The following is a 72,089-nucleotide window of genomic DNA, read 5'->3' as shown; positions in this document are numbered from 1 at the left end:
AAGAACGACTTCGCACGGCGCAGTCTAGACAGAAGAGTTATGCCGGCCAGAAGGTTCGTGATGTTGCTTACATGGTAGGAGAGAAGGTACTACTCCAAGTTTCGCCTGTGAAGGGTGTTATGAGATTTGGGAAGAAGGGCAAGTTGAGTCCTAGGTATATTGGGCATTTTTGAAATACTTAAGAATATTGGAGATGTGGCTTATGAACTTGCATTGCTGCCTAATCTATCGGGTGTTCATCCAGTGTTTCATGTATATATGCTCCGAAAGTATGTCGGAGATCTATCTCATGTTTTGGATTTCAGTACAATGCAGTTAGATGGTAATTTGACTTATGATGTGGAGCCGGTGGCCATTTTGGACAGCCAGGTTCGAAAGTTGAGATCAAAGAACATAGCTTCAGTGAAAGTGCAGTGGAGAGGCCAGCCAGACGGAGAAGCTACCTGGGAGATTGAGCGGGAAATACAGAGCAAATATCCATACCTATTTGAGGCTCCAAGTATGATTCTAAACCAGTTCGAGGACGAACGTTTGTTTAAGAGGGAAAGAATGTAACAACCCAGCCAGTCGTTTTGAGTATTACAACCACGTTCCCCAATTTTTTGCTCAATTTGTGATTTACAGTTGTTATATGACTTGCCGGGGTAATTGGTTCGGGTCTGGTGAGGTCTTGGAATGAATGGGAACACTTAGTTTCAAAGTTTAAAACTTAAGTTGAAAAGGTTGGCTGGATGTCGACCTATGTGTAAAAGACCTCGAAATAAAGTTTTTATGATTCTAATAGCTCCGAATGGTGATTTTGGACTTAGGAGTGTATCCGAAAAATTATTTGGAAGCCCGTAACTAAATTAGGCTTGAAATGGCTAAAATAGAAATTTAAGTTTGGAGGTTTGATCGAGGAGTTGACTTTTTGATATCGGGGTCAAAATCCAATTCTGAAAATTGGAATAGGTCCGTTATTTCATTTATGACTTGTGTGCAAAATTTGAGGTCAATCGGACTTGATTTGGTAGGTTTCGGCATCGAATGTAGAAGTTGGAATTTCTTAGTTTCATTAAGCTTGAATTTGGGTATGATTCGAGGTTTTAGTATTGTTTGATATGATTTGAGGATTTGAGTAAGTTCGTATGATGTTTTAGGACTTGCTGGTGTATTTGGTTGAGGTCCCGGGGGCCTCGGGTGAGTTTTGGATGGTTAACAGACTAAATTTTGGACTTGGAAGAAATCTGGAAATTTCTGCCTTCTGATGCAATCGCACCTGCGGAATTTGGCTTGCAGGTGCGAGCTCGCAGAAGCGGGAAGTCCGCAGAATCAAGTCTGCAGAAGAAACACCAAGGTCGCAGATGCGGACAGAATCTCGCAGAAGCGAGTCCGCAGAAGCGACACCAAGGTCGCAGATGCGGAGGCAAGGGAGGCTAGGCAAAACCGCAGAAGTGGTCGCTTCTTCGTAGAAGCGAGTCCATAGAAGCGGGGGCAGTCGCAGAAGTGGTTGGTATCTCTCACCTGTGAGACCGCAAAAGCAGCTAAGTGTGTCTCAGGTGCGGAACCCCTGGACAATATATATTTCGAAGGGGTTTCGAGTTTTGCCATTTTTGGACCTTCAAGCAGGGTGTTTGGGGCGATATTCAGAGAGAATTCACGGGAAACTTGAGGTAAGTTACTTGTGATTATTTCTACTCCATAATATTGAATTATCATCGAATAATCCGACTAGATTACGTATTTTAGAGGTGTAAATCGAGAATTTGGACCTAGGAATTTGGTAATAAGATTTGATGATTTGGAGGTCGAGTTGATGTCGAAATTTGGTAAAATTTGTAGGGTTAGTCTCGTGGTTGAACGAACGTTCATATTTTGTAACTTTTGTCGGGTTCCGAGACGTGGGCGCCACATGCAATTTTTGAGTTAAATTTCAGATTTTGTTGGAAAATTAGTATTTTCATATGGAAATAATTTCAATGATTTGTATTGACTGAAATGAATTAATTGTGACTAGATTGGAGGCGTTCAGAGGTCAATTCGCGAGACAAAGGCATAGCAGAATAAATAATTACACGGTTTGAGGTAAGTAATACTTCTAAACTTGGTTCTGAGGGTATAAATCCCTGGATTATATGTTATGTGAATTGTATGAAGGTGACGCACATGCTAGCTGACGGGCGTGTGGGCATGCACCATAGAAATTGTGACTTAAATAAATTCTGTGGAGTTGTAAAATTAAAGAATCATGTTATCATCCGAATATTCTCCATGGGTTAGGAGATTGAGCTGAGACTCGTATTAAAGATCATGATTTGGCTACGTGCCGATTGTTTGAGACCCACAGGGGTGTTGAATTGAATTGCTTTAAAAGTGTATATTTCATACTCAGTCATGTTCATAAATGTGAGGATATTTATGGGATCGGGGCTGAACGCTTGCACCTGTAGAGCTCGTCACTACTTTCAGCCCATAGGTTAGTTTTGTTACTTATTGAGTTGGTTGTACTCATACTACACTCTGCACCTCGTGTGCAGATCCAGGTGCTTACGGACATGACGACTGTCAGACCTCAGTGTGTTACCAGTTGGAGACTATCAAGGTAGCTGCTTGGCATGCGCTGGCCTTGTCTCTCTTCCTTTCAGTTATTGTATTGTTCTATATTTTCAGACAGTGTTTTTATCAGTCAGACTTTGTATTCATTTAGATGCTTGTGTACATCAGTGACACCGGGTTTAGGGAGTGTTTTGTATCTGTAATTGTGAAGTTTTTTATTGAATTTAAATATTATGTTTTCAAACTTGAAAGAAATTGTGGTTTATTGAGGTTGTCGTCTTGCCTAGTAATGAGATAGGCGTCATTACGACAGGTTAGGATTTTGGGTCGTGACAAGAACAATTTGCTCTAGCAAGTTTCTCCGGAACTTGAATGTTATTACTTTGAACCTGTATATACGTTTATTTCAATTTAAACATTTTGTTGTACTTTCGATGGCAATTAATAAATATTTCGAACCTTGATAACTGTTTTATAAAAATCGTAAGGTGCAATGCAAGTTCATGTGTTGTGCACTCTGAGTGGGAGTAAAAAAACTTTTGTTTGTGTTGAATGGCGTGAAAGATGGCGATCTATGTAGCAGATTATTCAATAGAAGTATAGAACGTATAATAAAGCACGTACAGAGGGCACTTGAAACTTACAAAACTTGGGTCATATCAGATTTTTGGTTATATGTCTCGTAATTTGCCAGTGAACTTGTAAAATACATTTTTCCAAATAAAAGGAGCATTTAGGCTACGCATATATTTACCAATATTCCCTAAAAGTTTACTTTGCCTTTATTAAATTATTTAAGTTTTTCATTTCCTTTAGTTTAGTTAAAAAAAAATTTGATAACTATGGTGTGTAGTCCAACTTGCGCGTATCTCGACTAATTTCACGGAGTATATGCTATCTCTCAACATTATATATTTTTATCACGCCCAACTCTATCCCTTAAAAGGATAAGCGATCATTGCAAATATAATTCGGTCTAAAAGTCCAGAGTCGAATCCTATAGAGAACTAAGCTTTTACTATAACTGTTCAATATCACTAATAGCCTGTTTGGCCAATCGGAAAAAATTAGTTTATTTTGAGAAATACTTTTTTCAAATGTGCTTTTCAAAAAATTACTATTGGTGAGAAGTAGTTTGAGTTTGGCTAAATAATTTGAAAAGCACTTTTGAGCAACAATTAATATTTGGTCAAGCTTTTAAAAAGTGTTTCTAAGTGTATTTTTTTCAAAATTGCTTTGCAAAAAAGTACTTTTGGGGAAAAGCTACTGTCACGACCCAAAACCCACTATAGGTCGCGATGGCGCCCAACACCGCAGTTAGGCAAGCCAACAGTGAACTAACAATTTAATTATTTATTTTATTATTTTTAAAATCATAATTGTAATTAAGTAAGGAGGTTTACACCTCTAAATTCACGGGTACGTACATAACTAGTAGTCTGAAAAAGGAAATGAAAGGTAATAATAATATACAAATCCGTAGTCATCAACTATAATATCCCAAATCCGGTATCACAAGTGCATGAGTATTTACTAAGGAGTACAATAATAATACAATATCTATTTAGAGTGTAAATAAGACAAGATAAAGTAAGTAATACGATAGAGACGTTGTGGGCTGCGATACGTAGCCTGAAATTTGTAGCTCACCATAAAATCCCCTCAGCAGCTGTGCCTATGCGCCAAGGTGACCTCCAAATAAACCTGTCAGATCCTGCACATTTAGTGCAGAAGTGTAGCATGGGTACGTAAATCAACGCGTTCCCAGTAAGTATCTAGCCTAACCATGGAGAAGTAGTGACGAGGGGTCGACATCGACATTTACTAGAGGTCCACTAAAGAAATATAATAAATCATAGGCAGATATGAAGCACACATCAATAATGGGATAAATCTGTAAGTTACATAATCTTCCAAAAGTTTGTTTTAAAGGTATGAATTTCTCAGTCTTGTATTCTACCTCAACGGCTCAGATTTTTCAAGTACCAGTATCAAACGGATAAGAAATACCATATAAAATGCTAGGCATCAGTGGAAGGATAATCTCGTGAATATTCGGACTGAAAATAACACACGATTATGCCAAGGTCGTTCGGCCCGATTCAAAATAATATGTACACTGCAGAGGGTCGAGCGGCACGAACCGTAGATGTATCTAATACACTGCCGAGGCATTCGGCCTGCTCCACAAGAAAGGAAGGATATTACCGAATTATGAGACACATGCTTACAATACAGTATATGAGCACAAGCGAATATAACCTTTACCGTTTCACAAATAACTTGCCAACAACTCAAGGTGATAAGTCTCGACCTAATATATACGTATATGTCTAAATCAATTTCAATTATAAATTCAATCAATTAAGCCAGAAGAATGAGCTCAAATAATTCAAATATTACATGATAAAGTCCTATGTCTACCCGGACATAAACATATTTTAGCTACGTACGGATTCTCGTCACCTCGTGCGTACGTAGTACCCACAACTAGTAGCACATAACAATTACATCACCTAGGGATAGTTTTTCCTTCACAAGGTTAGACAGGAGACTTACCTCGCTCCAAAGCTCCATAAGTGACTCCAACGTGTAACGAACCGACCGGTCATTTCGAGCATTTGCACCATGATCGGTAGTTTGAGGGCATGAGTAGCTCCGTATGATGTATTATGACTTATGTGAATCGTCGGTTTTGGTTTTCAGGTTAGTCGGTATCGATTTAGAAGAATGCATTTCATCGTTGAAGCTTTAAGTTGGAAGAGTTGACCAAGTTTGACTTTTGTGAATTTGACCCCAGAACAGAGTTTTGATGGTTCTGTTAGGTCCGTATGGTGATTTTGGACTCGAGCGTATGTCCGGATATGCATTTGGATGTTCCTAGAAAGATTCGACACTAATTGGTGAAATTTGAAAATTTAAAGGTTTGGAAGTTTCATAAGTTTGATCGAGAGTTGAATTTGTGGATATCGAATTCGTATTATGGTTTCGGAAATTGAAATAGCTTCGTTATGTTATTTTGGACTTATATGCAAAATTTGAGTTCATTCCAAGTTGATTTGTTATGTTTCGGCGCGCGTTTCGGAAGTTGAAAGTTCAAAGTTCATTTAAGTTTGATTTGAGGTAAGATTCATCATTTTGATGTTGTTATGCGTGATTTGAGACCTTGAGTAGGTTCGTGTTATGTTTTGGAACTTGTTGGTATGTTTCGACGGGATCCCGAGTGGCTCGAATGAGTTTCGGACGAGGTTCGGATCGTTTCGGACGAGGTTAGGATCGTTTCAGATTATTTTTGTTAAGGCTCGATAGAAGATAAAATCGTGGGTGTTGAGGTTATTCTCATTTTCGGATTTTGGAGCTCAGATTGTGCGATTTTGGAGAGAAATTTTCCACAGAGTTGGGGTAAATATTCTTGACTCACTTGTGATTATATTTCATGAATTAATCTTCGTTTTCGGTATTGAATTATTGATTTTTAAAGAGAAATCGAAGGAATTGTCTATAGTTTCATAAAATGACTTTTTGAGCCGATTTGGAGTCGGATTTGAGTGAAACTAGTATGGTTGGACTCGTAACTAAATGGGTTGTCGGATTTTGTGAGTTTCGTCGGGTTAAGAGTTCCATGCCCTGGTTTGGCTTTTTGGCTTATTTTGGGCTTTTGATTAAAGATTCGACCTTTATTTATCTGGTTATTTCGTTTTGCATTATTTGATGTATTTGAGTTGGTTTTGGCTAGTTTCGGGCCGTTCGGAGGTCGGTACGCGCGAGATGGCAATTCTAGAGCATCGTTTGGCTTGATCAGTTTTGGATTTCGCTTGTTCGAGGTAAGTAACATTTGTAAACTTGGTGCTGAGGGTATGAATCTCCGAATTTCGTATTATGTGTTTGCGGTTGAGATGACACACATGCTAGGTGACGGGCGTGTGGGTGTGCACCGTGTGAATTGTGACTTTGTTATTTCTGTGGTATTGTGTAGTTACCTGATCTTATCTGTAACAATGAAATCTCTACGCACTAGAGCTATTGAGTTGTGATCCATGTTAGAAACCATGTCTAGGCTACATGCTTATTCTGTTGGGACCCACAGAGGTCATATTCCTTTAGAATTATTTGTTTAAAATAAAATTTTATACTCAGTCATGTTAATTCATTGCATATTATCTCTCAGTCTCTGTTGCTAGTTATTGATTCATCATATCATCATTTTGGGCTAGTTTCATGACAATGTGAGCCCGAGAGACTGGAGGGATTGATGACTGACTGAGGCCGAGGGCATGATTTTGAGATATTGATACTATAGCACGTGAGTTGTCCATGCATCACGTGAGTTATCCGTGCGTATTCAGATATTGATACTATAGCACGTGAGCTGTTCGTGCGCCTGCAACATACTTTATTATTATCGCACGTGAGTTGTCCGTGCAGATTATAGCGCTTAGGCTGAAGGAGCCCCTTCGGAGTCTGTACACACCCCCAGTGAGTGAAGGTACCTACTGAGTTCGAGTGCCGAGTGATTGGGAGGACTGCGTGAATTGATACTCTGAGATTATGCATGTGGTTTTATCACTGAGTTGCATCGCATTGACATACACACTTGACATACATGCATAGAGATGCATTGTTTCCTCATGTTGTACGGTACCACGCCATTCATGACTTCTCATACACATTGATATGTAGGCATAGAGATGTACTTTTCCTCATGCCATTTGATAATGAAACATTTATTGGAAGGAAAATCACAATTTTGCAAACTTACTCATACTTTGGTGCTTTCGGTAAAAGATTTGGGTTTTCACTGTTATACTTGAAAAGTATGTCTATTTTTTGGAGATGTGAACGAGCTGAACATTATATTTCTGAGTTATTTCCTGTACCATTTTTTATTATATTATTATGAGCTGTTGTTTTCTATTGGTGTTGGACTTTGACTTGTGTTCCAGCTCGTCACAACTTTCAACCTAGGGTTAGGTTTGTTACTTATTGAGTACATGGGGTCGGTTGTGCTCATACTATACTTTTGCATCTTGGGTGTAGATATTAGATGCTGATGTTGCTGTGATCGACGGGAGAGGGATTTGAAGACGTACATGCGTTTCGGTTGTAGCTGCCTCTTGTTCATGGTAGCCTTAGATTTATAAAAATCTATTTAGGTACATTTCAGACAAATGATGTATTTATTTCATATGAGCTTTGTAAAGTATAATCTTAGAAGCTCTTGATTTGTACTACCAATCCCTGGAAAATGTATAAGATGCAAATATTTTCTTTTATTTGTTTGTCTCATTAAATCTCATTTAAATTGGATAGTTATTAATTGGCTTACCTGATAGGTTGGTTTAAGTGCCATCACGACTAGGGGGATTTTGGGTCGTGACAAGGTGGTATCAGAGCCCTAGGTTTATAGGTTCTACAAGTCATGATCAAGTGTTTAGTAGAGTCTTACGGATTGGTATGATGGCGTCCATACCTATCTTCGAGAGGCTACACGACATTTTGGATAAACTTCCCATATTTGTTTCCTTATCGTGCGACATTGATTAAGCTTTAAACATAATTCTTTGAATTCCCTCCACGCATTCGTGTGCGCATGTGAGCGCTCGGTATCGGCTGGTGATTCCATGGATGGGGTGCGAGATGTGATTTCTGGGTGCTGATGATGGGCAAGTCTGGAGGACTTGAGGCCAGGTTTTGACTGTAGCTTGAGTACGTGGATTTCGTTTATGTGAGCACGTGACTTTGGGAACTTATGTGATTGGTAGCGTCCCTATAAGTGGAATTTGTGATTCAACGAGTGGCCGGATGGCTATATAATGAGCATAATATGACTACAGAATGTGTTCAAATGGTTTGATTATGACGAGAATAGTTTGCTTGGGATGTAACAAGGACCATGGGGTGCTAGATTATTGTCTTGATGTGATGCATAGCCTCAAGTTATGAGTGTGTTGAATGGTTTTTCATGTTAATTAATTATGGAGCGAAGTAGATTTTTATGTCTTGCTGCGAGTTCAAACTCAGGAAGATTCACTGATGGCGTAGTAATTGTGGCTGCGAAAGGGTATAGCAAAATGTCAGTTTGAGGCTAAGTAGGTGGGTTATCTCCTGCGGGGTGGTCTACGGAGGTGTGATCCTTATGATGTTGTGTTGAGGCTTTCTTTTCCACCATTAAGTATAGGCATTGTGATTTAAGTTTGGATTGGTTGCAAAAGTTGACCTGACTGTCACAAAGATGTATGCGAGCTTAGTAGATGATGTGAGGTACTATATGGTTTTTGTTATGTTAAATTTTGAAGGATTTAGTTGAATCTCTCCGTGGTATTATGGTAGTAATAGAGTATGAGTGTTGCGAGTTATCAGATGTTTTATTCTATGGCATCGAGCTAAGTGGGAGAGTTTGCTATCAATGATTTGATTGCATGGTTACGTGTTGTATTGGATTTGGTCTGAAGCATACTTGTGGATCGGTTATGAATTGTAGAGGTTGAGATCGAGGATGACTAGTAAAGGAATTTTCGAATACGGATTATATTATACTTTATGGGAATATGGAAATCATGGAAATGATTGAGTTGTTATGTGTGAAGGATGTAGTGTCATGGAGTATAAATTTGATTCGTTCAACCCGTTGATCGGTGAAATTGAGATTTGAGCGGAGTGGATAACTCTAAAAAATGGTCGAAGGGATTCAAGATTTATATGTAGCAATTGAGGATTTTGTGGGTTGGTATATGGCTAGAAGCTGAGATTTAAGTTGGATGGTGACGAGGCTTGTGGTATTTCTATATCGTTAGGGATTCTACATTTCAGCGTCAGGAAGGTGAAGTAAACGGTTTTGGATTCACAGAAGGTCTCTTCAGAGTGGGTGTCTCGGTTGTGGTACTTTTGGGGTGATTAAGAGGGAAAACATCGGCTTATGGGCCTTAGGGTAGTGTGGTTTTATTTTAGGATCTCGCGGGGTGAGTTTTTGTTAAGGATCGTAGTGTTTTGGCAAGGAGAAGTGTCATCTTGAGGGTAATTCGGAAGGAACTCGAAGAAATAGAACAGTTTGATAGTAGGTTAAATAAACACGGTAATGGGTATGATTGGTTCTTTGGGAACTTATGATGTGATGAGTCTCTACAAGTGTTTTATGGCAATGCTCTTGGGTTTTGGCGAGCTGCGTGGCTTGGTTGAGTTAGAGGGATTTAGTTCTGATATCTTGGTTATGTGTAAATGGATTTCCAAAGAGTTCTCGATGATTTCTATCATGGTTTGGGGTGGATATTTCCTACTGGCGTGAGGAACATGTGGCGTATTGGGATTTTCTCCTTTCTGACTGATCGGGTATGTATTATGCTTGTGACTCAGAGTTGATTATGAGGTTCTCGTACGTTTCATATGATGGCATGATAATGATGGTGTGTTGTGTGGGATTGAGGTTTGCATGTGCAAGGTCGCGGTCAGTTTTGAAGGGAAGATCATAAATTCTTAGACGGCATGGATGGTTTCCGATGTTTAGATGGATGTTATAACTGCATGGTAATTCCTGAGAAGGGTGCGCATTTCAGAAGGCGCACTGTGTGTTAACTTACAAATGCTTCATTGGTATTGCGTTACTCGCCTGGTTGATCGACTGCTGATATTCAGATTTTGCTATGTGGCATGGAAGAATTATAAAAATAATTCTCGTGGGATGATCGTGTATGAGAGAGGTGTTAGATATTCGGGCGATGGAATTGGGATCAGATATGGTGATTCATACGTTCTATGGACTTGGAGACTAGGAATTCTTAGAAACAGATTGTTTTGTGGTTGTGGAATGTAAAGATGTGGCCGAAGCTAGCCAGATGATAGTATGTGTTATGGTTTAGTCATTATGGACTTTCGGAGGGTTAAGTATCTACTTGTAGGTGACCAGAGTTGATTGGGGGCCCATTGGTAGGCCCAACGAGGAGGTTTATTCTATATCGGGTCAGATTGGTCGACTCCGTAATGCTATTGTTGGGGGATGTGCCATTCGGATAGGGTTGAGCTAATTCATGTTCTGATATGATCTATGTATTACTCCTCTATGCTACGAGTAGTTGTGATTCGTTGGTTATAAGCATACATGGTGCAACTCTGTTTGGGTCTTGAGCGAGATGGTTATTAGGGTGTCAAATGGTTGATTGCGCCTTGGTTATGTTCTCTCCGGACTGTGGTATATTGTGCTATTTGCTTCTCCATGGTTATGGTCATGCACCTTGGGTATTTGATGTCGAATTGTGTGTAGTTGTTGATTTTGAGCATGGTGTCTTAAGGTATTCCATATGGACTCGTGTCTGGATAGGGTCACACATTACAACTGGGTTATATCATGATATAATCATTTGCGTTCGATTCATGTGTCTTGGTTTTACTATGTAAGATGGGTTTGTAACATTGCAGTTGTGGTGGTACTTGTTGAACTTGCAGGATGGTTCTCTCGTTTGAGTTATTTTCCATGATTGAGTACATTTGGGTTATTTCTTATTGGTGCACAGATTGCGTGGGTTATGGTTTTAGGTTGTATTGATGTGGCATGTCACTAGAGTGGTTGTGTGGTGAGATGAGCTCATCGGACCTAGGATGGGTGCTATCAAATTTTTTGTGGTATATTTGGAAGGATAATGTCGTTGATCGACTTAGAATTTGCTATAGTTCATGTCGAAGGAGAGGGAGCTCTATGACTTGTTGGTGTAAAGAGTAGTTATTAGTTTCTGCGTGTTTCTTTCATCATTGACAGTGTACGAAGGTTTTAGAACGAGGTTTTGTTTGATATGAGGTTTATTACTAGTACCGGGTTTGTTTTGATCAGTTATTGTGGTCAAAAGTTATTGCTACAAGTACGCGAGTTATGCGGTATATCGTGAGATTACATCTTGGATTATGGTTATGGCTTGATACAACTTGTTCAGATTTATGCAGTGTGTAGATGCGAGATTCAGATCTTATAGAAAATTCTGGATGTTGGGAATTAGGTTCTGTGGTTTACGGTCTAAGGTTGAAGTAATGATCTTTAATTATGTTGCATTGTCAGGCCTATATGGAATAGGGTGACATGGGATCACCCCCGGGTATGTGCAGGGTAAGGTTACACGACGGTTTGATGGCCTTGGAACAATTCTTATCACGTTCAAGGACGAACGTATGTTTAAGTGGGGGAGGATGTAACGACTCGACCGGTCGTTACGAGCATTTTCACTTCTCTCGGTAGTTTGAGGGCATGAGTAGCTCTGTATGATGTATTATGACTTATGTGAATCGTCGGTTTTGGTTTTCAGTTTATTCGGAATCGATTTGAAGAATGAATTTCATCGTTAAAGCTTTAAGTTGGAATAATTAACCAAGTTTGACTTTTGTGAATTTGACCCCGGAATAGAGTTTTGATGGTTCCTTAGGTCCGGATGGTGATTTTGGATTTGGGCGTCTGCCCGGATTTGCATTTGGATGTTACTAGAAGGATTCGACACTAATTGGCAAAATTTGGAAATTTGAAGGTTTGGAAAGTTTATAAGTTTGACCGAGAGTTGAATTTGTGGATATGAGGTTCGGATTGTAGTTCCGGAAATTAGAATAGCTTCGTTATGTTATTTGGGACTTGTGTGCAAAATTTGAGTTCATTCTGAGTTGATTTGTTATGTTTCGGCGCGAGTTTTGGAAGTTGAAAGTTCAAAGTTCATTTAAGTTTGATTTGAGGTGCGATTCATCGTTTTGATGTTGTTATGCGTGATTTGACCACATAGAGTAGGTTCGTGTTATGTTTTAGAACTTGTTGGTATGTTTCGATGGGATCTCGAGTGGCTCGTATGAGTTTCAGACCAGGTTCAGATCATTTTGGATCATTTATTTTAAAGGCTGGGCAGGTCTGTTCTGGTATGGTCGCACATGCGGACCACTGGGTGCAGGTGCGATGGCCGCATGTGTGAAGCTGAAGGCGCATGAGCAGAATTGGCATCCCAGCGTGAGGCTGCAGAAGCGGGTATTTTGTGTGCATATGTGACATCGCAGGTGCGGTGGTGCTGATCGCAAAAGCGGAAAGAGCGCAGATGCGGACCCTTGGCTCGCACCTGCGAAAGTGCAGAAACGGAAGAAGTTCCATAGGTGCGAGGGCTGGCTGTTGAGTGTGGATCCGCAGATGCGGGAATTGGCTTGCAAATGCGAGGCCGCAGGAGTGGAAGTTTTTACGCAGATGCGTAGGTTTTGAGGATATTCTCATTTTCGGATTTTGGAGCTCAGAATGGGCGATTTTGGAGAGATATTTTTCCACACGACTTGGGGTAAGTATTCTTGACTCACTTGTGATTATATTTCATGAATTAATCTTCGTTTTTGGAATTGGATTATTGATTTTTAAAGAGAAATTTGAGGAATTGTCTAGAGTTTCATAAAACGAATATTTGAGATTTGAATGTCGATTTGGAGTTGGATTTGAGTGACACTAGTATGGTTGGACTCGTAACTGAATGGGTTGTCGGATTTTGTGAGTTTTTTCGGGTTCCAAGATGAAGGACTAAGTTTGGCTTTTTGGCTCATTTTGTGCTTTTGAATAAAGATTCAACCTTTATTGATCGAGTTATTTTCTTTTGCATTATTTGATGTTTTTGAGTTTCTTTTGGCTAGTTTCGAGCCGTTCGGAGGTTGGTACGCACGGGATGGCATTTTTGGAACGTCATTTGGCTTGATCAGTATTGGATTTGGCTTGTTCGAGGTAAGTAAGACTTCTAAACTTGGTGCTGAGGGTATGAAACCCTGAATTTCATATTATGTGTTTGCTGTTGAGGTGACGCACATGCTAGGTGACGGGCGTGTGGGCATGCACCGTGTGAATCGTAACTCCGTTATTTCTGTAGTACTGTGTAGTTACCTGAGCTTATCTGTAACCTTGAAATCTCTACGTACTAGAGCTATTGAGCTGTGATCCATGTTAAAAACTATGTCTATGCTATATGTTTATTATTGGGACCCACTGAGGTCAGTTCTGCTGTCGAAGTATATGTTTAAATTGTAATTTCGTACTCAGTCATATACATTCATTGCATATCATATCTCAGTCTCTGTTGTTATTTATTGATACATCATATCATCATTTTGGGCTAATTTCATGACATTGTGAGCCCGAGAGACTGAAGAGATTGATGACTGAGTGAGGCCGAGGGCCTGATTGTGAGGATAATTATGGGATCGGGCTACACACCGCATCGTTAGTGTAGCATGTGATTTGTCCATGCGGATCCAAATATTGATACTATAGCACGTGAGTTATCTGTGCGGATTATAGCGCTTGGGCTGAAGGAGCGCCTACGGAGTCTGTACACACCCCTAGTGAGCGCAGGTACCTACTGAGTGCGAGTACCGAGTGATTGGGAGGACTGAGTGAATTGATACTCTGAGAGTATGCATATGGTTTTATCACTGAATTGCATCTCATTGACATGCACACTTGACATACAAGCATAGAGATGCATTTTTTCCCTCATGTTGTACGGTACCATGTCATTCATGACTTCTCATATACATTGACATGTAGGCATAGAGATGTCCTTTTCCTCATGCCATTTGATAATAAAACATTTACATGTTGAAAAGTTTTGGAAGGAAAATCATGATTTTGCAAACATACTCATATTTTGGTGCTTTCGGTAAAAGATTTGGGTTTTCACTATTATACTTGAAAAGCATGTCTATTTTCTGGAATTGTGAACGAGCTAAACATTATATTTCTGAGTTATTTCTTATACCACTTTTTATTATATTGTTATGAGCTGTTGTTGGCTATTGGTGTTGGACTTTGACTTGTGTTCCAGCTCATCACTACTTTCAACCTAAGGTTAAGTTTGTTACTTATTAAGTACATGGGGTTAGTTATACTCATACTACACTTCTGCACCTTGCATCCAGATATTAGGTGGTGATGTTGTTGTGATCGACGGGAGCGGGATTTGAAGACATACCTGCGTTCTGGTTGTAGCTTCCTCTTGTTCATGGTATCCTTAGATTTATAAAAATCTGTTTAGGTACATTTTGAACAGATGATGTAATTATTTTATACCAGTTTTGTAAAGTCTAATCTTAGAAGCTCATGATTTATACTACTAGTCCTTGGAAAATGTATAAGATGCTGATATTTTATTTTATTTATTTGTCTCATTAAATCTCATTTAAATTGGATAGTTGTTAATTGGCTTACCTGACGAGTTGGGTTAGGTAACATCACGACTAGGTGGATTTTGGGTTATGACACAACGCCTCTCTAACTCTCTAATTCAAATCCAAACGATCCGAAACTAGTCAAATAATGTGCAATTCAATCAAAATATACTTCAATGCGTATAATTAATCAATTTATAATAATTTCCAACCCCGCTCTAAAAGTCAATAAAGTCAACCCTCGGGCCCACTTGCTCAGATTTCGGAAAGGTTTAAAGATAAACTTTACTCATAGCATTACGAACTCAAATATATAATTTATTCCAAATTCCATGTCCAATTTCGTGGTAAAAATCCGAAATACCAATTTCTAGTTTTTTTCCTTAAAATCCCACAATTTCCATTAATTTCCATACACTTCCATATAAAAATCCGTATATAATCAAAGTATTTAACTTTTAATAGGTGGGAATCACTTACCTCGTATTTTTCGATGAAAACTCCCTCAAAATAGCTCCTCAACTTCGGCCAACCCAAGAGAAAATTATAGAAATGAGAGCCAAGTTTCGATTTAAAAGCACCACTACCCAGCGTCTTTCGTAGTAGCGAACCACTAGCCGCACCTGCGGAAAAGTCCATCGCAGGTGCGGTTCCCTCAGGAAAATCCGCTTCTGCGGACCAAATTCCGCTTCTGCGCGATCGCTTATGCGTCCCACCTCATGCTCCTGCGCTCTCGCACATGCGGAAACCTTCTGCTTCTGCGACCCCTAATGGTCCAACTCGCTTTACGCTTCTGCGGAGCATTCATCTCATCTGCGGGCTCGCAGATGTGAAAATATCCTCGCATCTGTAGCCATCCCAACTCAGTCCGAATGTCGCTTCTGTGACCATAACGTCGCACCTGCGGGCTCGCTTCTGCGGCCCTTTCCACGCAAGTGCGATTGCACCAGATCCCAGCTGCCTCAGCACTTCTCCCAAGCCCAAACTCGATCCGTTTTCAATACGATTCGCACCCGGGCCCTCCGGGACCCCATCCAATCACAGCAACAAGTCCTAATACCTTATACAAACTTATCCAAAGGCTCTAAACGCAACAAATAATATCAAAATCATGAATCGACAATAAAAATCTTTTTTTCAACTTTCAAACTTCGACGGGCGCGTCCGAATCATATCAAAACATTCCGGAATGACGCCAAATTTTACGTAGAAGTCATAAATCACGACACAAACCTATTCCAAGGCTTGAAATCCCAAACGGACGTCGATAACACCAATGTCCACCTCAAACCAAACTTTTGAGATTCTAAAACGTTCAAAATGCCAAACTTTCACAATAAGCGCCGAAATGCTCTCGGGCCACCCGATACTCAACCTAAACATACGCCCAAGTCCAAAATCATCATACGAGTCTATTGAAACCTCCAAATCCAGATTTCGAGGTCATTTACTCAAAATTCAAACCTTCGTCAATTCTTCCAACTTAAAGCTTCCGAAATTATAATTTTTCTTTATAAATCAACTCCGAACTTCCCGAAATTCAATTCCGACCACACGTACAAGTCATAATACCTTAAGTGAAGCTACTCAAGGCCTCAAATTGTTGATCGACGCACTAGAGCTCAAAACGACCGGTCAGGTCGTTACAACTACCTTTTTTGCTTTTGCTTCTACTCAAAAGTACTTTTTTCCTTCTAAAAGCTTGGCCAAACACCTTAATTTTTGAAAAGAAATCAATTTCGACTAAAAACAACACTTTTGGCCAAAAAAGAAGCTTGGCCAAACAAGCTATAAGAAAGCAAGCTCGAACAACTTCTAAGTTATAAAGATTGAGAGTCTTGTTTTAAACACCTAATGATTATTTAAAAGCAGTAACAATTTGTCAACTAAAGAGAGTAAAGGTCTAAGACAAGATTAAAGAGGTATAGAGTTATGATTTTTCCAATTTTTGAAATCCTTCCCGCTATATTTCCTATAATTTTATCTAAGTATTCTCTACTGATCGCGAGTACTTCATGTGTCGTAATATTTTTTCGAGCAACTACAATAATTTACTAGACATAGTCTTCCGAACGACGCTAGCTGGCACTATTTTACCGCTCACATGACCATGTCAATATTTTGTTATTCCTAAACCCACCTTTCAACCCGATGTATTGATTCCTCACATACGTTAGGAGTGATGTTGTTCAACAACAACCTAAATATGTACCATTTCCCAAGCAATACATAATAGATAGGCACAGTCAATTGATGGTCATTCAATTAACTGAAATAAGTATGTAGTTGAACAAGTATAGAAATTCAAAGGCTAAATTACATTAAAACGTAACAAGAATTCATCCTCCAAAAGGTTCCGTCCAAACTTTAGATAATAAATTAGCTACTCATAATAGTATATTTAAATACAACACTAGAATTCATATGATGAAAAAATAGGAAGAAAGAGGAAAAAACGTAAAGTTGAATCCTTCTCCATGTCCCAAGCGTGTTTTTCGCTAATGTTTCTCCTATTTGATCATTTTCCGCACAAGTTCGTTCCTACATATAAGACACGCGTAAGAGCATATTTTCACTTCAAAAATCGTGTGATCTTCCACAACTCACATAAGAAATAATATGCAAACATACTCAAAAATATTCATTTTTCATCGTTTATCAATTTTCTTTAAATTTAAGCACTATGTTTATTTTTTATGATGGTAAGAAGACCATTTGAACCTTGATAGCAGTTATATAAAACCAATAATGTGCAATGACAACGCTTGTTGTGTGCTTAAGTGGTGCTAAAAACCTTTTGTTCATGTTGGATAACCTGAAAAATGGCATTTTCTATAGCAAGATGTTCAATAGAACTTCAAAATTCTATATCCGTTGATAGTGTAAGGAATAATTTTAATCTATTTGCTCACTTATCAAGACCAATTAAATCTGGCGGACATTTAATGAAAAGTAGGAATTAATGGTGAGAACTTTCAATTACATAAAAGAGATGAGAACAAGAAAGTTTTTTCCAGTTGTTCATATCTTAATTGACTAATTGGAGTTTACAAAGTTATTTTCGCATCTATTTAGACGCTAATCCGAGGGAGCAAGCTAGTCATTATGTGTATGAAATGCGGGAAATTATCACTTCACATGAGATCTCTAAGTGATAATGATTTCTATATATTGCGAAATATCCTTGCTAGTTAATATTTCTTTGATAAGCAAACTATGCATGTTCAGACTGAATCGCAATTAATAGTTGATCCATAGCATTTACTTGAATGTTGTAACAAGTTAGCATGTGACATTTCAGGCACAACATGGTGGAGGACAAATTGGTACACGTCAAACTTTTTAAGTTGGCATAGAGAACATGAGTTATGAGGTAATAACCGACAAACAAGAAGAAAAATAGTATAAAAATCTATTATTCTTTATGAATTATTTTCCCTCACAATTTATGGTATGGGATTTACATTTTGTTAGCCTTTCAAGACCAGGTTAGACATGTCAGTACATGATTGAGCAAGAAAATCATTTTAGCACGTATGAAGTGCATCAGGTATCAGTCAATCGAAATATCTGTGAATGACAGCGATATGTGTTGTATTTGTTAGGGGCAAAATACATGAGTTACCCTTGATTATGGACTAAATTCCTATTATATTTTTTTTCCGACGAAAATTACGTTATACACTCAACTTTTCTAAAGTGTAGTTAAGACATACCATTTTTTTTGATCAATTTATCCGAAGATGCGTAATTTCACACACTAATAAAATCGTGACACGTGTCATAACAAAAAAAACCTTAATTTCCACCCTAATTAATATTCTTTCTTAAAAGAAGAAAAAAAAACCAGAGGATTCTCCCAACCCATCTCTCTTCTTCCCCAATCTACTTTTTGTCATCTTCTTCATTAAAGTTTTCTCCTCCATTAAAACCCACCGGAATAACCCTCCAAATCACGGAACCTCCATTCTCCTCTCATTTCATACCCAACAGCCGACCAACTCCTCTCTCACCTCTACTGGCCGTCGGACAACTCCACGCCGATCTGAGTTGTCGGTTAGCGGTGAAGTTCTGGCGGGATCTTTTCTGCATTTCCAATACCTAAACCTTCCATCTCCAGCCATTCGAGTTCCTACGTATTTAGCAAACTCACAACACAAAAGCACAAATTCAAAAACATTAAGAACCAAGAAACCCACAACAAAAAAAAAAAAATCCAAAAAGTACTACAAAGGCATTTTTCTTGACAGATAACAAAAAGGTGAAAACTAATTATCTAGTCAAGTCGGTATTTCAGTTCCACTGATTTTAGCTTGCAAGTATTTCTGGAAGTTAATACCCATTTTAATGTTTCCAAGCGCGCCTAATTATAGTGATAGAAATGATTTCGACGCCCGATGAGTATTTTTCGGATGCTCAAAGCTCAAATTCTGACTCCGACCAAGAAAGTACTTGCATCGATTCTGAAAAGTGACTTTCATTCTCTGTTGAGTTCCACTGATTATTGTGTGGAAGAGGGGTCAAATTGGAGATATAATAATTGAAAATAGAAAACAAATGACTCAAAAAAGTTTTTAAAACTAAAAAGGCTGGACATGTGGCATTTAGATAATGGTTCAGACTCAAAAATGTTGTATTCACTCGTCTCATTTATGTGTAAAACACGCGCAGGCCACTTGATGGCGTAAAGTGAGGGATTTGGTTCATAGTTCGGTTAACTTATGTATTTTGTCATTTGTTCGGTAAGGGTTTATTTTATTTGGTTGTCTCCTACGCATGTAAGTTAGATAACCTTACTCATAAATACCTTTTTGTTTTGGTAGGACAACTTTTGTGATGGGCAAACCATTGGATTTTCTAACTGTGGGGACTACTTACATTTTGATTGCATCACTGAGTGGCTCATGCAGAAGAATTCTTTCCCTCTCTGCAAAAGACTGCGTTAACAACTTGAGGAAGAACAATTTGGTCTAGCAAGTTTCTCCAGAACTTGAATTTTATTGCTTTGAACCAGTATATTAGTTTATTTTAATTTAAGCATGTTTATCCGAAAAATGAATAGAGTTGAATTTATACGCAGTTCCGAAGATATGTGGTATAACTTAATACAAAATGCAAGGATAAATAAATATGTGAATATAGATTGAAGGAAATGTAGTCTAGACAAGGCAATCTCGAACAATGAATCTTAGGATTTAAGAAAATAGAATCCATCTAAAAAACTAGAATCATCACTCTTTTTTGTAGAGGGAATAATATTTTTTGTCATATGTAAATCTCAGAAAAAGATGTGCCCCCAAAAAATGATAAACAAGCCCTTTTATAGTGGAGGGGTTTGGCTCCAAGCATAATAAAATAAACATCCAGTGGGAGACCCATGATAAATCAACTTTTTCATAATTTCCGTCAAGATTCCCTCTAGTGGGATTACAACGGCTTTTGTCTGCGAGCTCGATCTTGCTTAGAATCCTCGGTTTTGGTTCGAGCTCGATTTCGGCTCGAACTTGTGACCTTGGTCCGAGCCCGACCCTGGTTCGAGCCCTTGAATTGATTCCAGGTCGACGTGGGTTGATTTTTGGATTATCAACACGATAGACCTACACGCATTATAGTTCGATTCTTGTTCGAGTTTGATTATGATATCGATCTCATCATGAACCGGCCTCCCCAGGTTCTAGGCTAGTTCGTGCCCCCTCTCGGGATCTTACTTCGATACATCACCCTTCGAACCGTACCAGACATGCCAAGGCTTAAATCTATTTCGACCATATACAGATAGTCCCCTCGTTTCTCAGAAAGAAATATGGCGAGAAACGATACGATTTTCAACAGCTCGATCGGATTATATCTTGTTTCTACCATCAGGTTCGACCATGACGCATGTGGCAGCTGTCCCGTCAGTTCTGTCTTTCAAGGCATTTAATGCATGTCAAGCGGTGGTCGGCCACTGCTGATAATGAACCGCCGTCGCTTTGAACCTATAAATAACTCTCGCTTTTATCTTTTACCATTTTTACATCTTCTGTCTTCTAAAATTTCTCAATTTCTTCTTTATACTCTCCAACTTACCAAAAAAGCTGTGATTTCTTTCCGAAAGGACCCCTCAATTCTACCAAATCTCTATCACTTTCTTCTACTCCTTACTTTTGAATTCAAAAATAGCGAAAACATCGCAAACCGTTCCTCAGAAAGAGAAAGTTTCATCTTCACAGTGTGTCGCCGATGAGACACCTGCGGAACAACGGCCAGAGGAGTGTGTACCCGGAGCGTGCGTTCTTACTTCAGATTTTAAAGTTGATAAAGATTCATCGGTCCCTGGCCGGTGTGAGCCGGTATCGAGGTACATGTGTTCGATTACTGAGAAGCACCTCGATCTGTTAAAGAAGGACTGCAATTGGGGGTGAAAAAGAAGTGATAATACCTACCACTAACGAAGATATCACTTCTTACGTGAAAGTATTTTTGAATGTATATACTTACCCTTTCACTTTGGACCCCCTCGATTCCATCGTTATCAACTTCTATCGACAGTATCAGGTAACCTTAGGCCATGTCCATCCTTCTTTGTGGCGGATCGTTATCCTGATCCGATATTTCATGAGTAAAGTCGAGGGGATGTCGTTTACCCTCGATAATCTTATCCGGCTGTACCGTCCCCGACTTTTTCGGGGAGGGTTAATAAAACTTCAGCGTCGGGCTACCAAGGCTTTGTTCTCGAGTATTAACGAGGACAGGGACCGGGGTTGGATGAGCAGGTTCGTTCGAGTAAGGACTTCGGACCTAATCCCGACTGAAAAGATGCCCTTTCCCGAGGAGTGGATTATGAAACGTGAGTGTGATCTTGCTGTTGCTTCTATTTTGTTCTTCCATTTATTCTCTTATCAACGCTCCTCTTTTCGTGATGTAGCGGTTCCCTGGATGCCCGGAGTGGTTCCCGACCTCAAGAATTGGATACGGGCTCTTGTTTCGACTTCCACATATGCCGAGCGCTCATGGCGTGATTTTTCTAAGGGTCGGTAGGAGGCCAAAAATCACGGTAAGCTCATTTCTCGGGCTCCGACGAGGCATTTCTCAAAATATTTTTTATAAGGTTTCCCATATACAGGTTTGGGTAAAGACGCGGTCTTGAGACCTCTGTCTAATGAAGAGGATGTTTCGACCTCCGTCCCAAAGCCGGTGAAGGAAAATAAAAGGAAGAGAGCCTCGTTGCCCGAATATCCAAAATCGAATAAGAGGACGGCTCGTAAGCCGAACAAGAATGTTATTCCTTTGATCGTAGAATTCGTTTTGCGCCTAAGGGATGAAGAAGAAGAAGAAGAAGAGGACAATGAGTCCACGCTGGCGGTCCGGACGAAGAGAGCCACCGATGCTTCAATGCTGGCAGGATCGATGATGCCCTATGAGGCTCCGTCTCGAACTGAAAATATACCGGAGAGAGGTTCAGGTAGAGTCCCCGAACTATCGGATGTCGAAGACGCCTCTCATCAGAGTCAACCGGCAGGGGTTACAATTGTATAGCCCCTTGAACCCCTCCGAGCCGAGGGGAATGCTCTGAGCGAGTCACTTGGGGCAGCAGCGATCGAGGATTCGCCTACATTTCCTGCTTTTTCTGCAGGGGTGATTCGGGAAGCTCAAGCTCTGGGGGCCCTCGATCTAGGCAGCTTCACGATGAAGAGGATCTGTTTTGTGACTTGTTTACTGGTATCAAGGATGTTGCCGGTACCGGTTATGAATCGGACCTTTTTCACGGTTTGCGGCAGGCTTTGAATCAGGTGAGTCTTTAAAAATCTTTTTTGTTGGTACTGCCTTTTATGTTCATTTTTCGTTAACTTCGCTTCTTGTTTCTTCGTAGGCTGCGGCAGTCCATCGAGAACAATGTTCTCATTCCCAGAATGAGCTGTATCGATACGCGGCCGACCTAAACTGCACTACCGACGAGAGGAAATCTCTCAAACTTTCCTTAGGGCAGAGAGAGGGGGAAATAAAAGATCTCCGAGCCGAGCTGGCCAAGGCTTATCGAGACCAGAATGATTTGTCTGAGCAGCTAATGATGCTTTTGAAAACCTATGGGTTCGATACCGGAACGATAACTAACATCTCGGTCTCACAGCTGCAGCAAAAAATCGAGATGATAGGGAAGCTGCGTGAGGAGGTCGATGTGATAAGGATGGAATCCTTGCGGTGGAAAGAAGGTATGGACCGCTTTGCTGCAGAAAAAGAGACTGCTCGAGCCCAGTTATCGTCGTCTGCAACCCAACTTCAGAAAATGAAGGAAAAAGGCCTGGTTCAAGCAAGAAGAATTGAGGAGCTTGAGGCTCGGTTGGCCTCAGTACTTGCCAAGGCCGAATCCGATGCTGAAACGGCAAAGGCTTATGCGGATGCGCTCGTGGCCGTCTATCGGGCTGATGCTGAAGCTGCCCAAGTTCAGGCAAGAGAGGCAGCCGAATCCGCTGATGGTCGGGCGCATTGGGTCGCCGAACTTGCTAAGTACCGATCCAGAAGAGAAACTCTCGAGGAGATTCATAATCGCGGCTTCGATCTCACGGAAGAGATAAAAAAGGCAAAAGAACTCGAAGCTGATGCTGAAGCTCTGGTTCCGATGATGATGACGATGACGATGAGAGCAAGAGCGAATCCGAGAACGGGGGGAACATGATAAAGAAGAGACCGCTCCCATTCTTAGTTCTTAGTTTTTACGCTATAGCCACCCATGTAGATAAATTTTTTGTGTATAGGCATATCTCTTCTTTTCGCCGACTCGCTTTTGTTTCTGTTTCCTGTGCTGCGAGGATTTGCCTTATGAACATTTCCATAATGTTTTAAACCACTTAATCAAACTTGGACCTCGTAGTCTCTGCAACTGAGCGAGCGTTTATTCAAACTCGGGGCAATGTAGCCCTTTAGACTTATTAGTTGCCAATGATTCGATCTTGAAGAGAATATAGCCCGTGGGCACGACGGTCGAGTGAGTGTTTGCTTGTACTCAAATTAATGTAGCCCGTAGGCTTGATTGAGTGAATGATTTGCACTCGAAAATTAATGTAGCCCGTAGGCTTAATAGCCGAGTGGTTGTTTGCTCGAACTCAAAAATAAAAAAAATAGCCTGTATGCTTGATCGAGTAAATGATTCGAACTCGAATTAATGTAGCCCGTAGGTTATTTGGTCGAGTTAGTGTTTGCTCGAACTCGAAAATAAAAAATAGTCCGTAGGCTTGATCGAGTGAATGATTCAAACTCGAATTAATGCAGCCCGTAGGCTTAATGGTCGAGTGAGTGTTTGCTCGAACTCGAAATGAAAAAGTAGCCCGTAGGCTTGATCAAGTGAATGACTCAAACTCGAGTTAATGCAGCTCGTAGGCTATTCGGTCGAGTGAGTGTTTGCTCGAACTCGAAATAAAAAATAGCCCGTAGGCTTGATCGAGTGAATGATTCGAACTCGAATTAATGCAGCCCGTAGGTTTAATGGTCGAGTGAGTGTTTGCTCGAACTCGAAATGAAAAAATAGCCCATAGGCTTGATCGAGTGAATGATTCGAACTCGAGTTAATGCAGCCCGTAGGCTATTTGGTCGAGTGAGTGTTTGCTCGAACTCGAAATAAAAAATAGCCCGTAGGCTTGATCGAGTGAATGATTCGAACTCGAATTAATGCAGCCCATAGGCTTAATGGTCGAATGAATGTTTGCTCGAACTCAAAATAAAAAATAGCCCGTAGGCATAATGGTCGCATTATATCTTAATTCTTCGCACGTCATTACACGCCTGGGTTTGGGCCACCCTATACGAGCATGGCTCGCTTCGACCATTTGGCTCTTTACAGTTTTCCTATCAGGACCCTGTTGCTGTTAAGTGACTTTCTTATGGGGCCTCGGATATTATTATAAATGTTGCACGACCAGTGGTTGCCTCATTAAAAACCTTGCCGAAAAACCCATTTGGGATAAAACCGGTCTAAGGGAAAAAGAGTGCAACGCATGCTTTCTGGCGAGAGATCCGTCCCTTGTTCAGACTTCTGCAGGGGTCAGTTTCGAGATATAAACGAATATGAAAAGGTTGTACCTTAACAGTAGTACCGTTTTAGATGTGATACATTCCAGTTGCTTGATAACTGTTTGCCGTTTATAACGCCAATCCTGTACGACCCCTTTCCGATGTCCTCGAGTACCTGATATGGTCCTTCCCAATTCGGTCCTAGCTTCCTTTCATTCGGATTTCGGGTATTGATGGTAATTTTTCTCAATACTAAGTCCCTAGGCTTGAAATGGCGGAGCTTGGTTCTTCAATTATAATACCTTTCGATTCGCTATTTTTGGGCGGCCATTCGGACGAGGGCAGCTTCTCGCCTTTCGTCCGATAGTTCGAGGCTTGTGTTCATAGCCTCGTTATTTGGTTCTTCCACCGAGAATCGAAATCTGGCACTGGGTTCACCAACCTCGACTGGTATCAATGCTTCGGATCCATATACTAAGGAGAACGGGGTCGCCCCCGTACTGGATTTTGATGTTGTCCGATATGCCCAAAGGACTTCGGGTAGGATTTCTCTCCATCTCCCTTTAGCATCGTTCAACCTCTTCTTTAGGTTTTGAATAACAGTTTTATTTGTTGATTCGGCCTGCCCATTCCCACTGGGGTGGTATGGCATCGACAATATCCTTCTTATCTTGTGGTCTTCGAGGAATCTTGTTACTTTGCCGCCAATGAATTGCTTTCCATTGTTACATACTATTTCGGCGGGTATCCCGAACCGGCATATGATATGATCCCAAATAAAGTCTATAACTTCTTTCTCTCTTATTTTCTCGAACAACTGTGCTTCAATCCATTTAGAAAAATAGTCAGTCATAAACAAAATGAATTTGGATTTACCTGGGGTCGATGGCAGAGGGCCGACGATATCCATTCCCCATTTCATGAAAGGCCACGGGGATAGGACCGAGTGGAGTTGTTCTCCGGGCTGGTGGATCATTGGTGCGAACCTTTGACATTTATCACATTTACGAACAAATTCCTTCATATCTTTGCCCATATCGATCCAATAATACCCTGCTCTAATTATTTTTTGGACTAATGTGTCGGCTCCAGAGTGATTCCCGCAAGTACCTCATGTACTTCCCGTAGGACATAATCGACATCCCCCAGGCCCAAGCATACCGCCAACGGTCCATCGAACATTTTTCGGTACAGTGTTCCATCTGAAGCTAGAGTGAATCGAGCAGCCTTGGTCCGTAGGGTTCTGGAATCTTTAGGGTCCAATGGGAGTTTTCCGTTCTTCAAATATTCGATATACTTGTTTCTCCAATCCCAGGTTAAGCTTGTAGAATTTATTTCGGCGTGTCCTTCTTCGATTACCGATCTCGAAAGTTGAACAACGTTCCCTGAGCCTGTATCATCTACCTCGACCGACGACCCCAAATTCGCTAGTGCGTCGGCCTCATTATTCTGTTCCCGTGGCACATGCCGTAAAGTCCATTGTTTGAAATGGCGCAAAGTGATAAGCAGTTTATCTAAATACCTCTGCATTCTACCTTCTCGAACTTCGAAAGTTTTGTTTACTTGACTCACCACTAGCAAGGAATCGCAGTTGGCTTCAACGATTTCTGCTCCCAAATTTCTAGCTAGCTCGAGACCTGCAATCATGGCTTCATACTCGGCCTCGTTGTTAGTCAACCTGATAGTTTTAATAGATTGTCTAATAATGCCACCCGTGGGCGGTTTCAAAACTATGCCCAGCCCGGACCCCTTTACGTTCGAAGCCCCATCCGTAAAAAGGATCCATACCCCCGATGATGTACCTGATTTCAACAGTTCTTGTTCGGCTTCGGGTACGAGGGCTGGTGTGAAATCGGCAATGAAGTCTGCTAGGACTTGAGACTTGATGGCCGTGTGGGGTTGGTATTCGATATCGTACCCATTGAGTTCGACGGCCCATTTGGCCAGTCGGCCTGATAATTCGGGTTTGTGCAAAATATTACGAAGCGGGTAAGTGGACAATACGCATATGGGATGACATTGGAAGTATGGCCTTAACTTCCTCGAGGCGCTTATCAGTGCAAGAGCCAACCTTTCTAGGAGCGGATATCTAGTTTCCGCCTCTCCTAAGGTCCTACTTGTATAATAAACTAGGAATTGCGTACCTTGCTCTTCTCGAACTAGGACACCGCTTACGGCTACTTCCGATACTGCCAAGTACAAACAAAGTTTCTCATCTGTTTTTGGAGTGTGAAGCAGTGGTACGCTTGATAGATATCGCTTTAGTCCTTTTAATGCTTGTTGGCACTCCGGGGTCCAAGAAAAATCATTCTTCTTTTTGAGTAGAGAAAAAAATTTATGACTTAGATCGGATGATCTCGATATGAATCGGCTTAAGGCGGCGATCTGACCAGTTAGTCTTTGTACGGCCTTCACGCTGTCTACGACGGTGATGTCTTCAACAGCCTTGATTTTATCGGGGTTAATCTCTATTCCCCGATGTGATACCATGAAGCCGAGAAACTTTCCCGAACCGACCCCGAAGGCACATTTTTCGGGGGTGAGCTTCATTTTGTATTTCCTCAGAATCTCGAACGTTTCTTGCAAATGAATTAAATGGTCCTCTGCGCGCAGGGATTTGACTAACATGTCATCAATATAAACCTCCATTGATTTTCCTATTTGTTCTTCGAACATTTTATTCACTAGGCGTTGGTAAGTGGCCCCTGCATTTTTTAGCCCGAAGGGCATCACATTATAACAATACGTTCCATATTTGGTGACAAATGAGGTTTTTTCGTGGTCCTCCGGGTTCATCTGTATTTGATTATACCCGGAATAGGCATCGAGAAAAGTGAGGATCTCGTGGCCGGCCGTGGCATCGATCATACGATCGATGTTGGGCAACGGAAAAGAATCTTTGGGGCATGCTTTGTTCAAATCCTTATAGTCCACACACATTCTAAGTTTGTCCCCCTTTTAAGGGACTACAACTACGTTGGCTAACCATTCGGGATATTTTACCTCCCGAATGGACCCTATTTTGAGAAGTTTGGTTACCTCGTCCTTTATGAAGGCATTCTTTCTATCGGACTGGGGTCTTCTTTTTTGCTTCACTGGTCTGAACCTACGGTCCAAACTCAACTGATGCGTCGTTATGTCCGGCGGGATCCCTGTTATATCTAAATGGGACCAGGCAAAACAATCGATGTTATTGATAAGAAATCAAACGAGTTTCTTCCTGAGTTTAGGGCTCAACCCCGTTCCCAAGTATACCTTTTGATCGGGCCAACGCTCGATTAATACGACTTGCTCTAGCTCCTCGATCATCGATTTTATGGCATCGGAGTCATCGGGAATTACAAAAGATCGAGGGACCCTTTGGTCTCTATCCTCTTCGATTATCTGGTTGTCTGGCTAGGTTGAAGCCGCTGTTTGTGATTGCTATTTGGTGTCCCGTTCTCCTTCCGGGCCCGATCCTTTTATCGGCGAAAGTGAGGACATTGGCTTGGCTTCATCGACGGCGAACATTTTTCTTGCGGCTGGTTTCTCTCCGTACACCGTTTTGACATCTCCCGACGTCAGAAATTTGAGGACCTGGTGTAGGGTCGAAGGCACGACTCTCATGTTGTGGATCCATGATCTTCCGAAAAGGGCGTTATACCTCATATCGCCTTCGATCACGTGAAAATTTGTTTCCTGGACAGTTCCAGCCACGTTTATTGGTAAGACTATCTCTCCTTTGGTGGTTTTGCATGCCATATTGAACCCGTTTAGGACCAGAGTTGCATGTACGATCTGTTCCTGCAGGCCGAGCTGCTCCACTACCTTTTAATCAGATGATATTGGCCGAGCTACCTGGATCGATCAACACACACTTAATTTTAGTTTTATTTACGAGTACGGATATTACCAGCGCGTTATTGTGAGGTTGGATGACCCCCTCCACATCTTCATCACCAAAGGACAGAGTATGCAGACAACATTTCAGATGGCTTTATGTTTCTTTCTCATCTTCCTTCCCGGCTAGCTTTTGGTAGCACCTCGTAGATTGGATAGTTTGATTTGAGTTTAGCTAATGTTTTTAGCAAAGAGTATTGGGTTTTTCGGGCATACGGAGTTTTTTGGAGATTGGCTTCGGTGCCGCACTCGACTGAAAAGGCTTTTGTATGAATTTTTTGAATTAAGCTCTTTTATCATTGGTGGAGCCCCCGGGATTTGATCGACCCTGGCATTATACGTTTCCACCCTCTTGTCATTAGCTTCAACTCGTTTTGTGAGTTCCTTGAGCAATTTAGTAATTCCAGGAGTAGTCCCCGATTCCTGCTCGTTAGATTTTACTATGGCAGGCTCTGTTCTGGGAGTGACCTCTCAAAGTGGATTGGAAACCGGCCTGCTTTGTGCGCGAGTTTGGCTCTGTAGATGAGCTAGCGCTAATTGCTGGGGTTGCAACATCTCAAAGATCATGCGTAAGCTGTCCCCGATCTCCTCTGGGTTTTGGGTGTTTTGGGCTACAGATCGAGCTCCGCCCCGAATGCTTCTTTCCGATTCGGAACGCTGGTTCGTTTCCATAGCAATTTGTGAATTGACATCTAGTGGTATTTCAGCTCGAATCTCAGGTGGTGCCAAGTTGTTGGTTTCATCTTGAAGGCCAGCTTCACAATCGGTCGGTGAAGCCTTTCGGTCAGCGGCTATTCGTAGCCGAGCCTGAATTAAAGATGTTTTCGAAAATAAGTGACCACTGTTATCCTCGGTTTTGGTTCGAACTCGATTTCGGCTCGAACTTGTGACCTTGGTCCGAGCCTGACCCTGGTTCGAGCCCTTGAATTGATTCCAGGTCGACGTGGGTTGGTTTTTGGATTATCAACACGATAGACCTACCCGCATCATAGTTCGATTCTTGTTCGAGTTTGATTATGATATCGATCTCATCATGAACCAGCCTCCCCAGGTTCTAGGCTAGTTCGTGCCCCCCCCCCTTCGGGATCTTACTTCGATACATTACCCTTCGAACTGTACCGGGCATGCCAAGGCTGAAATCTATTTCGACCGTATACAAAGCAATTTATTATACTTTTGATGACAATTAATAAGACCTATCATACCTTGATAGCATTTATGTAAAATCGATAATGTGCAATGCAAGTGTATGTGTTGTGCACTCCGAGTCAGAAATAAATTGTTATTTATATATGTTAAATTGCTAGAAAGATAGGGATCCATATAGCAGGTATTCAATATAACGACCCGACTGATCATTTTACTTTCTAGAACCCCGTTCCCTTAAATAACACTCCCCTTATGTGCCTTTACTTTTTTATGACTTGTGGGGATGGTTAGATCGGGTTTGGAAGGGTTCGGTTTGAAATCGGAACACTTAGTTCTTTAATATTGGCTTAAAGGGTTAAGTTTGATGTCACGCCCCGAAATCGGGGAGCACGACCGGCGCTCAACCGAGTGAACCCGGCCGAGCAAGCCTGTTAGATTTTCTTCTACCCAGCTCATCTATGAATAAAGAGGAGATGTACTCCATTAATCAAACATTGAAAAGATTTCATTAACAACTCCCATTTTATTTCCATTAGCAGCTTCATTCATAATTTCCAAAATATTACAAGTTTATAGATATAATGAAAAACATGTTTGTCAAATACCAACATTTCTATTTAAATTCCCAACATTCGACTACCACCCACAACCTGTCTACGAAGCCTCTAAGTATAACACATGAGTAGTATGGAAGTGCCGGCAACAAGGCCCCGACTATACCTCAAAACACAATGTACGACTGAAATGACATCAGGTATGGAATAGAGTAGGGCTCACCAAAACCTACTGAATAGTGAGTTACTGCTAACGAGGACCAAAGCCGCTCGCTTATGAACCACCTGAATCCATTAAAGATGCAGAGCCCCCGACAAAAGGGATGTTAGTACATATGGAATAGTACTAGTATGTAAAGCTAACTGTCCCCTTTCAAAATAGAATGCCAATGTAAGAAAAGGGAAAACTATGGAAACAACAATCAAAACTTAATAATTCCCAAAATACGAAGATAACACTGTGAAGTGATAATAAAAATATGATAATAATATTATTTTTGGTTGGGAGATCTTTAGCACCGATATACCACTGTTCACAATACCAATACCACCATACTTTTAGCATGGAGTTCGATCACGACCCGATCGGCTAGGCCATCTCATCTGAGACATAAACCACAATCACAATTTCAATTATAATTTCCAGCACAATCACCACCATGTGTGCGGCATGGTGTCCGATCACGACCCGATCGGCTAGGCTATCTCACCACAATTCCTTGTTGATCGACATCATCCATTTATATCAATCATCTCATCCCAATTAAGGGGAATAATTTTATCACATAAATCTCATCCCAAATAAGTGAAATAATCACAATCAACTCCTACACTGGCACGTGTAGTTTTGGGGTTAGGTTATTTCAACCTACCCTTCCTCGGTGACTATCGATACTCCCAAAAATATTATTTATTTGCTTACAAAGGAAACAATAATAAAAATGCATTTACCTCATAACCCTTCATACCGTATATAGCCTCATTGGCACTTTCAACAACTTTCAACATCAATATTTCATTGGCTCTCTTGGCCATACATATGATTCTTCATTCATGGCACAATGGTCGTATTTCATATTCCATGCTTTTATTTCTTCCTTTTCATGATTCATCATCATAAATATCAACAAATAGAATATTCTGGAAATCGCAACTTTAGGTTCACTAGTAATGAAGACTTTAGACACAATGGATTTCTTTCCAAGAAATGGAGTAAAATGATTGGCAATCGAAGCACAAGTTAAAATCATAAACGAGCAACACATCATTTATTCTTGAAATACTTTTTCCCAAAAAGGGCAATACACAATTTCAACTCACGAATATGTAAAAACGCAAAACATATCGAAACTACTTACAAAACATAGCATTACTTAAAACAACCACATATATGCATCACTTGAGTTCATAAGCTTTTAGGCAATTCTATTTTCGAAGTCAATTTTGGAACAGTTGAATCAAAGCTCATTTCATAACCTTTCTCACGTCATCTCATTTCATTGGCACCATTGTCCACGAGTATAACTTTCACTATTGGCACGTTGGCCACACTTTATATCCCCAATTTACTTATTTCTCTTCCAACCATCTTTATAGATTATCAACAATAAGACATTTCCAATCAAAACTTTAGGTACACATATGAGCAATTAAGAGTCTTAAGCATATTGAAATTTTCTCACACAATTTAGCATCATAGCCTTCATTTGAAACATGACTCATTGACATTGCATTTTAATACACATATCATTCTTGAACACATTCCCAAAGGATAACATAATGTGATAGGAACATTCGTAACACGTTTTGAATATATAATTCTCGACACTTTGCTTATTCGGGACAATCAAATTTATTGGAAACATCTCTGGATATAGAATAAGGAACTTGAGACAACCATACTTGAAACTTACGGCAACATCATGGAATTCAATTCTAAGAGAGTAGTTTAGCCAACATACCTCACTTTGAGCTTTTCTTAAATTACTACAACGTTCCGGAAATTCTAGAAATCCCAATCTATTTTGAGACATAACAAAATTGAACACAAATTAGGAAGGTATTCATGGTTTCAACTAATTTGAGCATTTTATCAAACACTAGGTGTGCAAATTTGGCTACAAGTTTGTTCTACAAGATTTTCTTCATTCTACAACCCAATATTTATTTATTTAAGCTTAGAAATCTTCCCACAAATCTTATTGGTACATGCATATATAAATAATACTCCCATACCCAAGAATCATACTCCTAATCAACCATCTTCTATCCAAATTCGAAATTGAAAACTAGGGTATGGAACCTTACCTCTTAGATGAAGAAATTGTGAGATTTCCTTGTTGGATTTCAAAGCTTGGACAAGATCTTGATGAACAAAGTACTTGAGCTTCTTTCTCTCTCTAGAACACTCTCACTTCTCTCTAAAATTATCAGATAATTTTCCCAAAATAAGCCCCAAAGCCTATTTATCAAAATGGGGTCGGGTTATAAAAATAGGAAAATGGACCCTCCGAACTCAGGTATGCCGTCGTACAATGGACCACACAATAGGTATGGGGGTCGCACAATAGACTGCAAAATCGAGGCCCAGAACTAGGCTGCGCTGGTCAGCTTTGCGGCCATTTTGCGGTTGCATAATCAGTTTTGTGATCGCATAATGATTCTGCGGTCGCACATATGACCGCAAAATTATATTCTTCCAGCCTTTCGTAATTTGGTTATAACATCTTGTAGGTGTGTCCAAATTACAAAAAGTTTGAAGTGTTAGAAACTAGAGTCTAAGATATTTCATTTGATATATTGTTCATCACATAAATCTTTATATATATGTAGATATGCTCGTCAAAGTTTGGTCTGGTGCGTACCCATTTGAAACTTTAGTCTATCATGAAATTTCCAACTTGACTTGGACTTAGGGCTCTCCTTAGACCCCACAAAACTTATAATATGTCTCGTACACTTATTATCATATCCAATTAATATCCATCATATTTATAGTCCTCTTCTGCACACAAAACAATATAATTAACGCATATCAACTTTCTTAATAACGCTTACGTACTTCAAAATTTTTCGGGGTGTTACATTTGAATTGGGTCAACATTTTTAGTAAACAACCTCGGAACCAGGATTTTACTGTCCCAATAGGTTCGTTTGATGATAATGGACTTGGGCGTGTATTTGGATCGAGTTTTGGATGACCCGGTAACGTTTCAGTGCCTAAAGTTGAAAGTTGGTGCATTGAAGGTTTTAAAGTTCTTTAAATTTGGTTTGAAGTAGGTTTTGGTGTTATCGAGGTCTGCTTGGGATTCCTAGCCTAGGAATAGCTCCGTATGGTGATTTGAGACTTGCACGCAAAATTTAGTGTCATTCCGAGTAGTTTTAGTATGATTCGGCGCGTTCGGAGTAAGTTGGAAGAACTTGAAGTTTATGAGTTGATTCTATTTTGTTTTGGGTTATGTATCTTAGTTTTGATGTTATTTCATGTGTTCCGATGGTTTGAGAGAGTCTGTTTTGTGATTTTGAACTTGTTGGTATGTTCGGGTGCTATTCGGATGATGCACGGATCAAGTTTAAACTTGAAAGAGCTGCTGGTGCACCAGTTCTGGTGTGCCCGCACCTGCGAGATTTTGGCCGCAGGTGCGAGCACGTAAGTGCGAGCTTTTGGCCGCAGAAATGGTTTGGGCAAGTGGTCAGTGGCTTGCAGAAGCGGAGGAACTTCCGCAGAAGCACCCTCGCTTCTACAATGGAAGGGTCGTAGATGCGAGAAGAGGATGGCCAGGCCTGGACCGCAGGTGCGAAGGCTGGAGGCCTGGGCATGGACCGCACCTGCGATAGATCTTCCGCAGGTGCGGCATCGCAGATGCGGCCCATGGTCTGCAGAAGCGGAATCGCTGGAGGCAGTGAGGTTCATTTAAGATGGCACTTAGTCCATTTTGGTTCATTTATTTCAGTTCTTGGGCGATGTATGTCTTGGTTGCCTAATTCCCAAGGTCTTGAAAACCGAATAGGGCATTTAATTGATACTTTCCTCAAGGTCACAAAGAGCTTTAGCAAACTCGGCACTTCCAATGGTACAAGGGTACCGGGGTCTTATAATTTAGGAGCCATTGAATGCATAATTGCACTCACTTGATGAATGACTTTGATAGTTGCAAAATTCACCGACTGCTTCTTTGTCACCAAATCCTTCATAAACTTTGCATAACTGGGCATTTGTTCCAAAGCTTCAACTAATGACACATTGATTGAGAGACTCTTCATCATGTCAATAAACTTTTTGAGTTGATTCTCGTCATTTTTCTTGGAAAACCTTTGAGGATACGGAGGATGAGTCTTAGGCAATAGTCCCTTAGCCTTTTGCACTACTAGTCCTGGTATGTCAATAACATGATCCCTAGACGGGTTCACTTCCTCTTGAGTCTCTTCCACATTGTCATCAATATCAATCTGCACTTCATCATTTTCTTGCACTATATTGTTCGGGATCTCTTCTTCTTTTACCACTTGCTTATCATCCACAAGTTGCCTTTGACTTGAGGTGGGTGCATTCCCACCTTTTCCACTTCTTGTAGTAATGGCCATGGCATGCCCCATGTTTTTCCCACCTTTTGGTTTCACCATCGTGTCACTTGGTAGTGCCCCCTTAGGGCAAGAATTTAGAGCTTGAGAGATTTGCCCAATTTCCACTTCTAAGTTGTAGATCGATGTGTTGTGTGAAGCAAGTTGGGCATCGAAATCGGCATTCTTCTCCATTATTTTCTTGAACATGTTCTCAATACGTCCCATTTCATTGTTGGAAGAACTAGGTCCATGGAAAGGATAAGGAGGCGGGTTGCTCGGTTGTTGATTCATCGGGGGCCTTTGAAAACCCGACCCCCGATTTCCTTGATTGTTACTCCAACTGCCTTGATTGTTGTCTCCCCAATTGCCTTGGTTATTCTTGTTACGCCAATTCCCTTTATTATTTCCACCACTCTAATTTCCTTGATTGTTGTTGTTATTCCAATTGCTTTGATTCTTTCCACCATTCCAATTTCCTTGGTTGTGAGAATTCCAATTTCCTTGATTGTTTTGAGGTCGCCGTTGTTGTTGGATTTGGCCTTGGAAGTTGTTTCTTTGCCCTTGAAAGTTGTTCACATATTGGACCTCTTCTTCTTGGTCATTATAGGAGTCATCTTGATCAAACCCACTATCTTCTTGCACAAAATTTTCCACTCTTTGTTGCACTTGTGGACCCTTTGTTCTCCGTTTGTTCACCATCATGTTTACCCCTTCCATTGCATTGACTTGCCTTGGGTTTTGCGCTTGTTGGAGTTGAGCCTTTTCCAATTGGTTCATGGTGGTAGTTAATTCGGCTATGGCTTGCCCATGGTCATGCAATTCTTTGGGAATGTGAATGACATTGGGATCACCTTGTGGAACATTAGCCCGGGATTGCCACGCCGATGAAGTGTACCCCATTTCATCCAAAATATCACACGCCTCCGCATAAGGCGTAGTCATGAAGTTCCCACCTGTAAGTTGATTTACTACACATTGGTTGGTTGTGTTGATCCCCCAATAAAAAGTTTGTTGGATCATGTTCTCCGTCATATCATTGTTGGGACACTCTTTAACCATTATTCTATATTGTTCCCATATCTAGTGTAGTGGTTCATTGGGCTCTTTATTGAATGCTAGAATTTCATCCCGAAGTATAGCCATATGCCCGGGAGAGAAGTACTTAGAAATAAGTTTCTCCGCCAATTCATCTCAAGTATTAATGGAATGGTTTGGCAAACGTTCCAACCAATCTAAGGCTTTCCCCTATAGAGAGAAGGGAAAAAGCCTTAGCCTCGAAGCATCCTCGGAGACATTTGTTTGTTTACTCCCCCAACACGTATCCACGAACCCCTTCAAATGTTTGTATGCATTTTGATCCGGAGCACCGGTGAAAAACCCTCGTTGCTCAATCAAGTTGAGCATCACGTTGGTTATTTGAAAGTTGCGGGGAATATTGCACTTGCATATCCTTCATTCGGCAACACCCGGTGTGGAGCCGCTCATAGTGGAGGTGGGGATGGAGCGAACACATTGTCATGAGGCACTCGGCCTCGTCTATTAGTTTGAGGTTCAAGAGGAACCTCATCCATTTGATCATCCTCGATGTCCACATCCCCTAAAGCAATGTTTTAGAGCTCATTGTTTACCATGGTTGCACCTACAATTTCTCACCACGTTAGTAACACGGAAGGAAAAGATGATATTCCAAAAACGCACTCAAATATATAGCTAACACCATTTTTAAGTCCCTGAAAATGGTGCCAAAAATTGACCTATCACGCACAATGCACACCTCAATACATGGTATGAATCAGTCGATTGCAATTATAGTAACCCAACAGAGAGAAGAGATAGAATCCACATGGAGCTAGATGGGAGTTAGAAGCATATTTTCTAGTGCATGAATTTGAACTATCTTAATTTTCACTTCCACAAATTGGATTTGTTTCTATTTCTATTTTAAAACTAAGATTGCAAAGTAAAGAAATAAGACTAGGATAATTATTTTTGTTGTTTTTCAAGTTTGTAAAAAGCCTAAGGCTATGACCATCGCCTAGGTGTTCGCCTAATGGGATATAAACCTTAATGCTTATTTTGTTGGTCGGGGTGTATTATAGCTATCAACTCTCAATTACCCACTCAGTTCCTCTCGGTCAAGGAGTATTTTTGCCCAATTTGGCTTTCTCAAGTCCAAATGGGTATCACACCAAACAATTGTTAATAGCTCAAGTTGGGTTATTACTATCTCTAGGTTGAACCATTTAATTGGGTTAATCAATCTCTCGATTGACCCAATATATTGTTAGCCAAGTTTTCCTAGACCAAGTCTCTCTTTCTCAAGTAAAGACTAAGTCAAATAGGCATGAACTAATATTTGCATCCATTAATTTCACAAATTAAATCATGAATAAGGCTAAATAATAAACACCCAATCATAAACAAGCACTAAATTAGATACCCATAAGGTTTACACACTAGGGTTGGGTCACGATCCTAGTAAAAATCTAGCTACTCATGCTTGAAATTAAAGAAATAGAAGAAGAAATACTAATTAAACTCATATTGTAAAGTTAAAATGATAAAAACTATAGTAAAATACTCCAAAATATAGAAAACTTCCAAAAGAGGCAAAGAAAACAGCTACAGGACTTGCTGATGTCAAAAGTTACCTAATTTTGTGAAACTCGTTTATTTATAAAAGGCTGGAAATTTCGGATAAAAATGCCCTTCGGGAGGTTCTGCGGCCGCACAAGTCCATGTGCGGTCCGAAGAATACTTTATCTTGCAGGAGCTGGGATTCTGCGGCCGCACAATTCTTAATTGCGGCCACGAGGCAATGTTTCTACGGGCCCCAGATTTATCACTGAGGCCGCAATTTGGTCTTCTGTGGTCTGCATCTTTACTTATGCGGCCACAATCTGACCTTTTGCAGTTCACATCTTTACTTCTGCGGCCGCAAGGCGCTTCTTCTGTGGCCGCACAATTCTTGTGCGGTCCGCAATTTTGAGGAACTTGGACTTTGGAAATTTTGCAACCCTCTGAAGTTGATCTCAAGCTCGTCATTTGCGGCCGCACAATTCCTGTGCGGTCCGTAGTTTGCTAGAAAGCCTGCTGAGGTTTTCTTCCTTGTTTGCGGCCGCAGCTGGAATTCTACAATTTGCACTTTATGAGCTTCTGTGACTTTTATTGCCTTGTGTTTAGATTACTCTTTTTTGAGTTAGAATTTATCTCGAGAGTCCAACTTCCAAGATTCCTGCATTTTTTGCACATTTCATCTGTTTCGGGAACACAATTCAACGCTTTTAGACTAAAAAAAAACTAAAAGGTGCTAATAAGTAGTCAAAATCCCCACTTATCAGTACTCACGCTACACTTCTGCACTAATAGTGCAGGATCTGAGGCAGGTGCATCTGCAGTCATACCGACGCGCACTCCCAATATCCCGAGGCCTAGTGTTGAGCTGCTCTTCTGAGTCCGTTCGACAGCACCCAAAGTCTCTCTTTTGCATTACTTTCTGTCTACTCTATTTCAGACAATAGTTTAGTATTTCTGTATATTCTACTAGTAGCTCATACACTTGTGACACCAGGTCTTGGAATTTTGCTAGTAAACATTTGATGGTTTTTGAGTATTTATTTCACCACAATTGTTATTATGTTTGTTTACACTTTATTTTATTAAATTTTTCACCTCTTACTTAATTAATAAATAAAAATCAACTATTTATTAAATTGTCTAAGTTTTTCATTTCCTTTAGTTTAGTTAAAAAAAGAAATTAGATAATTGTGGTGTTTGGGCCAGCTTACGCATATCTCGACTAATTCCACCTCTTAATATTATTTTTCCTATATTAAATTGTCTATGTTGGCTGGCGTAGAGAACATGAGTTATGAGGTAATAATCGACAAACAAGAAGAAAAATAATATAAAAAGTCTATTATTTTTATGAAATACTTTTCCTCACAGTTTCTGGTGTGGGATTTAGGTTTTGTTAGTCTTTCAAGACCAAGTTAGATATGTTAGTTACAAGACTGAGCAAGGAAGTCATTTTTGCACTTACAAAGTGGATCAAGTATCAATCGATTGAAGTATCAATAAATGGCAATGATAGGTATTGTATTTGTTTGGTAAGGGCTTACTTCATTTGGTTGTTTCCTGCGCAAGTAAGTTAGATAGCCTTCCTCAAAAATACCCATCTGGTAAAGTATGAAAACTTTTGTGATGAGCAAACCATTGGATTTGTTGATTGTGGGCACAACTTCCACTTTGATTGCGTCGTCGAGTGGCTTATGCAGAAGAATTCTTGCGCTCTATGCAAAAGGGTTGCGTTGACAACTTGAGGAAGAACAATTTGCTTTAGGAAGTTTCTCCAGAACTTGAATTTTATTGCTTTGAACCTGTATATTGATAACTAGGGTTTTTGCCTATTATTTACTCTCTTTTGCTTAGGTTTTGGGTTAAAAATATGTAAAGGTATTTCCGAAAACTAACTTAATGTGCTTGCTTGCAGGGTTTGGTCAAAATGAGGCAAATAAGCCATAATCAACTCATGAAGGATTCAAACCTGCACGAATCCAAGGCTGAGGCTGGAGCGCTGAGAGCGGAAGAAAAGCGCGGCCACGTAAGGACCACCGCTGAGGCGGCCACTATTACGCGATCCGCGAAAATAGATTCAGAGAAGCTGCTTTGAGTACTAAAATCACTGCTGACCGCGTTGGAAAGATGCGGCCACGAAATCTTTGGCGCGGCCGCGAAGGGAATTCTGCTGAGAGCGCATCTTGAGGTTCAGAGACCCTGCAAGTCAGGCTTAACTGAAGAACGCGGTCCGCGTCCAAAGTATGCGGCCGAGATGGAAGCACATGCGGACGCGGTTGAAATTACGTGGTCCGCGAAATTAAGCCCAATCCAAGCCCAGTATTGAAGAAACGCGGACCGCGCTCATTATTACGTGGCCGCGAAAGCTCAAGCACGGACGCGGTCGGAATTACGCGTCCGCGAATCCTACGCAGGGGCATTTTTGTCTGAAAATTTTAGCCTAGTATAAATATATCCTTTTATCAATTTTAGGTTAAGTTTTGTTCAGCAGAGCACGTGAACGACTGATTTTTCTTTTTTTGGGCTAGTTTAGAGTAGATTTACCTTCAAACTTTAGATTTTCATCTTGTACTTAAATATTATGGCTTATATTTCATCTTTATCTTTGATTTCTGCTGCTAATATGAGTATCTAGACCCCATAGCTAGGGTTGTGACCCAACCCTAATGTGGGTATTTAATGGGTCTTGAATTTGACGGCTTAATTGTTTATGGGTTAGTGATATTTAGCCTAATTCATGCTAAAATTATAGAATTAGTGGTTGCAAACAGTGACTCATGCCTTTATGACTTAGGCTCTTCTTGAGAAAAATGGACTAAGTCTAGGAAAATTAGGCTAACAAGAAATTGGGGTGAACTCAAGAGATTGATAGCCCCAATTAAAGGGTTAAACCTAGAGATAGTAATACCCGACTTGAGCCAATTTTACTTGTATTGTATGAACACCCATTTGGGCTTGAGAAAGTCAAATCGGACAAAGTCACTCAAACTACCGAGAGGTATAGAGTGAGCACTTATGTGTGATGGTTATATCATGACCCCAATCATAACAAGCTTGTCCTAGATTCTTGATACTCATTAGATACTCACCTAGGCGAAAGTCACTTCCCTAGTGCCTTTTAACACTTGAAAACTTTCACCAAAAATATTGTATTTAGTTTACACTTAGCATACAATAGTATAAAATTAGAATAGAATTAATCGCAACAATGTTTGGAAGTGCAATTAGGAACAATACGCACATCTAGATTAGTTAGACACCCAACTCCAAACCAAATTAACTCCCTGTGGAAATCGATCCCGACCTTATTGGGTAAAACTGCATCGACCATCCTCGCTACTCTATAGTGGTATAGGTTTGGACTCGATTATCCATACGTTTATTTCAATTTAAATATTTTGTTGTACTTTCGATGGCAATTAATAAGACCTTTCGAACCTTGATAATAGTTTTATAAAACTCGTAAGTTGCAATGCAAGTGCATGTTTTGTGCACTCTGAGTGGGAGTAAAAAATCTTTTGTTTGTGTTGAATGGAGTGAAAGATGGCGATCTATATAGCAGATTTTTCAATAGAAGTATAGAACGTATAATAAAGCACGCACAAAGGGCACCTGTAACTTCCCTAATAGTTTACTCTGCCTTTATTAAATTATTTATGTTTTTTCATTTTCTTTAGTTTAGTTTAAAATTTTGGATAACTATGGTGTGTAGGCCAATGTCATGACCCAATTTCTCCTACAGGCCGTGATATCGCCCAACGTTACCGCTAGGCAAGCCAACCGTGAACTAACTCTTTCATCCTCTCTTTTAAAGATTTGAAATGGTTGATTTTTAGTTTATGCATAAATAAGAGGTATGAGTTTAATAAAAATGAGAGATCAAAATTTTTAAAGCAAGTGAGATAAGAAAAATAACCCAAAACAATCAAGTTTTTACTAGTGTCACAAGTGTATGAGCTACTAGTAGAATATACAAAGGAATACTACACTACTGTCTGAAACGAAATAGACAGGAAATAGTAAAAGAACATAAGGGGGAGCCTCATTTATTAGAACAGGGTTCTAAAAAGCAAAACGACCGGTCGGGTCGTTACATTCTCCACCTCTTAAACAAACATTCGCCCTCGAACGGGTCTAGAATCATACCTGGAGTGCTGAATAAGTGTGGATATCTGCTCCGTATGTCCTCCTCGGACTTCCAAGTCGCCTCCTCGGCTGGTTGGCCCCTCCACTGAACGTTTACCGCATAAATCCTCTTGGCCCTTAACTAGCAAACCTACCTATCAACAATGGCAACTGGCTCCTCCTCATATCCCAGGCTCTCATCTAACTGAATCATGCTGAAGTCTAACACATGTGACCCGTCGGCATGATACCTCCGGAGCATAGACACGTGAAAAATCGGATGAACTCTTGACAGGCTGGGAGGTAAAACAAGCTCATAAGCAACCTCCTAAACTCGTCTCAACACCTCGAATTGACCTATAAACCTTGGGCTTAACTTGCCCTTCTTCCCGAACATCATGATCCCCCTCATGATCCCCCGCCTTCTGATCCGCATAACTCTTCTGTCCGGACTGTGCTGTGCGAAGTCGCTCCTGAATCAACTTTACCTTTTCCTAGGGGTCCTTCACCAAATCAGTACCATATAACTTAGCCTCGTCGGGCTCAAATCATACGATAGGAGAACGACATCTCCGACCATATAAAGCCTCAAATGGAGCCATCTCGATGCTGGACTGATAACTGTTGTTGTAAGCAAACTCGGCCAAAGGCAAGAATCGATCCCACTACCCTCCAAAGTCAATCACACATGCCCTGAACATGTCCTCCAAGATCTGAATTGTCCGCTCTGACTGCCCGTCGGTCTGTGGATGAAATGCTGTGAAGTGTAAAGTAAACTGAGGGCCTCTATCTGATATGATAGAAACAGGCACACCGAGCAACCGAACTATCTCCTGAATATAAATCTGGGCCAACCTCTCCGAAGTATACGTGGTCACCACCGGAATTAAGTGTGCCGACTTGGTCAACATGTCGACAATGACTCAAACTGCATCAAACTTATGCAAGATCCACGGCAACCCAAGTACGAAGTCCATAGTAATTAGCTCCCATTTCCACTCAAGTATAGTCATCTGCTGGAATAGGCCACCTGACCTCTGGTGCTCATACTTAACCTTCTGGCAATTTGGACATCTCGCAACATACTCAACTATGTCCTACTTCATCCGTTGCCACCAATAATGTTGCCTCAGGTCGCCATACATCTTCGTAGCACCTGGATGAATAGAATACCGTGAACTGCTTGCCTCATTTAGAACCCTCTCCCTCAATCCATCGACATTAGGAACACATAGACGACCCTGGAGTCGTAGAACACCATCCTCACCGATAGTAACCTCCTTGGTACCACACTGTAGTACCGTTTACCTGAGAACCAACAAGTGCGGGTCATCAAATTATTGAGCCTTGATCTGCTCCAATAGTGAAGACTGGGAAACGACGCATGCAAGAACTCGACTGGGCTCTGAAATATCCAACCTCACAAGTCTGTTAGCCAAGGACTGAACGTCCAAAGCTACTGGCCTCTACTCTGCTGAAATGAACGCTAAGATACTCATACTCTCCGCCTTTCTGCTCAAGGCATCCGCAACCACATTCGCCTTGCCCGGATGATAAAGAATAGTAATGTCATAATCCTTTAGTAAGTCGAGCCATCTGTGCTGCCTCAAATTGAGATCCCTTTTCTTGAACAAATGCCCAAAGCTTTGATGATCAGTGTAAACCTCACAGGACACCCCATAAAGATAATGCCTCCAGATCTTAAGACATGAACAATCACAACCAACTCCAAATCATGTACAAGGTAATTATTCTCATGGGGATTCAGCTGACGTGAAGCATATGCAATAACTCGCCCGTCTTGCATCAACACACAACCCAAACCAACGCGTAAAGCGTTGCAATACACGGTATACATCCGCGAACCGAAATGCAACACTAGAACCGGTGCAGTAGTCAAAGCTGTCTTGAGCTTCTGGAGGCTTGCCTCACAATCATCGGACCAACGGAATGGGGCACCCTTCTGGGTCATTCTAGTCAAAGGTGTTGCAATAGATGAGAAGCCCTCCACACACCAGTGATAATAACCTGCTAACCCCAAGAAGCTCCTGATCTCAGTCGCCGTAGTAGGACGAGGCCAACTCTGAACCGCCTCAATCTTCTTGGGATTCGCCTTAAAACCCTCGCCTAATACAACATGCCCCAAGAATGATACAGAATCTAGCCAAAACTCACACTTGGAGAACTTAGCATACAAATTTCTGTTCCCGCAAGGTCTGAAGCACCACTCTTAAATGCTGCTCGTGCTCCTCCATGCTGCGCGAGTAGATCAAAATATCATCAATGAAGACAATGACGAACGAATCAATATATGGCATGAACACCCTGTTCATCAAATCCATAAACGTCGTTGGGTGTTAGTCAGTCCGAAGGACATAACTATTAACTCATAATGGCCATATCTAGTCTGGAAGGAAGTATTTGGAACATCCGAATTCCGAATCTTCAACTGATAGTACCCCGATCTCAAGTCGATCTTAGAGAACACCCTGTAACTGGTCAAACAAATCATCAATCCGAGGCAACGGGTACTTGTTCTTAATGGTAACTTTTTACAACTGGCGGTAATCAATGCACATCCGTATAGTCCTATCTTTCTTCTTCACAAATAACACTGGTGTACCCCAAGGCGATACACTCGGCCTGACGAACCCCTTTGCTAGAAATGCCTCGAGTTGTTCCTTCAACTCCTTCAACTCTTTCGGAGCCATACGGTACTGTGGGATAGATATAGGCTAGGTACCTGGAGCCAAATCAATGCAGAAATTGATGTCACGATCTGGTGGCATGCCTGGAAGATTAGAAGGAAATACATCGGAGAACTCCCACACTATGGGTACTGAATCAATCGTCGGAGTCTCCGCGGTAGTATCCCGAACATAAGCTAGATAAGCTAAATAACCCTTCTCGACCATGTGTCGAGCCTTCATAAAAGAGATGATTCGACTAGGTGTGTTAACAGATGAACCCTTCCACTCCTATCTAGGCAACTTCGGTATCGCCAAGGTAATAGTCTTGGCATGGCAATCAAGGATGGCGTGATATGGAGTTAACTAGTACATGCACAGGATAACCTCAAAGTCAGTCATATCGAGCAGTAGAAGATCTGCTCTAGTCTCATAACCAAATAATGTAACAATACATGACTGATAGACCTGATCCACAACAACAGAATCGCCCACCAGAGTGGATGCAGAAACAAGAGTACCCAAGGCCTCACAAGGAACATCTAGTAAATGAGCAAACAAAGATGACACATATGAATAGGTAGACCATGGATCAAATAATACTGAAGCATACCTACCACATACAGAAATAATACCTGTGATCACGGCATCGGAGGCCACTACATCTGGTCTGGCCGGGAAAGCATAGAATATAGCTAGAGCACCACCTGCTTGGCCTCCACCTATAGGATGGCCACGACCCACCAACCCGTCGCCTCGGGGCAGCCGGACGGCCGGTGCGACTACGGGTCCTGTAATTATGGGCTGCTGACCCTGCTGCACTGCCTTGCCCTAAAATCTGGGACAAAATCTCTTCATGTGGTCAGGATCTCCGTACTCGTAATAACCCCTCGAAGCAGTGGACTGTTGCCCTGAGGTCTGACCCTGATGGCCTGAATACCCACTGGAAGAACGCTGGATAGCTGGTGGGCGGTAGGAACTCTCTGGCATGGCGCTGAAATACGGTCGAACTGGAGCACCTCGAGGTGGCAGCGGAGCTGGATATGTAGGCCTGCTCGGTTGACCTCTCCCAAACTGACCTCTGCCCCTAGATGGAGCACCATTGAATCCTCCCGAATGATGGAACCGCTTGTCCCGCGGCATCTACTCTCGGTCCCGCTGACGATAACCCTCAATCCTCCGAGCTATCTCTACAACTTACTGGTAAGAGGTTCCCATCTTAACCTCTTGGGCCATAGTGGCCCGAATACCGGAGTGCAACCCCAAAATAATCTTTCGTACTCTCTTTGTCTCAGTAGGAAGAATCATAAGTGCATGACGAGACAATTCAGAGAACCTCGCCTCATAATTGGTCACTGACATCTGGTCCTTCCAGAGCTGCTCAAACTGAAATCGCAGTTCTTCCCTCTGGGAGGGTGGAATGTACCTATTCATGAGAAGGCATGTAAATCGATCCCAAGTCATGGGAGGGGAACCTGCTGGTCTGCCGAGAAAATGTGACTGCCACCATCTACAGGCCCTGCCCTCCAGCTAGAAAGTAGTGAAATCCACCCCATGGGACTCTAATATCCTCATGTTGTGCAGTCTGTCCCTGCACCGATCAATGAAGTCCTGTGATCCTCATTGTCACGATCCAATTTCCCCTCCGTTTGACGCCGTGACGACACCTAGTCTATATGACTAGGTAAGCCTAACATTTGCGGAATAATAAAATGAAAACATAAATTAAACAACTAACTGTTCAAAATACACAGTAATCCCAAGACCCGGAACATCTTGAATCACAAACTACAAAAGGAAAATTTAGTATCTCTACACATTAGAGTCTATCAAAAGAAATATACAGAAGATAATGGACATTGGGAAGAGTATAAGGGGACTTCGAGGTCTGCGGACGTGGCAGATATACCTTGAAGTCTCCAAAGTTGTCCCGGCTCACTGATAGTGCGGCTAATAAGGAGTACCTGGATTTTCACACGAAAAATAAGTGCAGAAGAATAGCATGAGTACACCACAATCGGTACCCAGTAAGTGCCAAGCCCAACCTCGGTAGAGTAGTGACGAGGTCAGGTCCGGGCCCTACTGGAATATGATAATAAAGCAAGGCAAAAATGAAATATCGCAGTAAAATAAAGACTAAAATTTAACAAGAAAGAATTCATAAAAGGTAATAGCTCAACACACAGAGATAACAACAGGGGATCTCCCGAGATACCGTCTCGTAGTCCCAAATGTAAATGTGCAGGGGGATCTCCTAGAATACCGTTCCGTAGTCTCAAATTAAATATGCAAGACAGGGGGATCTCCCGAAATACCGTTCCGTAGTCCCAAAGTAAATATGCAGTACAAGGGGATCTCCCGGAATATCGTTCCGTAGTCCCAAAGTAAATATGCAGTACAGGGGGATCTCCCAGAATACCGTTCCGTAGTCCCAAAGTAAATATGCAGCGCAAAAATTGAAATACAACTACATCATAAAATCTTACGATTTAGACTAAGTACCAGTCAAGGAAGAAGCAGGAAATTCACTAAGCATGCGCATCTACCTGTGCCACCAAAACCAAGTTGAGCACATTAGCTTGAGTCGTACTAAAGATTCTCCTTTTTTATTTAGTCAATAAGCCTTAGAACCAAATTTCAACATCTGAATTCCTCCACCAGACCCGATTCCAACATGCGAACTCTGTTTCAATCTCCACAGGCTAAACCACAAATGATCGTGCACCCATGCTAACATCACACAACACTCCGCATAACTCATTTTCCCAATGCAACCTCTCCCAAGAACAACAACTGTAAATTCACTAAACCGACGCCCGTAGTATACCTCATAACACATATAAGCCCGGTTTCAATCCTCACAATACTTCCACGACGGAAGACATGTGTAGAAACTCATAACCACATGTCGAATCAACAAATCATGGAGTCTCTCCTCCTGACAAGAACTATTACCTCATTCCAAACTGAATAATGATATTTGCTCTTCAATATACCTTATAGAAATATGATTGCACTAATTTCAGGTCGGATAATCTCGTCTCACCCAGTACACGCTGCTAGGGAAATAAGCCAACTCAAACCGCCAAAAATATCATATGACGCCATCAATGAACCAACAAGCTACAACTCGAATGTGATACATAAGGAAAAAGAAACTCCGAAAAAGAATTACCCGGCCCACGTAACAAATAAAATGGTCGAACAGATGCTATGAACCCTTCTCAGAAAATGAGGAAAAAAATACACAAGAATAGATATAGGGAACCGTACTCAACATCTCACTATTGAGGCATGCAAACCGATCCACACATGGTACCGTTGAGGGGTGCAACCTGATCCAAACGACATACCAGTCACAGTGTGCCACCCGGTCCACACATAACAATAAATAAGGAAGTACCCTTCAAGCCAAAATGCTTATACCTAAGAAATACCTAAGTATCGACCACAAGCACACCAAGTGCAAAAACATAACCCTGGGGAGACGGATAGCGCCTATGCTACAAAGCTCAAGCACAACTAAGGTTCGATAAATGACCTGCATCTCGAGGGCCAACATTTCTCAGATAATACCATGATCCACACGGGATCACAACACACGTGCAAATAATCAAGTCGTCTCATTACCCAAAGAGCATAATAGAGTATTACATGGAATAGCTGACGACGGGAATAACATCCAACGCTCAAAGACTCCTCCATAAGCAATGTTATGCTGAATGAACACATCCAACCTGATGTAGAACACACATTCACATTAGACCCATCAATGGACCTAAAGGCGATTCTGATCATACCATACTGGGATAATAACCTTTCAAGGATCCACAATAACCCTATCCATGACACATAAGGACAGCCGACCCAATCCGGAACAAACTCCCACAGTTCACAACCAAAGGAATGGAGTGCCTTCCAAGAATAAACTCTCACAGTAATGATAGTACCAAAAATATCCATACTTGGTTTCAATCCTTAATAACTACTTGACTAACACACCACACTTATACAAATTTTCCCGTGGGATATGCTCCCACGACCTTCCGCACCAGCTAGAAAAGTCTGCACCTCCATACCACCAACCGTACTAATTCTGTAAAGCAATTCAAAACCCGTAGATCAATACACAATGCTCCTTCCGTAGAACACTATTCACAGGCGACACCTGGATAATATCATCTTACTCTGAATATCTAAATTCTTCCCGGCTCATCCTAGCTCGTGACTTTCTTATCAACACCGGGCCGCAACCTTGATCCTTAATTTCCAATTTCCATGTCGGTCACTGCACCTATCACGCTGCTACGCAAGAGTAAAAGAATTCATCATAACCCCTAAACCACTAGTAGAATAAACACTTCATTGGCTAGAAACCTTTCACTTAACTCATTTAAGAAGAACCGTTGTAACACACAACTGAATTCCAGCGACCGTAGAAAATACAAACCTCAAGTCATCGTCTAAACCGCCATAAATCTTCCGGGATCCATTTACTCATAACAGGCCATTATAATCAAACACCTCCAGGTCAATCAAATTACGGTGGCTTTCAAGACTATACGTACAACCACAAATCACATGTACAAATAACACGCCGAAGGAACTGATCATGGCCACAATCATGCTGAGTCAAACCATTACTAACCGACCCAACTTTTTCCAATTTACTCTTGACTTGCCTTAGAAATAATAATAGCTCCATTAAAAACATAACGAACTCAATCAGCACTCATCCCGAGTGACCCGAATCACGAGACCACTTCATCTCAATACCCATGAACCATCTCATACACTCCTTATGCGCACAATAGCATCTCAAACTGGTACACCCGTTCTGAAAGATCTTCTGCGAATCTGAAGTAGTTTCTCCCATTTCTCCAATATTGCCCCGCAGATTCGATGATAACATAGAAATTTTCCCAAGTATTCCTCACACTCTGATACAAAATCCCGGCCTTCAGTAACATAACAAACCCCAAAATCCTTAGACGCTGCACCTTAAATTCTTGAACCAACTAGTTACGTTGTTGAGAGTCACCTACTATGACCTGATCCCGAAAATAACCAAACTCCAACACTCTGCTAGCACATGAACACCCTCTCAAAGAAGCAACCAGCTGAATTCTTTTCCTTGTACATCTCATCCACAAGAAGCATAAACTCTGAGTCTTCTCAAAACCTATACATATATCGATAAGGCCAAATATAGCACACATTCATCAAGTTCTTTGCTCGAATTATCCCTGATGTTTTCTTTTTCTTAGTCATATATATTCCTCTAGTGCACCGATAACCGAAGACCGTACAAGTACACAACCACGCTATCCAATCGTAGACAGTAGGCTCCCCCACTTAGCTTTAAGCTACAATTACATAAGCCTAGAACCCACAAATGTTCCTCCTTCTCAACTACCACGATCTTGCACCTTTAACCCGCCAGATTTCTCGAAATCTTCTGTTAAGCTTTTCATAAAACATTCTTAATTATCAGCCACAATCGCACACTCAATCTCCTATTGGGTAGTAAGTAGAACTCTTGGTAGAAACTACATCAAAATCGCACAACCGCTAACCTGCTCACAAGAGATAACCCACATGTGGAATTCCATACTGACATATTCGAACGACGCTACATAGGGTACAACCACCACGAAATCAGTAACCCTCCCGATCTCGTGCTCGTTCACCAGCTATAAGAGTCTATTCATTCCCCATTGACATCAACTGAAAGTACGACCATTCATTCCAAATTCAAATTCATGTTGTATCCCACAACGATAATCAAGCTCTTACACCCGCAAACACTCCAAACAAACTTCTTTTGTCATATCCAATCTTCCTTAACACATACCATTCCAAATAAAATCCATAGACCTAGTCACTGTCCACCATGATTCCCAAAATGCTCTAAACTCCTTTCAAGGCATGTGGCTATCCTACCACATAATCCATATGCTACTCTGCGACTCCCACTTCGGTTAAACCATCTCCTTTAAGCAACTTCTCGACCTCTTCTTTTCATACTTGACCTACTAGAAATTCAACTACCCCGAGACACCCCCCACCATGTCCTTCCTCATCCTTCGCTACCCAAATGTTTCCTCAAATCAAAATCCATCTCTATAGCACCTGAACCAATAATTTGCTACCAACTCTAAGCTACCTCAAAGATCATCTTTCCCGAGCCATCGTCATTTGAAACACTGATTTGATCCTGAAACTGCTACAGACCTCCATCTCTGAAAACCACTTCTCAGACACTATTTCACCACACCCTGCTTGGTACGCAAATCAAAGAAGACCATAACATTGGCGAACCTTAATGCATTCAAACAAGGACAACGACACCACATCACAAATGAAAATTCCACCATGCTCGAAAATATCAGGTCTCGTCACTCCATCAACCAAAGCCTGAACATCTATAGTACGATTGTCTTTCCTCCTCTGGAATTTAAATGTCGAACCTCAAAACCATGAACTGAGAAATACTCATTTCGAGTCATTCACTTCCGCTATCCATAAATAAGCACCTTACCACTTACATCGACATTGCACGATAACCACTCATGAATATCATAACAATTTGTGCATAGCCTCAAAACCATAGGAAATACTGATACAGGGCTGAAATGACAGAACACCCTTCCACAAGATGACGACAACAGCTCGCTCGAATATGTAGAGAGATACATCATGCGCTACATCAGTAGTACCACTGCAACTTTTCAATGCCCCATTGATAACAAGCGCTCAACGTCGTTTAAGTGTATGTGGGAAGGATATGAAGGCAAAAGCCTCGATGGAATCAAATCGCACGATGAGGAATCAAGAAGGGAAGTCCTCCTAACTGCCTTGTAGCCTCTCGAAGATAAGTACAGACATCTCCATACCGATCCGCAAAACTCTACTAGACTTGCTCATAACTCGTGAGACCCAAGTGAACCTAGAGCTATGATACCAAGTTGTCACGACCCAAAATTCACTATAGGCTAGGATGGCGCCCAACATCGCCGATAAGCAAGCCAAAACTTAATTATTTATTTTATTATTTTTAAAATCATAAATCTTTCTTGGATAACAAAGTTAGTGCATTAAAATAAATCGTAGTTATGTACAGTTTTGTTAAAATAATAAATGAAAGTGAATCGGTGTAAAACAATCCATAACAAATTCTAAAACACCTCCAAAACCTGGAGTCACAAGCACATGAGCTTTTACTGAGGAGAACGAAAATAATACAACCTCTATCCGGAATGTAAATAACACAGGATAAAGTAAATAGTACGACAAAGATTCTGTGGGCTGCGATACGTAGCCTAGAATGTAGCTCACTATAAAGTCTCCTCAGCAGCTGCGCCTGCACGCCAAAATATTTGTCAAGCCCCGAAATCGGGGAGCGCGACTGGCGCTCAACCGAGTGAACCCAGCCGAGCAAGCCTATTAGATTTCCTTCTATCCAAACTCATCCATGAATAAAGTGGAGATGCACTCCATTAATGAACAATGAATAGATTTTATTAACAACTCCCATTTCATTTTCATTAGAAGCTTCATTCAAAATTGCCAAAATATTACAAATTTATAGATATAATGAAAAATATGTTTACCAAATAAAAACATTTCTTGTTCAATTTCCCACATTAAACACCACCCACAACCTGTCTACGGAGCCTTTAAGTACAACAGAAGAGTAGTATGGAAGTGCCGGAAACAAGGCCCCGACTATACCTCAAAACACAATGTACAACATCAGATGACATCAGGCCCGGAATAGAGTAGGGCTCACCAAAACCTGTTGAATAGAGAGTGACTGCTAACGAGGACCAAAGTTGTCCTCTGATGAACCACCTGCATCCATTGAAGATGCAGTGCCCTCGACAAAAGGGACGTTAGTATATATGGAATAATACTAGTATGTAAAGCTAACTGTCCTCTTTGAAAATAGAATGCCAACATAAAAGGGAAAACCATGGAAACAACAATCAACAATCAATGATATCCAATTTCCAAGTTAAAACATAAAAATTTCCAAAATACGAAGATAATATTATTTTTGGTTGGGAGATCTTTAGCACCGATATACCACTGTTCACAATACCAATACCACCGTACTTTTAGCACGGAGTCCGATCACCTCCCGATTGACTAGGCCATCTCATCTGAGACATCAAACACAATCATAATTTCAATTACACTTTCCAGCACAATCACCACCATGTGTGCGACATGGCATCCGATCACGACCCGATCGGCTAGGCCATCTCACCACAATGTCGTGTGGATCAACATCATCCTTTTCTATCAATCATCTCATCCCAATTGAGGGAAAATATTTTCATCACATCAATCTCATCCCAAATAAGGGGAATAATCACAATTCACTCCTACACTGGCACGTATAGTTTCAGGGTTAGGTTATTTTAACCTACCCTTCCTCGATGACTAACGATACTCCAAAAATATTTTTGATTTGCTTACAAAGGAAACAACAATACAAATGCATTTACCTCATAACCTTTCATACCGTTTATAGCCTCATTAGCACTTTCAACATCATTATTTCATTGGCTCTCTTGGCCATACATATGATTCTTCATTCATGGCACAATGGCCGTATTTCATATTCCACACTTTCATTTATTCCCTTTCATGAATCATCATCATAATTATCGATAATTAAAATATTCCGAAAATCACACCTTTGGGTTCACTAGTAATGAAAACTTTAAACACAATGGATTTCTTTCCAAGAAATAGAGTAAAATAATTGACAATCGAAGTACAAGTTAAAATCATAAATGACTAACACATCATTTATTCTAGAAACACGTTTCCCAAAAAGGGAAATACACCATTTCAACTCATGAATATATAAGAGTTCAAAACACATTCGAAATACTTACAAAGCATAGCATTAGATAAAATAGCCACATTTGGGCATGACTTGAGTACTTAAGCTTTTAGTCAAATCTATTTTCGAAGTCAATTCAGAATAGTTGAATCAAGGCTTATTTCATAACCTTTCTCACATCATTTCATTTCATTGGCAGCATTGGCCACAAGTATAACTTTCACTCTTGGCATGTTGTCCACACTTTATATCCACAATTCACTTATTTCACTTCCAACCATCTTTATAGATTATAAACAATAAGACATTTCCTATCAAGACTTTAGGTACACATATGAAAAATTAAGAGTCTTAAGCATATTAGGATTTTCTCACACAATTTGACAACATAACCTTCATTTGAAACATGGCTCAAAGACATAACATTTTAATACACGTATCATTCTTGAACACATTCCTAAAGGATAACATAATGTGATAGGATCATTCAGAACACGTTTTGAATACATATATCTCGACACTTTGCTTATTCGGGACAATCGAAATTATTGGGAACAACTCAAAACTTGAAAATAAGGAACTTGAGCCAACCATACTTGAAACATATGGGAACATCATGGAATTCATTTCTAAAAGAGTAGTTTAGCCAACATACCTCGCTTTGAGCTTTCCTTAAATTACTACAATGTTCCCAAAATTCTAGCAATCCCAATCTATTTTGAGACATAACAAAATTCAACACAAATTAGGAAGGTATTCATGGTTTCAGATCATTTGAGCATTTTATCAAACACTAGGTTTGCAAATTTGGCTACAAGGTTCTTCGACAAGACTTCCTTCATTCTACAACCCAATCTTTACTTATTTAAGCTCAACAATCTTTCCACAAACCTTATTGGTACATGCATGTATAAATAATACTCTCATACCCAAGAATCATACTCCTAATCAACCATCTTCTATCCAAAATTCGAAATTGAAAACTAGGGTATGGAACCTTACTTCTTAGATGAAGAACTTGCGAGATTTTCTTGTTGGATTTCAAGGCTTGGACAAGATCTTGATGAACAAAGCACTTGAGCTTCTTCCTCTCTATAGAACACTCTCACTTCACTCTAAAATCATTAGATAATTTCCCTAAAATAAGCCCCAAAGCCTATTTATCAAAATGGGATCGGGTTACGAAAATAGAAAAATGGACCCTTCGAACTCAGGTATGCGATCGCACAATGGACCGCACAATGGGTATGCGGGTCGCACAATGGACCGCAGAATCGATTCCCAGAACTGGGCTGCACTGGTCAGGTTTACGACCATTTTGCGGTCGCATAATCAGTTTTGTGATTCACATAATGATTCTGCGGTCGCACATTTGACCGCAGAATCACATTCTTCCATCCTTTGGTAATTTGGTCATAACGTCTTGTAGGAGTGTCCAAATGATGAACGGTTTGAAGAGTTAGAAACTGGACTCAAAGATCTTTCATTTGATAGGTTGATCATCACATAATTCTCTCTCTATATATATATATTTAGATATGCTCATCTAAAGTTTAGTCTTGTCCGTATCCATTTGAAACTTTAGTCTATCATGAAATTTTCAACTTGACTTGGACTTAGGGCTCTCCTTAGACCCCACATCACTTATAATGTGCCTCGTACACTTATTATCATATCCAATTGATATCCATCATATTAATAGTCCTCGTCTGCATACAAAATAATATAATTAGCGCACATCAACTTTCTTAATAGCGCTTAAGTACTTCTAAATTTTCCAAGGTGTTACATTCTCCCCCACTTAAGAACATTCGTCCTCGAATGTTTTAAAAGTCACTTCTAATAATAGAGTTACCATCTTTTTACCTCCAACCATTATGCATAGGCACTTATTGCTACATGGGTCTTATACTTCCTTTCCAAAGTCTCAACTTACTTATGGCCCTTAAAAGTTGGCTATCTTCACAAATTTTTAAAAATTTCGGCGGAGTTTTCCCTGTAACTGGGCCTATCCACCTGTCAGAGAATCCCATGAACCAATCCTAACAACATATCCACAACTCAACAAAGCATCACAACATACCAATAATATAAATTTCAACATTACCGGGATTACATTATTAAAAGTAGCATCTGGACATGAACTGCACATATTTAAATCGTAACACATAGAAAGTACCTTCCAAATCACAATCATTTGACTATACACTCAAGTGAGAACATTTTATTTCCTTCACACTTTTGGCCCTCAAGGTGGCCTCCTCGACTTACAGACTTCACCATAACACATTAGCGGAGGCAATCTCAACTCCCGAACTTTTCTAACAAGGATAGAAAAAAGTTGCTCCTCATAATACAATTATCCATTAACTTCACCTTTTTGACTACACATGAAACACCGGGTACACGGAGAACAATAATAGGGAAATATCATACTTATAGTTTGGCCTATTTCCTTCAAGATTTCACAAGGCCTAATGTGACTACACATACGTTACCTTTATTAACAATTCACATAGCATCCTCATGGAGAAAATATTGAGAATAACCCGTTCACTTTCTTCAACTCTAAATCTCTACACCGAACACCCAAACTAAACCTTTGGCGACCTCCAACAATTAGTCTAAGATGTGCTAGATTGAATATGACCATAAAATTTCCTATCTAATATATTTGATTGCGGGATGACACTTGACATGTGACATATGGGTGGCATAATCGGAAGGATAAAGACATTTGCGCCAGTTATGCTTGGAAGACTATTATTCATGAAAAGGACAACAACAATTGTTTCATTCCATATGTGCCTTGTTTGGAAATAGTAGGCCTCAAAGAGAAAGAGCCAAGTACGTGACACCAATCGTCTCCTAGACTTTAGGGAAAATCATTTTAACTTGAAATGAGAATATTTTGGCACCCCGAATGTGATATGGGTTTCAAAATGCCTGAAATTGCATTACGCTCTTAACATTAACTGACACAAGGAATCTATGTCACAAGCCCATGGGGATGAAAAAGAAGTTTCACACTGGTGAGATTATTATCATTCTCACAACTTAACATTTGCCAATAGTTGATCCTATATGAGAGGACTAGAGATACGATGACTTTGTCTTTCAATTCAATATGCTCATTATAAGGCTGCTTAAATTTCAACCTCACACAAGTTAAATCATGTAGATAAGACATCTTAATGTTGGGATGAAATCATGTATTGGTTAGAGAGAATGAACACTTTGTTGTGAGCTAGACATGTTTTTTCCATAACAACTCTCAAGCTGCAATACTAGGCCATTTCACGGGCAACTACAATGCTAGGAAAAATGTGAGTTACTCACTGAGGCATGATCTAGGTGGACATGAAAGTCATATTGAGATGGGCAAACAAATGATCTTCCTGTGACGAATTTGTGAAAATCTCAAATTTCCCATAAACATTCATACGGACAAGTGACCCCTTTCAATTGACATTTACACATATGATAGGTGCTGAGATATGCTCTCATGTTACTAGATAGTGAAAAAAATTCATGATAATATTCACAAAGAAGTGAAGTGATTGTTCAAACCATAGGAACCACATTCACCGGAGAGAGAAAGAGTGGCTCAACAAGGATATCAATACTAGGCCGCAATACATTGGATTTGATACCACATAGGTAAACTTTATGACTGTGCATGCATAAGCACAAGTGAGAAGATTTTATCCATTTGAATCAAAAGGTTCTGTAAGAAATTCATCAGGTACATTCCCTTGTTGAGAATTTAGGAAAGCAAGTGCGAAGTATTAATCCTAGAGTTATAACTCAATTCAAGGACATAATTATAGAACTCAATTCCTCAAGAGGTCGTAAATAAAAGAATTGTGATCAGGAGGCTTCACGAATACTGCATCTCATTCAAAGAGTAGGTACATGCAATGTTTTGTGATTCAACATTTTGGTTAAGACCATATTTATGTAGGCCCTTTCAATATGGATGTATATATACAACAAGGAAAATAATGTGGTGTTCATAATGATGTACTAAGTAGTGACTTACTTGATGACTTTAGATTGACAGGGAAATACGTTAATTGATACCTCTCTACTCCACATCCAAAATATACATTAGTACCATAGTGACAAACATACCCCCGAATGACATCTCATACACTTCATGCAACGTGGATGGGGTCCGCTAAACTGACTTGCCCCACGTTCCTGATATTTACCCTTTTTGCATACATCATAAACATTCCTCCTATCCTTCCTCTAGGACCCTGTGATGGGATTAACAATCTCTGCAACAGCTCATTGTATGGACTTTTGGAATTGCCCAAATCTACCACTCCCAACACGCTTATGAGCATACTCACAACATGATGCAAAATGTTCCCACCCGCATATCGGGCAGACCGGGATTGGTGTATCCAATCTAAGGACATTTGTTCTTCTGGTGCCCCCTCGTTCCACAACCATGACATATTTCAAGAATCATCCAACATCTCCCCAAGTGACGCTTCTTGCAAACCAAACAATACGACTCATTAGTACCAACAACCCTTTTTCGTTTCTCAGATACACTCACCACAGGATCTGGTGGTGCGGTGACATTGGTAGGAACAATGATGCTTCCCCTAGCAACAAGTTCATCCAATCCCTCCACGGCTCGACGTATTCTCCCAATGAACTCTTGTGTAATCTCCTCCAGATTTAATGGCTCGGTCATTCCGTCCTCTCTACTTCGAACTCGTGGATTACTCATCTGGAAAATGAGACATGGCGAGGAAATTAGCTTCGTATCTTGAGCTCTATCGCACGATATGGAGTATCAAAGAAGTGTGAAATTTCTAAATATCCAAGTAGCCTCCTCATTATATATGTGGTCAACAAGACACCGATAAGAAGGACTCTACTAGACACGGCTCCGAGACATCCTAGGACACTTTAAAACCTTAGGCTCTGATACCAAGTTTGTCATGCCCCAAAATCGGGGAGCTCTACCGGCGCTCAACCGAGTGAACCCGGCCGAGCAAACCTATTTGATTTTCTTCTATCCAAACTCATCCATGAATAAAGAGGAGATGCACTACATTAATCAACAATGAATAGATATTATTAACAACTCCCATTTCATTTTCATTGGAAGCTTCATTCAAAATTTCCAAAATATTACAAATTTATAGATATAATGAAAAACATGTTTGCCAAATACCAACATTTATAGTTCAATTCACCACATTAAACATCACCCACAACCTGTCTGCGGAGCCTCTAAGTACAACAGAAGAGTAGTATGGAAGTGCCGGCAACAAGGCCTCCGCTATACCTCAAAACACAATGTACAACATCAAATGACATCATGCCCAGAATAGAGTAGGGCTCACCAAAACCTGCTGAATAGAGAGTGACTGCTAGCAAGGACCAAAGCTGCCCGCTGATGAACTACCTGCATCTATTGAAGATACAGCGCCCCCGATAAAAGGGACGTTAGTACATATGGAATAGTACTAGTATGTAAAGCTAACTGTCCTCTTTCAAAATAGAATTCCAACATAAAAGGGAAAACCATGGAAACAACAATCAACAATCAATGATATCCAATTTCCAAGTTAAAACATAATAATTTCCAAAATACGAAGATAATATTATTTTTGGTTGGGAGATCTTTAGCACCGATATGCCACTGTTCGCAATACCAATACCACCATACTTTTAGCACGGAATCCAATCATGACCAGATCGGGTAGGCCATCTCATCCGATACATCAACCACAATCACAATTTCAATTACAATTTCCAGCACAATCACCACCATGTCTGCAGGCATGGTGTCAGCTCACGACCCGGTCACGACCCCATCTCACCACAATATCGTGTGGATCGACATCATCCTTTTCTATCAATAATCTCATCCCAATTAAGGGGAATAATTTTATCACATCAATCCCATCCCAAATAAGGGGAATAATTACAATCCAATCCTACACCGGCACGTGTAGTTTCGGGGTTAGGTTATTTCAACTTACCCTTCCTCGGTGACTATCGATACTCCCAAAAATATTTTTGATTTTCTTACAAAGAAAACAACAATACAAATGCATTTGCCTCATAACCTTTCATACCGTATAAGCCTCATTAGCACTTACAGCAACTTTCAACATCATTATTTCATTGGCTCTCTTGGCCATACATATGATTCTTCATTCATGGCACAATGGTCGTATTTCATAATTCACACTTTCATTTCTTCCCTTTCATGGATCATCATCGTAAATATCAACAATTAGAATATTTCAAAAATTACAACTTTAGGTTCACTAGTAATGAAGACTTTAAACACAATGGATTTCTTTCCAAGAAATGGAGTAAAATGATTGGCAATCGAAGAACAAGTTAAAATCATAAACGAGTAACACATCATTTATTCTAGAAACACTTTTCCCAAAAAGGGCAATACACCATTTCAACTCATGAATATATATGAGTTCAAAACACATTGGAAATACTTACAAAGCATAACATTAGATAAAATAGCCACATTTAGGCATGACTTGAGTACATAAGCTTTTAGGAAAATCTAATTTTGAAGTCAATTCGGAATAGTTGAATCAAGGCTCATTTCATAACCTTTCTCACATCATTTCATTTCATTGGCAGCATTGGCCACAAGTATAACTTTCACTCTTGGCATGTTGTCCACACTTTATATCCACAATTCACTTATTTCACTTCTAACCATCTTTATAGATTATAAACAATAAGACATTTCCTATCAAGACTTTAGGTACACATATAAGAAATTAAGAGTCTTAAGCATATTAGGATTTTCTCACACAATTTGACAACATAACCTTCATTTGAAACATGGCTCAAAGACATAACATTTTAATACACGTATCATTCTTGAACACATTCCTAAAGGATAACATAATGTGATAGGATCATTCAGAACACGTTTTGAATACATATATCTCGACACTTTGCTTATTCGGGACAATCGAAATTATTGGGAACAACTCGAAACTTGAGAATAAGGAACTTGAGCCAACCATACTTGAAATTTATGAGAACATCATGGAATTCATTTCTAAAAGAGTAGTTTAGCCAACATACCTCGCTTTGAGCTTTCCTTAAATTACTACAATGTTCCCGAAATTCTAGCAATCCCAATCTATTTTGAGACATAACAAAATTCAACACAAATTAGGAAGGTATTTATGGTTTCAGATCATTTGAGCATGTTATCAAACACTAGGTTTGTGAATTTGGCTACAAGGTTCTTCGACAAGACTTCCTTCATTCTACAACTCAATCTTTACTTATTTAAGCTCAACAATCTTTCCACAAACCTTATTGGTACATGCATGCATAAATAATACTCTCATACCCAAGAATCATACTCCTAATCAACCATCTTCTATCCAAAATTAAAAATTGAAAACTAGGGTATGGAACCTTACCTCTTAGATGAAGAACTTGTGAGATTTCCTTATTGGATTTCAAAGCTTGGACAAGATCTTGATGAACAAAGCACTTGAGCTTCTTCCTCTCTCTAGAACACTCTTACTTCTCTCTAAAATCATCAGATAATTGCCCAAAATAAGCCCCAAAGCCTATTTATCAAAATGGGGTCGGGTTATGAAAATAGGAAAATGGACCCTCCAAACTCAAATATGCGGTCGCACAATGGGTATGCGGGTCGCACAATGGACCGCAAAATCGATGCCCAGAACTGGGCTACACTGATCAGGTTTGCGACCATTTTGCGGTCGTATAATCATTTTTGTGGTTCGAATAATGATTCTGTGGTCGCACATCTGACCGCAAAATCACATTCTTCCAGCCTTTGGTAATTTGGTCATAACTTCTTGTAGAAGTGTCCAAATGATGAACGGTTTGAAGCATTAGAAACTAGACTCAAAGATCTTTCATTTGATAGGTATATATCAAAAACACATTATATATATATATATATATATATATATATATATATATATATATATATATATATATATATATATATATATATATATATATGTCCAAAATTGTGGTCTTGTGCGTACCCATTTGAAACTTTAGTCTATCATAAAATTTCCAACTTGACTTGGACTTAGGGCTTTCCTTAGACCCCACATCACTTATAATATGACTCGTACACTTATTATCATATACAATTGATATCCATCCTATTAATAGTCCTCATCTACACACAAAATAATATAATTAGCGCACATCAACTTTATTAATAGCGCTTAACTACTTTGAAATTTTCCGGGGTGTTACAATGACCACCAATTGAACCTATCAGATCTTGCACATTTAGTGCAGAAGTGTAGCATGACTACATAAATCAACATGTACCCAGTAAGTATCTAGCCTCACCCCCGAGAAGTAGTGATGAGAGATCGACATCGACACTTACTAGAGGTCCAACAAAGCAAAATAGCAAATCATAAGAAGATGTGAAACACGCAATGATAATGGGGTAAGTCTACCTAATCTTCCAAATATTTCATTTAAAGTATGAATTTCTCAGTCTTGTATTCTACCTCATCAGCTCTGATGTATCAAGTACCAGTAACAAATGGATAAGAAATACCATATAAAATCCCTAGCATTAGTGGAAAGAAAATCTCGTAAATGTTCGGACTACCCGCGATATAACGCACAATTATGCCGAGTTCGTTCGGCCCAATCCAGAATAATTTGTACATTGTCGATGGTCGAGCGGCATGAACCATAGATGCATCTATTATACTGTCAAAGCATTTGGCCCGCTCCACAAGAAATGAAGGAAGTTACCGAATTACGAGACACGTGCATACAATATAGTACATGAGCACAAAGTGAATATAATCTTTATCGTTTCTCAAATAACTAGCCAACAACTTAAGGTGATAAGGCTCGGCCTAGAATACATATATTTATTTCTAAATCAATTTCAATTATAAGTTCAATTAATTAAGCCAGCAGAATGAGTTCAAATAATTCAAATATTACATGATAAGGTCCTAAGTCTACTCGGACATAAACATGCTTTAGCTACGTACGGACTCTCGTCACCTCGTGCATACGTAGCACCCACAACTAGTATCACATAATAATTTCATCACCTAGGGGGTAGTTTCCCCCTCACAAGGTTAGATAGGAAACTTACCTCGCTCCGAAGTTCCATAACCGGCTCCAATGTCTCTCTTAACTCTTCAATTCAAATCCAAACGATCTGAAACTAACCAAACAATGTGCAATTAAATCAAAATATACTCTAACGCTTAGAATTAATTAATTTATAATAATTTTCTAATTTCGCTCAAAAAGTCAATAAAGTCAACCCTCAGGCCCACGTGCTTGGATTCCATAAATTTTTGAAGATAAACTTTACCCACGACGCAACAAACTCAAATATATGATTTATTTCAAATTCCATGTCCAATTTCATGCTCAAAATCCAAAATACCAAATTTTAAGTTTTCTACCAAAATCCCACAATTTTTACTAATTTTCATATTTAAATCCTTATAGAATCCATGTATTTAACTTACAATAGGCGGAATAACTTACCTTGCCATAGATGATAAAAATCTCCCCTTGAAGCTCTCCAAAAATCGACCAAACCAAGAGAGAAATGAGTGAAATGAGCAAAAATCCCGATTGAACAGCATATATTCTACCCAGGCATCTTCGCACCTGTGGGCACCCCAGCCTTATCTGCGGCTCCGCTTCTGTGGAAAAATGTTCGCTCCTGTATAAGTGTAATGACCCGACCTGTCATTTTGAGCTTTAGCGCATCGTACGGTGGTGTGAAGCCTTGAGTAGCTTCACTTTAGATATTATGGCTTGTACATGTGGTCGGAATTGAATTTTGGGAAGTTCGGGGTTTATTTGAAAAGAAAATTTTAATTCCAGAAGCTTTAAGTTGGAAGAATTGACTAAGTTTAGACTTTTGAGTAAACAACCTCGGAATCGGGGTTTGAAGGTTCTAATTGGTTCGTATGATGATTTCGGACATGGGCATATGTTCGGGTTGAGTATCGGGTGGCCCGGGAGACTTTCGGCGCTTATTGTGGAAGTGTGCATTTTAAAGGTTTTAAGAATTTCTCAAGTTTGATTTGAAGTGGAGTTTGGTGTTATCGAAGTTCGTTTGAGGCACCGAGCCTTGGAATAGGTTAGTATTGTGATTTATGACTCATGCGTAAAGATTGGCATCATTCCGGAATGTTTAAGTATGATTCGGACGCGTTCGCCAAAATTTAAAAGTACGAAAGTTTAAAGAAAGGTTTCGATCGTCGATCCATAGTTTTGATGATGTTTGATGTGATTTGAGGCCTCGAGCATGTCAGTGTTATATTGTGGAACTTGTTGGAATGTTCGGAGGGGGTCCCGGGGGCCTTGGGTGTGTTTTGGACGAGTCGCGGATCACTTTGGAGCTTGGTTGCATTGCTGAAGGGCTTGGGTACTGATGCAATCGTACTTGCAGAAAAAGGGCCGCAGATGTGACATCGCAGAAGCGGCCAGGCAAGCGCAGAAGCGGATTTGTTGGGGGAAGGCTAGGACCACAGATGCGGTCGAGTTTTCGTAGAAGCGAAACCGCACCTGTGGATGGGGCGTCGCAGAAGCGTGGGCGCAGAAGCACTGAAGGGGACGCAGATGTAGTTGGCGACCTTGGCTCAATTCACGCAGGTGCGAGCTTGATGCCGCAGAAGTGACCATGGGACTGCAGATGCGTGGCAGCGCTGGGTAGACTTGATTTTAAACGGGATTTTTCCCATTTTCTTTCATTCTCTCTTGGCTTGGACGATTTTTGGAGAGCTTCAAGGAGAGAGTTTAATCAACCATTGCAAGGTAAGTAATTTCCACACAATTTTAGTGAAATACATGGATTATATATCGATTTAAACATGGAAATTAGTTGAAATTGTGAGATTTTGAAAGAAACCTAGAAATTGGTATTCTTGGATTTTGGACATGGAACTTGGAATAAATTATATATTTGAGTTCGTGGTGTTATGTGTAAAGTTTATCTTCGAAAATGTTTGGAATCCGGGTAAGTGGGCCCCGGGGTTGACTTTATTGACATTTCGAGCGAAGATGGAAATTTTTATAAATTGTTAAATTATAAGCATTGGAGTATATTTTGAATTTTTGCGTGTTGTTTGACTAGTCTCAAAACGTTTGGCATTGAATTGAGGAGTTTGAGAGTTGTTGGAGCAGGTTATGGAACTTCGGAGCGAGGTAAGTCTCCTGTTTAACCTTGCTAGGGGGAAACTACCCCTAGGTATTATTTATTGTTATGTGCAACTAGTTGTGGGTGCTACGTACGCACGAGGTGACGAGAGTCCGTACGTAGCTAAAGCATGTTTATGTCCGGGTAGACTTAGGACCTTATCATGTAATATTTGAATTATTTGAACTCATTCTGTTGGCTTAATTAATTGAAGTTATAATTAAAATTTATTCCTACCCTGGGGTAGAGAGGTTATTTCCGATAGACCCTCGGCTCCCTCCCTCCAAGAACTCCCCACCTTGCTCTTGGGGTGACTCGAATTCACAACCTCTTGGTTGGAAGTGGAGGGTGCTTACCACTAGAGCAAACCACATCATGTAATATTTGAATTATTTGAACTCATTCTGCTGACTTAATTACCTGAACTTTTAATTGAAATTGATTTAGAAATAAATATATGTATACTAGACCGAGCCTTATCACTTTGAGTTGTTGGCTAGTTATTTGAGAAACGGTAAAGATTATATTCACTTTGTGCTCATGTACTATATTGTAAGCATGTGCCTCGTAATTCGATAACTTCCTTCCTTTCTTGTGGAGGGGGTCGAACGCCTCGACAGTATAATAGATGCATCTAAGGTTCGTGTCGCTCGACCCTCGACAGTGTACACATTATTCTAGATAGGGCCGAACGACCTCAGCATAATCATGTGTTATATTGCTGGTAGTCTGAACATGCACGAGATTATCCTTCCACTGATGCTCGGCATTTTACATGGTACTTATTATCCGTTTGTTACTGTTGCTTGATACATCTGAGCTGATGCGATAGAATACGTGATTGAGAAATTCGTACTTTAAAAAAATATTTGGAAGATTAGGTAACATACAGATTTACCCCATTATGGTTGTATGCTTCACATCTGCTTATTGTTTTATTATATTAATTTGTTGGACCTCTAGTAAGTGTCGATGTTGACCGCCCATCACTACTTCTCCGTGGTTAGGCTAGATACTTACTGGGTACGTGTTAATTTACGTACTCATGCTGCACTTCTGCACTAAATGTGCAGGATCTGACAGGTTCATTTGGTGATCATCTTGGCGCGCAGGCGCAATTGTTGAAGAGACTTTATGTGAGATGCATTCCAGGCTACGCATTGCAGTCCACAGAGTCTCCATCGTACTATTTATTTTATCCTGTCTCATTTACATTCTAGACATATGATGTATTATTATTGTACTCCTTAGTAAATGCTCATGTACTTGTAACACCGGGTTTTGGAATATACTAGTTTATGCTTGTGGTTCTGTATATTATCATCGCCTTTCATTTTTCTTATAAACTACAAATTTTGTACGTTCCCGAGGATTTAAAAGTATAAATTCCCTTCCTTATTTAAAATTCATAATTTCGAAAGTAATGAAAATGAGTAGTCAAATTGATAAATCACCAGTAGCTTGCCTAACGTCGGTGTTAGGCACCATCATGACCTATAATGGATTTTGGGTCATGATAGTTTGGTATCAGAGCGTTAGGTTCACTTGGGTCTCACGAGTCATGAGCAAGTTAAGTAGAGTTTTACGGATCGGTATGGAGACGTCTGTACTTGTATTCGAGAGGTTAACAGGCTGTATGAGCACTTCCTTTCTTGATTCCTCATCGTGTGATTTGATTCCTTTGTGGCTTATGCCTTTAATTCCTTCCTACTCAATTTTATGCGACGTGGAACGCTTGTTATCAATTGGGCATTGAGGAGTTATAGTGGTACTGAAGATGTGGTGCAGGATGTTTTTCCCTCCATACTCGAGCGAGTCATTATTGTCGTCTTGTAGAAGGGGGTTTTGTCATTTTCATGCCTTGTATCAGTATTTCTTATGGATTTGAGGCTACACACAGATTGCTATGATGTTCATGCATTGTTATCGCGCAGTGTTGGTGTAATGGTAGGGTGTTTGTCTATGTGTCGAGGCAGTGAATGACCCGAAAGGAGGATTTCTCAGTGAATAGTTTAGGGGTTTGACATTTAATTTCGGTGGGGGGAAAGACAATTGATCTATGGATGTTCAGGCTTTGGTTGATAGAGTAGCGAGACTTGATATTTTTGAGCGTGGTGGAATTCCCATTTGCGATGTGGCATCATCATCCGTGTTTGAATGCATTAAGGTTCGCCTGTGTTATGGTCTTCTCTGATTTGCCTTTGGGGTAGGGTGTTGTGAAGTGGTGCCTAAGAAGCAGTTGTCAAAGATAGCAGAGTGTAGCGATTTTGGAATCGAATTGGTGTTTTTAATGTTGATGGCTCGAGAATGATGATCTATTAGGAGGTTAGGAATTGGTAGCAATTTATTAGTTCAGGTGCTACAAGTATGGATTTGATTTGGGGCAACAATTGGGCATCGAATTATGAGGAAGGACATGGCAGGAGGTATCTCGCGGTGGTTGAATTACTAGCAGGTCAACTATGAAAAGAAGAGGTCGAGAAGTTGCTTAAACGAGATGGTTTAACTGAATTAAGAGTGGCGGAGTAGCATATGGATTCTGTGGTAGGATAGCCACATGCCTTGAGAAACGTTTAGAGCGATTTTGGAATCGTGGTGGGAAGCGACTAGGTCTACGGATTTTATTCGAGATGGAAGCTATTGCACTGAGGGAGATTGAGTATGGCAAGGAGGAGTTTTCTTGAAATGAAGAGGGGTGTGAAAACTTGATTACCATTTTTGGAAGCAACGTGACTTCGAGTTTGGAATGAATTGTCGGACCTTCAGTTGATGTCAATGGGGAAGGACCAGACTTGTACAGCTGGTAGACGAGCATGGGCTGTGTGGTGGTTATACCAGTGCAGCGTCGTTGGAAGATGTCAGCATGGAATTTCACAAATGGGTTATCTCCTGTGAGCAGGTTAGCGGTTGCGTGATAATGATGAATCTATTACGAAAAATTCTACTTGCTACCCGGTAAGAGGTCGAATATTTGATTGTGACTGATGATTCAGAATGTTCATGAAAAGATTAACAAAAGATTTCAAGAAATTTGACGGGTTAAAGGTGCGAGATCATGATAATTAAGAAGGAGGAATCTTTGTGGGTTCTAGATTGATGTAATTATAGCTTAAAGCTTTGTGGGAGAGCCTACAATCTACGATTGGAGCGCGGGGTTGTCTTCTTGTGTGGTTTCTGGTTATCGGTGCATTGGTGGGTTATTATGATTAAGAAAATAAAACATCAGGCATGAGCAAAAAACTTGATGAATGTGTGCTAAACCCTTTCTTATCGATTCATGTGCAATTTTGGGAAGACTCGGAGTTTATGCTTCTTATGGATGTGATGTGTAAGAAAAATAATTCAGTCGGTTGCTTCTTTGAGTGGGTGTTCATGTTCTAGCATAGCATTGGGGTTTGGTTATATTCGGGACCAGGTCAGAGTGGGTGACTCTCAATAACAGTCCTAGTGGGTTCAAGGATTAAAGTGCAGTGCCTAAAGATTTTGAGTCCGTTGTGTGGTTAAGGATCGAGTTTTTTCAGTGGATTATGAACGGGACTTGGAGTGTTATATGTTATTATTCGATATGTGGTGTAGAATTGGAGGAAACAAAGAAATAGCTTCAGATTCGCGAAAAGTCTTACAAAATTGGTGTACTAGTTGGAGATGTTAATGTGCGCATACAGAGGGTATGGGATGGTTCATGAGTATTGAGACGATGTAGTCTCGTGATTCGGGTCACTCGGGATAAGTGCATATTTAGTTAGTTATGTTTTTGAATGGAGCTACTATTATTTCTAAGGCAAGTCGAGAGTAAATTGAAAGAAGTTGGGTCGGTTAGTAATGGTTGAATCAGCATGATTGTGGAAATGATCAGTTTCTTCAGCGTGTGAAGTTATACATGTGGTTTGTGGTTGTATGTGCGGGCTTGACATCCACAATAACTTGATTGATTTGGGCGGTATTTGATTCAAATGGCCTTGTTGTGTAGATGGATTCCATAATAGTCATGGTGGTTTAGATCACGACTTGAGGTTTGTACTTTCTGCGGTTTGGGAATTCAGTTGCGTGTTGTATTAGTTCTTCTGAAATGAGCTAAGTTAATGGTTTCTAGCCAATGAAGTGTTTATTCTACTAGTAGCTCAGGGGTTATGATAAATTCTTATTCTCTCGCGTAGCGGCATGATAGGTACGGTGAGCAGCATGGGAATTGAAAGTGGAGGATCAAGGTTGTGGTTCGGTGTTGACAGGAATGTCACAAGCTCGGATGAACAGGGAAGAATTCAGATGTTCAGAGTAAGCTGGTATTTTCTTTAGTGACACATGAGAAGGATTTCATGTGTTTGAGGCTTTGTGTACTGATTGTGGATTTTTATTTGCTTTACAATATTAGTACTTTTATTTAGCCAATAAGCCTTAGAACCAAATTCCAACCTCCAAATTTCTCTACAAGACCTGATTCTAACATATGAACACTGTTTCAACTCCACACGCTGGACACACACACATGATCATGCACCCATGCTGACATCACACAACGCACTGCATCATTCATTTGCCCAAGGCAACCTCTCCCAAGCACAACAACTGCAAATTCACTGACCCGACACCCGTAGTATACCTCATAACACATATAAGTCCGGTTTCAATCCTCACAACACTGCCACAATGGAAGAGATGTGTAGAAACTCATAACCACTTGCTGAATCAACAAATCATGGAGTCTTTCCTCTTGACAGGAACCATTACCTCATTCTGAAATGAATAACGATATTTGCTCTTTAATATACCTTACATAAATCTGATTGCACTGTTTTCAGGTCCAATAATCTCGTCTCACCTAATACAAGCTGCTCAGGCAATAAGACACCTCAAACACTGACCAATACCTCATATGACGTCGTCAATGCGCCGATAAGCCACAACTTGAATATGACACATAAGGAGGAACAAACTCTAGAAAAGAACTACCCAGCCCGCATAACAATTAAAACGACCGAATAGATGTTATGAACCCTTCTCAGAGAATGAGAAACAAAATACACAAGAATAGACATAGGGAATCATACTCAACATCTTACTATTGCGGCGTGCAACCCGATCCACACATGGTACCGTTGCGGCGTGAAACCCGATCCAAACAACATACCCCTAGCGGCGTGCCACCCGATCCACACATAACAATAAATAAGGAAGTACCCATCAAGCGAAAATGCTTATACCTACGAAATACCCTAATATCGACCACAAGCACGCCAAGTGCAAAAATATAATCCTGGGGAGACGGATAGCGCCATATGCTACAAAACTCAAGAACAACTAAGGTGCAATAAGTGACATGCATCTCGAGAGTCATCCTGCTCATATAACACCACAAGCTACGCGGGATCACAATATGCAAATAATGCAGTCGTCTCACAACCCACCTGGCACAATAGAGTATTACATGGAATAGCTGACGACGAGACTCCTCAGTAAGCAATGCTATGCCGAATGAACACATCCGACCTAACGTAGAGCACATATTCACATTGGACCCACCAACGGACCTCAAGCCGATTTTGATCATACCAAACTGGGCCAACAACCTTTCAAGGATCTGCAATGGCCCAATTCATGACACACACGAGCAACTGTCCCAATCCGGAACAAACTCCCACCGTTCATAACCAAAGGAATAGAGAGCCCTCCAGGCATAAACTCTCACATTAATGATAGTATCAAAAATTTCCATACTTGGCTTCAATCTTTAACAATCAAGTGACTAACATGTCACACTTATACAGATTTCCCCGTAGGATACGCTCCCACGACCTTCCGCACCAGGTAGCAATGTCTGCACCTCCATACCACCAGAATCTTCAGTCTGACTCGAGCTAATGTGCTCAACTGGGTTGTGGTGGCACAGGTTGGTGCACAAGGTGTTGAACAATGATTTTTGGGCAACTCCGGAGCAGTTCTTAGCACGTTCGAGGATGAATGTATGTTTAAGTGGGGGAGAATGTAATGACCTGACCAGTCATTTTGAGCTCTAGAATGTCATCCGGCGGTTTGACGCCTTGAGTAGCTTCACTTCAGGTATTATGGCTTGTACGTGTGGTCAGAGTTGAATTTCGGGAAGTTCGGAGTTAATTTGGAAAGAAAATTCTAATTTCAGAAGCTTTAAGTTGGAAGAATTCACTAAGGTTTGACTTTTTAGTAAACAACCTCGGAATCATGGTTTGAAAGTTCCAATAGGTTCATATGATGAATTTGGACTTGTGTGTATGTTCGGGTTGAGTATCGGGTGGCCCGGGAGCATTTCGGTGCTTATTGTGGAAGTTGGCATTTTGAAGGTTTTAAGAATTTCTTACATTTGATTTGAAGTGGACTTTGGTGTTATCCAAGACCGTTTGAGGTTCCGAGCCTTGGAATAGGTTTGTATTGTGATTTATGACTCGTGCGTAAAGTTTGGCGTCATTCCAAGGCTCGGAAGACGATAAACATTACGCACAAGTCACAAATCACGATATGAACCAATTCCAAGGCTCGGAACCCCAAACGGACATCGATAACACCAAAGTCTTCCTGAAACCAAACTTAAGAAAATTCTAAAACCTTCAAAATGCCAATTTCCAATAAGCGCCGAAATGCTACCGGGCCACCCGATACTCAGTCTGAACATACGCCCGAGTCCGAAATCATCATACGAACCTATTAGAACCTTCAAATCTTGATTCCGAGGTCGCTTACTCAAAAGTCAAACCTTAGTCAATTCTTCCAACTTAAAGCTTCCGGAATTAGAATTTTCTTTCCAGAATCAACTCTGAACTTCCCGAAATTCAATTCCGACCACACGTACAAATAGTAATACATGAAGTGAAAGTATTCAAGTCCTCAAACTGCCGAACAATGAGCTAGAGCTCAAAACGAGCGGTCGGATCATTACAGTATTGTTTGGAAGAATATGTCTAGTAAATTATTGTAGTTGTTTGGGAAAAAATTACGACACATGAAGTGCTCGCGATCAATAGAGAATACTTAGGTGAAATTATAGGAGATATAGCGGGAAGGATTATGAAAATTGGTAAAATCATAACTCTATGTCTCTTTAATATTGTCTCCAACCTTTATTCTCTTTAGTTGACAAATTGTTACTGCTTATAAATAATCATTAGTTAGTTTTAAACAAGACTCTCAATCTTTATAACTTAGAAGTTGTTCGATCTTGCTTTTAGTGATATTGAACAGTTATAGCGAAAGCTTAGTTCTCCATAGGATTCGACTCTGGACTTTTAGACCGAATTATATTTGCTACGACCGCTTATCCTTTTTAAGGTTGGAGTTGGGCATGATAAAAAATATTTAATGTTGAGAGATAGCATGTATTCCGTGGAATTAGTCGAGATACGCGCAAGTTGGCTGTATCAACCCGACCGATCGTTTTGCTTTTTAGAACCTCGTTCCCCTAAATAAGGCTCCCCGTATGTGCTTTTACTATTTTATAATTTGTGAAGATGGTTAGTTCAGGATTTGTAATAGTTCGGGTTGAAATCAGAACACTTGATTCCATGGTTTGGCCTCAAAAGGCTAAGTTTGACTTCGGTCAACGTTTTGAGTAAACAACCTCGGAATTAGGATTTAACAGTTCCAATAGGTTCGTATGATGATTTCGGACTTGGGCGTATGTTCGGATAGGGTTTTGGATAACCCGGGAGCGTTTCGGCGCCTAATAGCGAAAGTTATCTCTTTGAAGGTTTTAAAGTTCTTTAAATTTGATTTGGAGTAGGTTTTGGTGTTATCATTGTCCGATCGGGATTCCGAGTCTGGGAATAGTTCTGTATGGTGATTTAAGACTA

This window comes from Nicotiana tabacum, chromosome 17 (assembly GCF_000715075.1).
Source record: "Nicotiana tabacum cultivar K326 chromosome 17, ASM71507v2, whole genome shotgun sequence".
In the NCBI taxonomy this organism is placed as follows: Eukaryota; Viridiplantae; Streptophyta; class Magnoliopsida; order Solanales; family Solanaceae; genus Nicotiana; species Nicotiana tabacum.
Note: the sequence above shows the minus strand (reverse complement) of the source record.